This window comes from Spea bombifrons, chromosome 7, assembly GCF_027358695.1.
Source record: "Spea bombifrons isolate aSpeBom1 chromosome 7, aSpeBom1.2.pri, whole genome shotgun sequence".
Taxonomy (NCBI): Eukaryota; Metazoa; Chordata; class Amphibia; order Anura; family Pelobatidae; genus Spea; species Spea bombifrons.
This window is the reverse complement of record NC_071093.1, coordinates 26,375,639-26,447,727: the sequence shown is the minus strand read 5'-3', so window position 1 is coordinate 26,447,727 and position 72,089 is coordinate 26,375,639. Positions and strand designations below refer to the sequence as shown.

The 72,089-nt window shown below is 40.4% G+C and overlaps 3 protein-coding genes across 3 annotated transcripts in view; 2 read left to right on the top strand and 1 right to left on the bottom strand.

Moving 5' to 3' along the window:
- Positions 1-15,328, bottom strand: part of TBCCD1 (TBCC domain containing 1) — a 19,842-nt gene extending 4,514 nt beyond the window's left edge. The window contains exons 1-5 of the mRNA XM_053471540.1: positions 14,835-15,328; positions 12,337-12,492; positions 11,751-12,117; positions 11,038-11,224; positions 9,614-10,111 (exon numbers count right to left, since the gene is read on the bottom strand). Of these exons, the coding sequence (XP_053327515.1) occupies positions 9,614-10,111; positions 11,038-11,224; positions 11,751-12,117; positions 12,337-12,492; positions 14,835-15,170 (1,544 nt within the window). The 5' untranslated portion in view covers positions 15,171-15,328. The remainder of the gene's footprint in view (positions 1-9,613; positions 10,112-11,037; positions 11,225-11,750; positions 12,118-12,336; positions 12,493-14,834) is intronic.
- A 3,449-nt stretch (positions 15,329-18,777) lies between these two features.
- On the top strand, positions 18,778-27,794 carry DNAJB11 (DnaJ heat shock protein family (Hsp40) member B11). Its single transcript, XM_053472168.1, has 10 exons — positions 18,778-19,009; positions 20,395-20,551; positions 23,161-23,258; positions 23,649-23,781; positions 24,879-25,021; positions 25,948-26,030; positions 26,125-26,182; positions 26,642-26,753; positions 27,153-27,312; positions 27,707-27,794. Exons 1-10 carry the CDS (start codon positions 18,936-18,938, stop codon positions 27,769-27,771), a joined length of 1,083 nt encoding a protein of 360 aa, XP_053328143.1. The 5' UTR covers positions 18,778-18,935; the 3' UTR covers positions 27,772-27,794.
- Positions 27,795-32,415: 4,621 nt separating this feature from the next.
- PFKL (phosphofructokinase, liver type) lies at positions 32,416-69,001 on the top strand. Its single transcript, XM_053472165.1, has 22 exons — positions 32,416-32,620; positions 36,428-36,501; positions 37,459-37,536; positions 40,829-41,018; positions 43,267-43,432; positions 43,608-43,652; positions 44,552-44,660; positions 50,943-51,038; positions 51,593-51,685; positions 55,238-55,363; positions 55,861-55,925; positions 56,450-56,513; positions 56,923-57,069; positions 57,747-57,817; positions 59,159-59,246; positions 59,542-59,694; positions 60,455-60,619; positions 61,561-61,622; positions 63,324-63,435; positions 63,625-63,724; positions 67,104-67,209; positions 68,587-69,001. The coding sequence occupies exons 1-22, from the start codon at positions 32,536-32,538 to the stop codon at positions 68,732-68,734; spliced, it is 2,343 nt and encodes a 780-aa protein (XP_053328140.1). The 5' UTR covers positions 32,416-32,535; the 3' UTR covers positions 68,735-69,001.
- Positions 69,002-72,089: the final 3,088 nt, after the last annotated feature.

Sequence of the window (72,089 nt, the reverse complement as noted above, 5' to 3'; positions counted from 1 at the left end):
AACCATGCATGTGAGGCCTTGTTGGAACCGGGGGATGTTGGTGAACACAATTTGGTGTTTTTTTCTGCAGTTGCACATATTCTATACAAAATATAATATAAAATCTAAAGCAACATTGCAACATATGCAAAAAAAACATAAAAATACCTCAAAATTTGGCAGCAATTGGCGATAAAACACCTGTTTGAAAAGTGTCAAAATGACCCTAGTTGTACACCTTGACTTATCTACTTTTCATAAACATATAATTTTGGGGGGATAATCAGTATCTGTGACAACTATTGCAGTTATTAGACTACCATGCCAAATTTGAAAAAAATTACATTTCAAAAACGCGATGCATGCCTTGCAATATTTGCCCTATACTGGTCAAAATAGATGAAAATCCTGGCCATGTTGGGTGGTTTCCAAATCAGGACAACTTAATGAATATATTTGGGATAATTTTTTCCCATTGGTTCAATGTGTGTACAATTTGTATGTATACAAAACTGTAAAAAAACGCGTTTTTTTCATTTTTTCCCCACTTTTTCCAGTTTATTTCAAACAAAACAATGTACTACCCAGCTTAATATGGTTTCAAATGAAAGCCCTACTTGTCCTAAAAAAAACAATATATGATTTGTGTGGGTGCACCAATTGATTAGAGAGAAATTACTGTTGAAGAAAGACATGGCAAAAACACAAAAACGGCTCCGGTCCTTTAGCGACACGTTAGTATCAAAATCCCGGTCCTGAAGGGGTTAAGCAAGTCTACATACACCTGCATGTGATCGGACAGCATAGGAAAGGGGGGTTCAATCAGATATGCCAGCAGGATCTAAACAGACCCTGCGAGGAATTTCCTTTGCTTCAGTGACCTTCTGCTTGAGGCCAGCACCGACATCTCTCAGTAGGGAATGCAAGATCGCGCAAGCACGGTTACAAAATGATCGGCAGGCATGCAGACAGGCTTCTGCTGACATGGGGAGAGTAGGCTGTCAACAGCCTGCCACTGAGGAAAAACACAGGATGTACAAGTATTTCCTAAGGGTAATCTTGACACACTTTTTTTGAGGACTTACCTGTACGTCCATAGGGTAAGGTAGGAGTTAAATTTGCATGCAGTCCATTTTGCTAGTGCATGTATTTAGTTCAGGAACATAATTTAGATTAATTCTGAATTTACTAAAATATCTATTTCAGACAGTGGCAGATTTGAGTGCAGTGAGTTAATCTTTTAGCTTTGATATATTTTCATATTTTTTTCAGGAAAACTGAAATGCCCAGGTTCTGGTTTTGCCCCTGTACCATGCCATGTCTGGTCCTTCCCCGGGGCGCCAAGCCCGTCATACACGTAAGCCCGTTTTAAACTTCAATGGCGTCGCTGAAATGCCTCCATTACGAGGCATTCAGCGACACCGAACACTCACCCCAGGACGCGGCGTGACCGCTCCAGAGAGCGGTCACAAACGCCACTGTGAGTGATTTTGCAAGATGGCAGCGTCCTTTAAAAAAATGGAGTTGAAAAGCGTTCTCAGGAGGGTCTGGAGAGACCACTTGCAGGTTGCATACAGGTACTGCATTCAACCATGACAAGTCAATGGAGCCCAGCTTTCTTTTTTTTAGGTAAATCAATGTTTATTAAAAGTTTTTCAACGTATTTTATACAGGGGAGGAGGGAGGGGGGAGGGGTACAGAAAGAAAAAAGGGTGGAAGACGGGGAAGGGGAACAGGCAAAAATCCCGGCATGCAGCATACAGAGAACATAACAATAATACAGGGGCACGAAGCCAAATGTTTACAGTGTTCTGACACAGTACAAAAGTCAGCACGGTCGGAAAATGACGGCACACAGCAATGAGACATCTGGTTGCTCACACCCCACCCCACCCCATAGATTCAAAGCATAGTGGGGACGCAGATGTGCCCACATCTCAGGGCAGGGCACCCGTCAGGAGGATGCCAAGGTGCGGCGGCCCTGGGCCTGAGGGACCAGAAGCCCACAAGCCAATGAGCCAGAGGCTCCGAGCACTTGGGTCGGCGCCCCTGCCAAGCGCGGAGCGTGGTGTCGACGGGAGAGCTGCGCATCAGGTGAATACGGCACAGGAACAAAATAGAGGGTGCAGGAGCGAGGGAGCATAGGGCGAACCGCGCCTGCGTGACCGTAAGGAAGCCCACGACTCGGGTGCGTCGAATCCAAGCGCGGTAGCAAAGGGGGCACTGGGTGCCGGGAGCAAGCCTGAAAAGGGGGTGATAAGCGGGGTGGAGAAGGAAGGGAAAGCGCGAGAGGGGGGAAACAGAGAAGAAAGAAGGGGAAAAAAGAAAAAAAAAAAAAAAAAAAAAAAAAAAAAAAGAAGGGGGGGGGGGGGCGGGGAGATGAGCGTGACCCGACAGACCCGGCAGAGGTCGACTTACTGACTACCGCTCAAGAGGGCGTGCCGTCCAACAGCGGGCGAAAGTGAGGGCCAGCGAGGAGTTGCAACCAGTGAAACCAGATAAGGCAGTGCTTAGTAGATCTGTCCGTCGCAGAATAGACTAGTTCCTCAAGAACTCGGCACCGCTCCACCCTCAGGACCCACTCCCGAATCGAGGGGGGAGAGGGATCTCCCCAGTGCAAAGGGATAAGGGCTTTCGCCGCGGTCAGAAGATGGCGGACCACGGAGGTTTTGTACCACGAGAGCGGGAAAGGCATATGAAGGAGGAGAAGACATTCAGGCGTGAAGGGAACATCCCTGTCAGTGAGGGACCGAATATGGGAATGTATAGCGGACCAGTAGGGGACCATGCTGGGGCATGACCACCACAGGTGTAGCAGAGAACAGGGAGACTCCCCACAGCGCCAGCACTCGTCCCTCCCGTCAGGGCAATACCGAGCAGTGGTCGACGGGGGCCTGTACCACTGGGCCAGCAACTTATAAGACATCTCCTGGTCCCTACAACTCAGGGAGCAGCGATGGGTGAACAAACACACCTTCTCCCACTGTTGTTCGGAAAGGGTGATTTGCAGAGAGTCCTCCCACCTGCCCTCGTGAGGCGGGGGGGAGGGAAAGACAGCCGAGAGAAGAAGACCGTAGAGGAGCGAGATGCCGTGCGGCGGGGGCGACGCCCGGGTACACAGTGTTTCAAACGGGGTAAGGTCTCGGAGGACCTGGTGCCTACGGTGTAGCGATCGAAAGAAGTTGCCCAATTGAGCATAGCGGAAGCGTGCGAGGGCAGTGGGAGGGGAGGACCCCACCAGCGCCTCCACGGGCTGCAGGCCAGATGAGGAGAGATAAGCACGAATCCCCAGAGACCCCCTCGCAGCCACCTCAGGGAAGATGTCGCCTCCGAGACCTGGGGGGAAGTCGGGGTTGTCACGAATCGGGGTAAGAGGGGACGGGACAGAGGAAATAGTGGTGCCTCGCAGCACCGAGTGCCACACATCAAGCGTCGCTCTGAGGAAGGGGTGAGGCGCCGCCAGACGGCGGGCACTCTGTACCTCCAGCCAAGGCAGGGAACTGAGCGAGATACCCAGAAGTCCGCCCTCCACCTCCAGCCACCGCTTCTCACTGGATCCGCAAGCCCACTCCACGATCCGCAGGAGATGGCACGCCCTGTAGTAAGTTCGTGGACACGGCAAGGCCAGGCCACCCCTCCCCTTGGGCAGGACCAGGACATTGTGTCTAATGCGAGCGGAACGCTGGCCCCAAACGAAACGGAGAAAGACAGAGCGGATAGTAGCGAAGAAAGAGGGGGGAACACGGATGGGAAGAGCCTGAAAGAGGTAGAGGAGTCGGGGCATCACATTCATTTTAATAGTATTAATTCTTCCCAGCCAGGAGACAGTCAGCCGGGACCACCTCCGGAAGTCGGACTGTATAGTGGAAAGGAGGGGCAGGAAGTTATCGGCGTATAGCCGAGAATATTCCGGGGATATCCACACGCCCAGGTACTTTAGAGTAGAGTCACGCCACGTGAAGGGGAAGGCCGCGCGCAGAGAGGCACGGACAGCGCTCGGTATGTTGACGCCCAGGAGCTCGGACTTAGCCATATTGATCTTGAAGTTAGAGAGGGCACTAAAGACCGCGAGCTCCTTCAGGACCGACGGCAGGGAGACGCGGGGTTGGGTCAGCGTGAGGAGGAGATCATCCGCATACCCCAAAACCTTGTGATGGGACCGCCCCGCCTGGAGTCCCGAGATAGCTGGGTTCAGGCGGATCGCCTGCAGAAGGGGTTCCAGTGATAGAGCAAACAACATTGGGGAAAGGGGGCAGCCCTGGCGGGTCCCATTACGGATGGGGAAGGTGTCCGAGAGGAGACCATTAATGCGGATCCGCGCAGAGGGGGCAGAGTATAAAGAATGTACCCAGGTCAAAAAGCCCATCCCAAGGCCCATATGCCGAAGGGTGGCCAGCATATAGGACCAGTCCACCCTATCGAAGGCCTTTTCGGCGTCGGTGGACAGAAAGATAGACGAAGCAGAGGAAGATCGCGCGAGCTGAAGCAAATTAAGAGCGCGGATGGTCCCATCTCTAGCCTCACGACCTGGAATAAAGCCAGACTGGTCAGGGTGGACAAGGGAAGGAAGGAGGGGCTTTAGGCGGTTAGCCAAAATCTTCGCAAAGAGCTTAAGATCCGCGTTGAGAAGGGAGATAGGTCTATAGCTGCCGCAACAGGCCGGGTCCTTACCCTCCTTAGGTATAAGGGAGATGGTCGCTGCCAACGTCTGGGGGTGTATCCTCCCCCCCTTCAAAATAGAGTTAAAGGCCTCCACAAACCGGGGGCCAAGCAAGTCCCGGAAGCGCGAATAGTATCGTAAAGGGAAGCCGTCTGGGCCAGGGCATTTCCCAGACTGGGAAGATTTGAGGGCACCAGCTTTCTAATCACAATGTGATTAGTAAAATAAAATAGTAAAATGTAAAAGTAATTTTCCACTGACGTCAGGGGAACCCTGAAGTTCCAAATTAAAAAAAAAAATTAAAAAAGGCAAAAAAAAAAAAAAAAAAAATATATATATATATATATATATACACACACACACCGTATTTGCTCGATTATAAGACGACCCCTGATTATAAGACGACTCCCCAAAATCAAAATATTAATTTAGGAAAAAAAACAAAAAGCCTGAATATAAGACTACCCTATAGGAAAAAAGTTTTACTAGTAAATATTAATTCATGTAAACTAATTTTCATATTTAATAAAAGCTATGATTGAGAAAAATATATTTTTTATTTCCTTTTATTTGCCAACCTGCCCCCCCCCCCCAGTTATGCACATCTGCCCCCAGGCTTGCCACTCTGCCCCCAGAAATGCCTTATACCCCCCTATTTGCCACTCTGCCCCATGATGTGCCTTTTAACCCTCTATATGCCACTCTGCCTCCAGAAATGTCTTATACCCTCCTATATGCCACTGTGCCCCATGATATGCCTTTTAACCCCCTATATGCCCCTCTGCCCCATGATATGCCTTATACCCCTATATGTCACTCTGGCATATAGGTGGTTAAAAGGCATATCATGGGGCAGAGGGGCATATAGGGGGTTAAAATGTATATATATATATATATATATATATATATATATATATATTATATATAATATATATATACTGCTAACAGCAATCACACTCCTATCAAGCCAAGGCAGCAAGTACATGCTGGAACCTGGGGATGTTAGAAGTGTGATTACAGCCTCCCTATGCCATGCTACCACCCCCACCCCCCTTATACATCCATGCTATCACACACACACACACTCATTCACAAACATTTAAATACTCATTCATTCCATTAATCACACATACACACACACGCTCAAACCCCCCACTCCCCCACCCCCTTACCTGAACTGCAGATCTCCCACTCGCAGACTTCTGCAGGGGCCCGGCTGAACGAGCAACTTCTCTGGCCCCGCCCCCAGAGGAAGGAGGGGGGAGGTAGAGTTATGTGAGGACTGTGCTTCCTTCCTGTTCAACTGCAGCTAATAGCAGAGACGCTGCTCGCGATCAAAGCCCGGTAAGCATCACGGCCCCAGCAGAATGAGGTCTGATTAGAAGACGACCTCGATTATAAGACGAGGGGTATTTTTCAGAGCATTTGCTCTGGAAAAAATCTTGTCTTATAATCGAGCAAATACGGTATATATATATATATATATATATATATATATATATATATATATATATATATATAACCTTTGTGGGTTCAGTAAACGGGAAAGAATAAAATTACAGCTAAACACGAGCAGCACAGAAATGTTAACGAAGGGTACAAAAAATGAAATCAGCCATTGTCACAAAGGGGTTATATATAGGAGGCAGCGCTGAATGAAAGCATAGAAGGCAGCAGCAGAAAATTAGCCGGGGCTCTGAAAACTACAATAAGGTGCATTGAAAACATAACATGTTATGTTCTAAAATCAATGGTACATTTTCAGCTTGGGGTTTATCCTGGTGAAGTAATTAACACTCAATCTTCACTCACACTAAACAAAGGCTACAGACTCAATGACAGCATCAAACATTAAGACTATTATACCTTGGTAGCAACTGGGGTAAAATTTAAGTACTGCAGTAGAAGTTCAACAACATTTGAGGTGCAATGTTTTGCCCTGTCCTGCACTATGCTCCTTTTTAATTACATTTTCAAAAAAACACAAGACAGAGAAAACAGATATCTAAACCACTAACCAATCATATCTTCTCACCAACATGGCCAGGGCAATTGCCCCAGTCTGCCCTATTATAGGGCCGGCCCTGAACATGGCCCCCTTCTGCTGTAATCATGTGTTGTCCTCCCTTTGCACCTCCTCCTTACAAGTTTTTTCCTCCCTATTTTACACCACAAACTGGATGGATCTTAATTACCAAGTGGGCACATATACCAAACAGCAAGTCTCCTAGAATCCTTTTCACCTTTTTTGTATCTTGTGCGTCACCTGTTATTCTTCTAGATGGGTGCTGGTATGGAAATCTATGCCTGCTGTATTAGGTTGTCAGTATCTGACTTGACTTTCTTAACCCCTTAATGACAATTGCCGGTCCTGGCACGGCACGGAAAAGCATGTGCTTTACGACAATTGACGTGCCAGGACCGGCACGTCTTTAAACGGGTGCAGAAAGCGATCTACTATCGCTTTCTGCACCCAAAAAGCGTTGCTGAATGCCTCGACCTCGAGGCATTCAGCAACGCCGCGATCGGCACGAAGGGGCCATCTCTGGCCCCTCCACGGGGCGTCAACATCCGCCATACTTTGTATGGCGGCGGACGCCCGTTTTAAAAGCGTTTAGGAGGCGATCGACGATCGCCTCCTAAACTTAAATGGTGTCGCTGGAATGCCTCGATCAGGAGGCATCCAGCGACACCAAACACTAACCTTTTGATGGGCTGTGACCGCTCCGGAGAGCGGTCACAGCCGCAGCTACCGGCAATCTTCGCCATCAAGGAAGATGGCCGCCGTCCTGTAACAGGAACCAACAAATTTTAAAATTTAGCTAGATGGTCCAGACCATCTAGAGAACTTTGGCTCCACTTGCAGGTTGAATACAGGTACTGCATTCACCATGCAAGTCAATGGAGCCCAGCTTTCTAATCACAGTGTGATTAGTAAAAATAAATTAAAAAATAAAATAAAATTAATAATAATTAGAAAAAAATAGTAAAAAAACAGTAAAATGTAAAAATCATTTCCCACTGATGTCACTATCAGGGGAACCTCCAAGTTGAAAAAAAATGTTAAATTTTTTTTTAAAAAAAAATAAAAAAAAAAATATATATATATAAAAAATATATTTTTGTGAGCAAGTCCTAAAGTTAGCACATTAGCTTAAAACAATTCTCGCATGGAAAGAGTTAAAATACTGGCATATTAAATGCCCGTGGGGTGTCTACTTTTAAAAAATGTATGATTTGATGGGGTAAATTGAATGGGCCAGGTTCAACAACGTCCCAATTAACACGGGGGGAAGGATGGCCACACATCTAATTTCCAATTAGAAAAATGCACACGTACCAAATGTGGCCTTTTAGTTCCCCCAAAAAATGACACACCCATGCATGTGGGGTATCACTGCACTCAGGAGATGTTGCTGAACACATTATGGGGTGTCGTGTGACAGCGGCATATACCAGGAGCTGTAAATTCATACATAAAGTAGGTGTGTGGGGGAAAAATACACACACAAAAATATTACTGCAAACTTTAAAAAAATGCTGGTGGTAAAATGTGTGCATGCAAAGAGTTAAAATACCAGCATTTAAAATACCCTGTGGTGTCTAGTTTTGAAAAATATATGGTTTTGTTGGGCACACTGAAATGGCCCGGCTCAAAGATGTACCAAATAGGGCATGGGCAGTGGATCCAAATGCCAAAGTTCAACATTGAAAAAAGCGCATGCCCCAAATGTGGCCCTTTTGCCCCAAAACAGCCAGGCAAAATCATTCATGTGAGGTATCTCTGTACTCAGGAGATGTTGCTGAACACATATTGGGGTGTTTTGTGATAGTGACATATACGAGAACATTTTAATTCATACCTGAATTAAAATGTGTGTGGCAAAACAAATGCAAAAAAATGACTACCACAAAGTTTGACAAAGACTGGTGGTAGATATGGTGCATGGAAAGAGTTAAAATACTAGCATTTGAAATACCCTGGGGTGTCTAGTTTTCAAAAATATATGGGTTTATTGGGCACACTGAAATGGCCCGGCTCAAAGATGTACCAAATAGGGCATGGGCAGTGGATCCCCAAATGCCAAAGTTCAACATTGAAAAATGCGCATGCCCCAAATGTGGCCCTTTTGCCCCCAAACAGCCAGGCAAAATCATTCATGTGGGGTATCGCTGCGCTCAGGAGATGTTGCTGAACACATATTGGGGTGTTTTGTGATAGTGACATAAACGAGAACATTTTAATTCATACCTGAAGTAAAATGTGTATGACAAAACAAATGCAAAAAAATGACTACCATAAAGTTTGACAAAGACTGGTGGTAGATATGGTGCATGGAAAGAGTTAAAATACTAGCATTTGGAATACCCTGGGCTGTCTAGTTTTCAAAAATATATGACTTGATGGGGTAAATTGCATTGGCCGGGTTCAAAGATACCCGAAATGGCACAAGGGGGGAAGAATTACCAGATTTGGAAAAAATGGCTTTGAAATAGCAAAACGCTACCTGTACTTATTGCCCCATAATGGGTAGAAAAAAGCAAAAAAACATAAAAACATTGGGTATTTCTAAACTCAGGACAAATAGTAGAATCTATTTAGCAGGTTTTTTCATTACCTTTTATAGATGAGTAAAAGATTTTTCAACTAAAAGTTAGAAACAGTCATTTTTTTCTAAATTTTTCACCATATTTTATAATTTTTTTAATAGTAAATAATATGATACAATCAAAACAATGTCATCTAAAGAAAGCCCTTCTTGTCCTGAAAAAAACAATATCTAATGTGTGTGGGTTCAGTAAACGGGAAAGAAGAAAATTACAGCTAAACACAAGCAGCGCAGAAATGTTAAAAAGGCCATTGTCACGAAGGGTACAAAAAGTAAAATCAGCCTTTGTCTCGAAGGGGTTAAACATATTACACACATCTTACTTAGTTTAAAGGAACCCCTTTAAAACAAGGACTTCACTTACCTTGTTAATCCAGCTTCTTTAACAGCTTTCTGCCACATGTGCACCTTTTGTTCTCTTTGCAGAATAGATTTAAGAAAAGCTGGAGGGAGGCCTCCAGGAATTTCAGTTGTGTCACCTTCCATTTCAAAAGGTACAACAAACGTATAAAATTCTCGTGATGAAAGCAGTCTCCAGTTTTTTTGGTCACTGTTATCCGCACAAAGGCAAAGAGGCCTGTCCCAATAATTAGGCAATGTAGCTAACCCGGTCTGTCCCATATGATCTTCAAGCATTGGATAATGTGTATGATATGGAGCAAATATCACACCCTGATTGCCAGAGAAGATTAGAGGTCTAGTGGGAGTCAGTATATGAAAAGTACAATTGGTGGTGGACAAGAGAGACAGACGGTGACAAACGGCAATGACCTTCAAATTTTCACACATTTGTACATGAAGAGAGGACTGAACTGGGCCCAAGATGATCGTACTGTTATGGCATTTCTCAATTGTTACTGATCTGCGAAAATTAAAAACAAGATGCAAAATGTTAAAAACAGAGTTCTATTGAGCCTTGTTACCCAATTTCATTAGGGATTATTCAACAAACAATATGCAAAATGAAGTGTTGCACATGCCTATAGAATCTTCAAAAGTGTTGGATATTTTCAAGTGACTGTTATAAAACGAGTACAGGATTCATGGAAGACACACAGTATAAAATATTAAAGTATCACTGCTTGGTCTTAAGAATGCTGTGTTACCTAACAAACATCTCAGTAATCAAAACTGTTATATTATGCGTAATACATCTGATGGCAATTTTGAATATATTTGCAGTAAGTTATTTCAGTCTACCTGATGTGAGCCTCTGTTCACTTACTCAGATGTATCATATTCCCTCACATTCCCTGTATTCTGCAGCAGTGAAAGCATTGTTTATAAAAGGAGTTATATGAGCGGCAAACCAGGGGGTAGCTAGGACAGAGGAGACAGTATAGAGGTGTAAATCTAATAGTTGAGATCTTGGAAGCTTGTCATAGTGTGTATATGGCAAGCTTTCAAGATCTCAACTGGAAGAGATTTACACCTCTATATACTGTGTCTATCCTATGTCGTAGCTAAACCCTTCCTTTTTATGCTCAGGTACGCCCAGGCCAAAACATAGCTTGCTCATTCAAAATTTTAAAACTGGCATATTTCCATTGCCTAGAAACAATCTGCTGGATAGGCAGATGTTTGGAGCGGATAGCATTCAACTAAAGCTACACAGGGACAATATTGTTTCAGAAACAACATTCTTACTGGGTTATTTGGACATTGTCAGCATTAATAGTAAACTCTTATCTTCATAGACTACCTGCAGTGTACATTATTAGCTTTTACTAGTACATCTTTTTATGCTTGTATGCATACGACGTTTAGAAATGAAATGAACAGGCTTACCTCAGTGGAGAAAGTAGGTATATGTAGGATTCATTGCAGCGGTGAATTTTAACACGAGAATCCACTAGAGTTTCTGAACTTTTAGCCAAGGTTTGTTTATAGATTTGACTCATAATAACCATACGATAGCTATGAGGAACCTTGTATGTGTTGCAGGCGACTTTTACCCTTTTATTTGATCCTTCAACTGAAATATAATAAATATTAGCTCACTGCTGTAATGGTATAGTTTACAACATCTTATTTTACTTCCTCTACAACAAAAACGTATTCAGTTTCTTGAAAGTCTACCAGACCCCAACAGTGATGGATTCATATTTAATTTTATATTTATAGTAGAATACGCTAATAGAGATTGTATTTAATACATGTAAATACAATGTTCTAGAATCCCACCCAATCTAGAAAGAAGACAATCACCCAAGGGCTTCAGAGCTATAAAAAATATAAGTTAATCACAAACACTAATAAAAAAAATATAATATTTATTAAACCACAGAAGACAGCTTTTAAAGGTAAGAACTGTTTTAAGTGGTCTATATAATGTATGCGTGCGTGCGTACATATTTATATGTATATGCTTTTAGGCAAGGATAGCACTTTTACTTCTAGTAGAGATATTCCTGTGAGCTACCTACGATCTTAAAAATACGGCTGCCGAGTATACTCCAAACAATCTCCGTCAGCAGGGGAAATATGTTAATTGCTCTTACCTTGATATGCCCATGCCAGCTTTCTTCCAGATTTGATACATGCCGACATCCCAAATGGGTTCACTATAAGACACTCCTTTATCCATGCTTGCAGTTTTTGCAGTAAAAAGGTATTGGAGGTCCGTGAGTATCCACTTCTATGTTGCATTGGTTGCCAGATAGCCAAATCCAGAAAAGGATGGATAGTTCTGTTCTTATCCACTGTTCCCTCAATAAGGAAGCCTATGGCTCGGACAGCTTCTAGGGACACCAAGCTACAATGGCTGGACTGGGATGATTTAGTAAGTTGCTCAGGTTCCAAGAGTAACTCAAGGAGACTGGATATATGATTTTGCATGAACGTATGGTGACTATAATCATCCCAGTTCTGTTAAAAGTTAAAAAAAACAAAACAAAAAAAACTGTTAGCTCACTTTCCTACTCACACAAATGCACACCCCTCCGAAGTAGACACATTGTGAATAATGAAGAAATTTTTTTTTTTTTTCATGTTAAAACAAAAGCATATGTCCTCAAAATTCTTGAATAACCTTGTTTGGTCATTAAATGGGCCATTTCCCAATTTCACAGAAACTTAAGATAGTACCTTGTTGTGGAAACCTGACTGACCAGCAAAATCAGGAGCTGGGGATCGGGGTCTCGGGCTGGGCCATTCCTCTCCAATTAATGAAGTTCGCAAAGAGACTTTATTTATCTGCTGAATGTACAGGAAAAGCAGAAACTGCAAAGTATCAACGGAGAGCTGTTAAAAAAAAGAAAGAAAAACCAAGGGTTTTCATGAAGTAGTTTCTTACAAGAACCCAGAGCAATATTTTGTACATATTTTGTATAACTTCCTACTAGAATTCAAGGGAATATTTACAATATAGCAAAAGGGGCTTCACTTGCAGCCTACTTGCTGTTTCATGTATACATCTGCATGCACTGTACATCAGGAACACAGTGTTTACAATGATAGGTGAGGAACCCTACACTACAGCTAAGGTATTTGCATAGACACAAATGATGTATGAACATTGATGTGTAATTTTACAGAATCAGCAAGTAAGAAGCTTATTTTATAGAAGCTGTGTGGCTCTCCACTTGTATATAAAAGAGGAGGCTCAGAGTTCTTTGCCAACAGCCTACTGTCACAGTAGCTAACTGTACAGGTAGGCACTGTGATGCTCATCCATATACGGACAAAAGTATTGGGACACTTGACCATTACACTAACAGAGACTTTTATGACATCGCATAAAAACATAGACATGGGTATAAAAATATGTAGCTGCCCCCCTGCAGCTATAATAGCTTTCACACTTTTCTTCTGGGAAGACTTTCCAAAAGATTGAGGAGCGTTTCTGTGGGAATTTTTGCCCATTCATCCAGTAGAGCATTTGTGAGGTCTAACAAATTCCCATAAACACTCCAAAATGTTGTGGAAAGCCTTCCCAGAAGAGTGGGCACTGTTATAGCTGCAAAGGGGGGACCAATGACATATCAATGTCTTTGTATTTAGAATGCAATGTAAATATAAAAGAATACAAGTCCGTGTTGGTGTCCCAATATTTTTGTCCATAATGCATGTGGGAATGTCTCTGTGTGATTTTTTTGTGGTTGTGCCTCTAAACCCTTTAAGTTGTGATAGTCAGGGCATAACTTCCCATCCACGGACCGGGCCAATTTCCTGAGTTTTGCTACATTTTCATTTAGGTGAAAAACCCATACACGGTTTACACTTTAACTAAGGAGACCTATACAATGTTTAGGGTAATCCATGCACCCTATATCATGATATCATGATATAGAACTAAAAAAACAGGGGAGGGGGACAGCTTTCCCATTATCATTAAACCGTAAATTTCACTTAAACTGATTAAGAGCCACCACCCCTGTTGTAAACACATCTAGACTCCATATGCAGCCCTCAGTAGCCAATCAACAGCCTCCAATATCATAGAGAAATATATTGCAACTGTAGCATGTAGTTGCCAATCAAGCCCATTTGGAGTAACTATGTACCCCATAAGTAGCTGGCTTTATTTACGGACAGTCAGCTAGATAACTTTTATTTAGCTTTGCGGGAGCAAAAGCTTTCTTTCCATAACAGTTTCCCTAGATTTGTATATGTTCCCCTTCAATATGATGCCTTGGATTGCAACAGACTGGATTTTAAGGCTAAATTGAGGCTTGACTGTCTCTTCTGTGTTCCAGACTTTTAGAAATGAAGTCATCCCACCGAGTGGCCAAGAGCTTCCTAATGTGCTCCAGCACTAAAATTACATTAGATCTTCTTCTGTTAAGCAGGGCAATTATCATTGGGTCCAACATCCAGACACTGCAAGTACAATACTCAGATACAACCGGTCCCATCCCAATATCCTGCTATCATAATGCACTCTGCATACCTTCCATCGGCTTCTTCTTGATGCAGACATAGTGGTATCTCCGGTAGATATTCCACATCACTTGCATTCTCTACATGCCATTTCTGGCTTTTAAATTAAAGGATCACTTGGAAAGATAGAGGTTTTACTACATTATTGCTGTTCTACGTGTTCCCCAAGATTATTAATGGAATTGTTCATTTTACAAACTCACAATTAATTCCTTCCTGAAGATTTAATAATGTAAAACAACAATCAAAGTGTTTTCCATTTCTGTGGAATCATTTCCACTAGCCAGAGCTGCACCATTTGAAGCATATTGTAACTTATAGAGATCATTGGAATATAGCACACATATAATGGGTACGTGCAATAAACTTTTACAAGCCTTGTTTACACGGTTCCTTGGATCAATCCTGCTTGGTAGATTTTAAGTGTATAGAATTATAATACGTTAAAAAAATGTAGTGAAATCCAATTAGTAGTGTGCTGCTGACACTGAGTTCCCGGCCAAGTACAGGGGCTAAATACCAGTGACTACTACATGATATGACTAGCTGCTACAATTTGGTCCTTGTACTGGTCTCTATTATTAATTATTATTATTATTATTAAATTACTTTTGCCTCCTAGCCAAGTAAATGATGCTGGTCCCTAAAATGTTATTTTTGGCTCCTAAGCAGTACCCAGGTCTAGCCAGCACTGTGCATATCACCTTGCTCCTTGCTTTCTCATACTCTTCCACAGAGGTGCAGCTGGAGGCGACTTCAGCCCACTCCAGACTCTTGGGTGCACTGCGCTCCGACAAGTTATGAAACACCTCAAAGTAAAGCCAGGCCGTCTCTTCCACCAGCTGCAGTTTGCCACACGCAATATGTCGCCACATACTCCAGCAAAGCCTGGGATAGCATCCTTCTCCTGATCGGGTACGAACATAGGTAGCCATCTTCCGTAGGTAATGCATGCTAAACTTAGCAGGGGGAGGATGAGGTAATGCACCTACAAGAAACGGGTCAGTCTTCGCCCACAAGTGTACTCTATATTTCTCCATCTTCGAAACAACAAGAGTCTTCTAAAGCTTAACTCGGTATAAAACGTCTTCACTACTTCTGCGCTTGGCATTCGATACCGAGTCTCGCACTTCACTACGTCACATCTCGCGCCCCATCAATCGGAATAACCGCTAGCAGCAAAGAACAGCGGTATTAAGGAAACCCAAGCGAGTGGGCGGGCTCAGGGACTAGGACATCCTGCACTGGACAAGACGATAAGGAAATGGGAATTTTTTGAAGCAAACTGTCAGCCATCTTGCATATGGATCAATCCTGCTTGGTAGATTTTAAGTGTATAGAATTATAATACGTTAAAAAAATGTAGTGAAATCCAATTAGTAGTGTGCTGCTGACACTGAGTTCCCGGCCAAGTACAGGGGCTAAATACCAGTGACTACTACATGATATGACTAGCTGCTACAATTTGGTCCTTGTACTGGTCTCTATTATTAATTATTATTATTATTATTAAATTACTTTTGCCTCCTAGCCAAGTAAATGATGCTGGTCCCTAAAATGTTATTTTTGGCTCCTAAGCAGTACCCAGGTCTAGCCAGCACTGTGCATATCACCTTGCTCCTTGCTTTCTCATACTCTTCCACAGAGGTGCAGCTGGAGGCGACTTCAGCCCACTCCAGACTCTTGGGTGCACTGCGCTCCGACAAGTTATGAAACACCTCAAAGTAAAGCCAGGCCGTCTCTTCCACCAGCTGCAGTTTGCCACACGCAATATGTCGCCACATACTCCAGCAAAGCCTGGGATAGCATCCTTCTCCTGATCGGGTACGAACATAGGTAGCCATCTTCCGTAGGTAATGCATGCTAAACTTAGCAGGGGGAGGATGAGGTAATGCACCTACAAGAAACGGGTCAGTCTTCGCCCACAAGTGTACTCTATATTTCTCCATCTTCGAAACAACAAGAGTCTTCTAAAGCTTAACTCGGTATAAAACGTCTTCACTACTTCTGCGCTTGGCATTCGATACCGAGTCTCGCACTTCACTACGTCACATCTCGCGCCCCATCAATCGGAATAACCGCTAGCAGCAAAGAACAGCGGTACTAAGGAAACCCAAGCGAGTGGGCGGGCTCAGGGACTAGGACATCCTGCACTGGACAAGACGATAAGGAAATGGGAATTTTTTGAAGCAAACTGTCAGCCATCTTGCATATGGAATAAGTGGGGCGGGAAGATCATACGGTAGCAACCAGTAACCTATACGCTTCAAGTGAGACGTTGATTTCAGAGGCTATCGTGAATCCAGGATTTTTTTTTAATAACTTTATTTCTACTCCGCTTTGACAGAATTAGCAACCTGTGGGTTAACTAGAATCTGGGGGTTGTAGTCTTGCACTTATTGTAATATTTGCCAACAAGGGGGTAACAAATCTGTCAGCTTCTTCTACAGTAGATTTTATTCTTACATCCTAGTTCGCTGAGAGTATTGTTACCTAAGGCCCACTTACTTTCTGTTCAATTTGTTAAAATGTATTTGCTTCTGTCTGTATTGCCATAATATACTTATTATTTGTCCCAATTAATAGAACATGGCTACAGCTAGAGATGATCACTGTAATAATAAAAACAATGCAACGTCTCTACTACTAAGGTCATCTTGTGATACACACGGGTAGCACACGTGTGTGTGGTATTTCTCCAGGTAAATTAGAAGATGTTGGTTAAAGCCTTGTTTATATAACAAAAATAACTATATTCAAAAATGTACTTGCATGTGTTTGATTGACAGGTAAAACAGGGGACATTATATTCTCATATAACACTCATCGGAGGGACAGTCTCTCTTTAGGATACATACTCTTTTGTTCCTTTTTCCTCCCCGGGTGTCCCTCAGAATGTTAGCTGGGTATGAGTGTATTACAATAATACCTGAAACAGCCGCGAGCTCCACTGTATGAGCTCCACAGTGGTAAGCTGCAGGCCAGCACTAGGTGGACCTTTTTTCCATATCATATATCTACTATTCCCTGGTTACTGGAGCGGTTTCCAATGTCAAAGGCCACCCTACTGTATCACCCACCATTAAAATCCTTAAAAGACTCTTTTCTAAACAATTGCATGCAACCTCTCTCTGCCCTTTATTTCCACTTTCACATAACCCAGAATTTCCCAGGGTGGAGAGGAGTTGCATCAAGATATTTATTCCCAAACATCACCATAGTTTGAGTACTTATCAGGTCCTTCAGGGATCTGCTGTAAAGCCGCTTTTAGAACTAGTGTAAGAACCACACACACACGCCCATGCTCAATTTTTCTACTCTCAGCTTGAACACTGTGTCATTGCTGGTTGGAGATCCACAGGTAACGAGACCTACCACTCCCTTGGAATCCTTATGCGTTCGGGGTGCTGATGCCACTCATCTTTTGTCCAGGCTATATGCCATACTGCTAGATGCAGAATCTGTCACCAAGCCCTTCTAAGTGGGGCTATAGGAGAGAGATCTGGGAAGGAATTTCAATGCAGAGGAATAGGACTCATAAGGGCTAACTCATAAGGGCTCCGTATCAAGTAATATACAAGAATCTACATACAAATTCTTAAGCCATTGGTATTAGGTTCCAATTGATTTTTACTGCTTTGTGCCTCAGGTTCCTCTGAATTATTGGAGATGTAGTGAAGAGGAGGGCTCATATATTCACATATGGTGGAGGTGTCCACTTATCCACCCTTTCTTGGATGCAATTGTGGCCATTATACATGAGGTAGATGATCCAAGTTTCCAGGGCTCCCCTGAATCTATTTTATTGCTCTTTGGCAAATATAAACATTCCCTAACATCCATCTAATCAATGCAGCCAAATCAACAATGCACAATTATTTTGTACTCTCTGTTATTTTGATGATAATTTAAAAGATGCTCCAGCGATATGCTCCTCTGTAGACAAATGTACTATATATGCGTTTAATATGTCAGATCGGCAAATTTTGAACGTCTTTCATCATATATTATATCACCTTTCCCAACTGCGTTTATGCTATATATTTATAAATTATTATTATTATTTAATGTTTTATATAGCGCCATCAGATTCTGTAGCACTGTACAACGGGTAGACAGGACATAACAAGTAGTATGTAATGTAACATACCAATTTGACTTACAGAAACAAGAGGTGAAGAGTGCCCTATATATATAATCATGATATTGAACATGCAAAATAAAAAAAAGAGCTTGCAATTAAATTTGACCTTATTTAAAATTCTTTTTTTCTTTTCACTACATACAGCGCTCTTTTCTCTAGAATTTGTTGGAATTGTATAAATGAGAAAAACATGTCCGAATTTTATTTTTAAACTCTGATAATGTTATATCTATAAATATATCTATTATATAGCTAGCTGTTCTAACCAAAAAGGTGGATGCATACATTCTTTTCGGCGACACACTTAGAAGACAGCAAAGAGCGGTGGCAAACGCCTTCATAGAGTGCCCTGATTGGCTGTGTATGTAGAAACCTTAGTTTGCCATGTCTTTGTTTTTGATTGGATAAGCACACCCGGAAATGCACAGTAACAAAGTGAGGAAAGGCGAATTGCTGCCTGGCTGAATGTTGACGTTTTAACTTTTCATTGGCTGCCTCGGTTCCAATGCAGACCATCCAAGTGTAATTGCAAATTCTGTCATTGGTGAAGTGAATAGGAAACGCGGTTGCTGAGGGCTGGAAACCGGTTTCATGCGGTGAAGGATCTACATTCAAACGGATCAGCGGCATTAGGTTTCCGAACACCGGGCAGCTTTGAGCCATGAGGTTCAACTATGTATCAGTGAGCAGCTTGTGCCTCCTTGTCGTGTATCTGGCCGACATTGCTATTGCTGGGTAAGGATGTGAGGAATGATCTGATCAGTTTCTGCTGTGGCAGGTTATTGATAATCAGGGTCATCTCTCTTATTGTATTAAATACAATTCAAAAATTAATAATCAGGCATAACCTCATATAAACCTTATATCCAAACCGAAATATAAAAGATTGCAACCTGTCAGCTATTACTTTCAAATCTACCATCCCATTGTCTGCTCTTAATGAATCAATGTAGCTGTAAGTGATTATTTTGAATTCTGAAAATGTTTCTTTTGGTGTAAAACATTTGAGGATTGGTATGTGAAGATGTTTATTCAATCTATGATATGAAGCAGTGGATGTAGATGGATTCCCAGTTCTCCTGGTGGGGTTACATTCAAAGATTAGTTCTGGTGTATAGTATTCAGCCGCAACATTGTGTTGTTGATGTGGAAACTGCGGGTTTTCTACATTTTCGAACAAGAGTAGTCCTCCTTTATGTAACACCATTAAATGTACCCGGTAGAAAAAATAGATGTGCTTCATCGTTACCCATAACAAGTCAAAGTCACTCAGGAGGGACTACTTTACTGTATTTGGATGATTGAAATTGCTGGTGGGATAAGAGATGGAGCCCAAGAACACTAAAGTCTCTTAATCAGCAAATTGATCTGTCCAAATAAATTATACACAGTGTAACCCTAAAAAATGCACATTTGTATGATCAATAAGGACTGGCTGTTGTGTTGCTGGTTGTGTCTCCATTTGGGATTGTTTTGTCCTGAAGGTGGTCATTTCAGGGAAGCATTGGTTGTTGCTAATGCCATATATGACCTCTATTCTTGTGTCAACAGCAACAAGAAATGTGGGTTCCGCAGAGGTAGATCTTTTGGGCTGGGTCAGGCCTAGATCAGGGCCCCACCAAATCACCTCCCAGCCGGTACATTTATATAAAGCTTCCTTTAAGTTTGAGCCCTTCCTTCCCATCAAGGAAATGACGGGAAACGTCAAACGGTAGTCACAGGTGTAAAAGCGTAACATCAACAATTTGTAGGAGTTTGACGAGTCACGTCACAAAGTAGATCTGTGAATGTGAAGGAGCCGTAATCATACCATGGTCATACCGTAATCACATTTGGGAACTCCATTTATACATATCCTTATTTCACAAACTCGGTCTCTGGTATTATGCCTGCTGTATATTTACACATAACCGCTATAGAATCTGTTAGTGGGATCTCTGATAATTGGCAGGATCTTCAAGGATGTTTCAATTCAATGTTTTGACGCTTCATCATTATAAACCCTTTTTATCCAGTTACACTTGGTAAAAACAAGCAACCTTAAATAATCTTAAATATTCCTTGGCTATTTGATCAATACGAGATTGTTCTGTTATGCATCTATCTTTTCTTCATTCTAGCCGTGACTTTTATAAGATCCTGGGGGTGTCTCGAGGAGCTACTGTAAAAGAAATAAAAAAGGCATATCGTAAGTTGGCATTGCAGCTACATCCTGATCGAAATCCAGACGATCCTCAAGCGCAAGAAAAATTCCAGGATCTGGGTGCTGCCTATGAGGTATTAAAATATATATGGCGTCCAAAACGGCTAAAAGAGAAGTGAAACTTGGCGCTGATATTTTTAAATGTTGCTGCGGTTTTTGGTGTGACAAGGCAAGGAATCTTTTTTAAACATCGCTTTATTGGCATGCAGGAAATATAGTGACATAAAAAGATGTCTTATTGACCAAGATGCTGGTCAAAAACCTTTTTGAAAATATCATAACCATTTATTGTTCTGTTCCATTTACACTTTAGCATATTTTTTATTGATTTTATCCCCCCTATTCACTATGGATCTTTGTCAGTTGACTGCATTGTAGAATAACTGAGTCCCTGAGAAAATGTTAAAGGGATGTGATGTAAATTGTTGAAAGAACTATATCTTGGAAGGGATTAGGTATTAGTACATTAGAGAAATCATGGTTATTTTGCAAAATTGGTAGAGAAGCTGCCTTTACATTTTAAAATCTCTCTCTGCAAAATTGCTCCGATAAGCTGCAAACATATTACGTACCGTATTCAGTGACTTTTTTTTTTTACGTTTGCCCTCTGATTTAGTGCTTTGCAGAAGAACTGCTAATAAGAGGACAATGTACCTGATGCTGATTTTCAATCTGAATTATTAAAGGAATAATCAAATACCGTATTTGCTTGATTATAAGACGAGGTTTTTTTCAGAGCAAATGCTCTGAAAAATACCCCTCGTCTTCTAATCGGGGTCGTCTTCTAATCAGACCTCAAATAGAGGTCTGATTAGGAGACTAAGATCCAGATCCCCCGCACCGCTGCAGGGGACCTGGATCCTCCTGTCTCACCCCCCCCATCCATCATACACACACTTACCGGTGCTTCCTGCTGTGTTGCCGGGGCAGCGGGTTGACGTCTACGCGATCCGCGTAGACAATGTCCGCTGCAGCCGGAAGGAGGTGTGGCTAGCAGCGGGGGTTGTCTGCGTCCGTCACGTAGACCTTCCCCGACTGTCAGAGATCAGAGCTCCCCGCACCGGTGCGGGGAACTCTGATCTCTGACCGCCGGGGAAAGTATACGCGACGGACGCAGACAAACCCCCGCTGCTAGCCACACCTCCTTCCGGCTGCAGCGGAAGGCGACGTCAACCCGCTGCCCCGGCTGGAAGCACCGGTGAGAGAGGAGAGAGAGAGAGAGAGAGTGTGTGTGTGTGTGTGTGTGTGTGTGTGTTAGTTAAATGGGGTATAGGGTGTGTGTGTGTGTGTTAAATGGGGGCATTTCTGGAGTGGCGTTAAGGGGGCATTTAATAGAGCACTCTGCCTCCTGAAATGCCTTATACCTCCCTATATGGCACTCTGCCCCATAATATGCCTTTTAACCCCCTAAATGCCAGAGTGGGATATAGGGGTATAAGGCATTTCTGGAGGCAGAGTGGCACATAGGGGGTCAAAAGGCATACCATGGGGCACAGTGGCATATAGAGGGTTAAAAGGCATATCATGGGCCACAGTGCCATATTGGAGTGGCAAGCCTGGGGGCAGATGTGCGTAACTGGGGGACAGGTTGGAAAATACAAGAAATAAAAACAAAAAAAATATTTTTCTCAATCATAGCTTTTATTAAAAAAAAAATAGTTTACATGAATTAACATTTACTGGTAAAACTTTTTTCCTTTGGGGTCGTCTTATATGCAGGCTTTTTCTTTTTTAATATTTAATATTCAGATTTTGGGGGGTCGTCTTATAATCAGGGTCGTCTTATAATCGAGCAAATACGGTATTTTAATCTTGGTATTTCAAAATAATTAGAATAATTAGTAAATAAATAGTAAGTAATTTCTTTTTTAAGGATCGACTGCAGTTTAGGTATGAAACTGGGGCCTTGTATATTGGATGGCTTTGAAGACCATAACATTTAACGGTCAGCATTTCTTACAGTTCCTGCTCCTCTGAAATCAAAATACTGCTTGGCACTAGGATTCAGTTATAAACAGACCTGTTTCTCTGGTTTTCACAGTTTATCAGCAGCCATCTTCACGATGGTTCCAGCATATGTCACATTCCCACCCCAGGCTCTTGAGAAAACAAAACTTAGCATTTCAAAAGACACAGAGGATTTCATGGCCATGATCCGAGCCAGCAATGTTTTTCTGGTTCAATGATCTGTTTTTATGGCCACTTACTGTCACAGTTATGAGACACTTTGAGACATTTTCACTGTTCACTCATCTGAAACTACAAAGTAAATAATTACTAAAATTCATGTAATTTGCTCTTTTTTATCCTATTTAATCTTTCTCCAATATTTGCTAGCAAATAATAAGTGTTAGTTTCTGGGTTTGTTTTCTTTTTTTCTTGACTTTATATTTTCCTGGACATTTGTCATCAGCAGAGTTGGTCAAGTATTTATTTATTTTGGCATCTTGTATTTAAAAATGAAATCACTGCGGTTTTTTTAATTTAATAGTTTTCTTTCCTTTTTTAACTTTGTATTTATTTTCATGCTCTGAATTGGTAAGGTTTTTTCCTGAGTGCACATGACAGCTAATAAGTTCGTTAGTGATTAAACATCCTTGTGTTTTGACGTATTACAGAATATTGTACTCTTATATTTGAGCAAGCAAGGATGTTTACTGGATGTTATTTTCCTTTTTTTCAGGTGCTTTCTGATGAAGAAAAAAGGAAACAGTATGATGCGTATGGAGAAGAAGGTCTTAAAGATGGCCACCAAAGCTCCCATGGGGATATTTTCTCCCAGTGAGTCGACTGATCAGTACTAGGCTAACATTTTAATACAGTAATCCCATTTATGTAACTGCGGAGATTAGTTGGGACAGTCCTGATTTTCTTTATGTGAGTGATATAAATCGAGAAAAGGAGATTCTTGTTTAAGGGTTTGAAAAAGAATTCTATTGAAAGCTTGTAGTTTTTATTGGATGACATTAATATTTTTATACAGATAAATTTTCTACTTTATCAGGGACTACAAGATATTGCTATAGATTATACAAAGACGTTGTGTCTCTCACTGGATCTTGTACAATATGTATATCGTTAGTTGAGTTTATTAGTGTATTGCAGCTATGGCTACATTTCGCAGTTGGAAATTAAGATTTGTAACTATCTGTATTTTCTTGCTTTGCTTAGCTTCTTTGGAGACTTTGGTTTCATGTTTGGAGGTAATCCACGACAGCAGGACAGGAATATTCCACGAGGCAGTGACATCATCATTGATTTAGAAGTTACATTAGAAGAAGTGTATTCGGGGAACTTTGTAGAAGTAAGTAAATGTTGTGGCTACATCTTATTCTATATGCAGTTGTGTTTTTTATTTCATGTTACATGTGTTTGTTATGTAAGGCTAGGTTTATCTTCCTTGCACGCCGCTTGTCTTCTGCTTCCCTACTCTATGTAATCCTAGCATATAAGGCCCTCCATAACACTGCTCCTTCATACGCTTATTTCATAAGCAAATACTCCCCTACTCGAGCTTTGCATTCTTACCATGGGCTAAGGCTCTCCTCCTCACTTATCACCTCTTCCTTTTCCCATGTATAAGACTTCACTCGTGCTGCCCCATATTACTGGAACCTACTTCCACCGAACCTTCAGCTTTCACCCTCCCTCCCAACATTCAAGAAACATCTCGAAAGCCACTTCTTCCTAGAAGCATACTATCTTAGCTGCTAGAACTTCCTTGTTACAACCAGCACACTACCTGTCCCCCTTTCTCTGTGCCTTATGTTTGTCACCCCATTCCCTCAAGATTGTAAGCTTGCGAGCAGGGCTCTCACCACCTAATGTATCGGTTTGTCTTAGTCTGTCAATTCTCGCCTTGTCATACCCCTTGAATATATGTATTGTATGAAGGGCTGCGTAAATTGTTGGCACTTTATAAATAAAAGGTAATATAATAGGGTATGCTTAAATATGAACCTATTCTTTTATCCTTCACACTCTCGCTAAGGAAGAATGCATATTAAAGTACTCTGTAGGAAACCTAAAAATAAAGAATCCACTTGATGTGGAAACTGCAGCCCTGCGGTAGCCCTCCTCTTCTCTGGCCTGATTAATATATCTCCTGTGTGGAACAAAGGCTAGAATATTTGCAAAAGGGACCACACTGTTGTCATATGCATTGAAGCAAAGGCTGTGTGGAACAAAGGATAGAATATTTGCAAAAGGGACCACACTGTTGTCATATGCATTGAAGCTTAACGGGCAGTGTCATAATGCCCATTTGACGAAGAGAGAAGGTTTTCCCTCCGTCCCACAAAGAGCATATGTAAATGGCAAAATGTAGCACGTGTATAATCAATTAATCTGTTTAAATATCGTAGTCAAAATTAATCTTTATATGTTTTCTCTCCTACATAGGTAGTAAGAAATAAGCCTGTAGCTCGTCAGGCACCAGGCAAGCGTAAATGTAACTGTCGTCAAGAGATGAGAACAACACAACTTGGTCCAGGACGCTTTCAGATGACACAGGAGGTTGTCTGTGACGAGTGTCCCAACGTCAAGTAAGTCGTTTGCATTCAAAGTAGTTGGCCTATGTCTCCTTGTTAAACCATTACCGCCATAAACAACCTATTGGATTCCTGTCATTATTTTATTAATTCTGCAGGTAGCACAGTCTAGATCTGAACAAGATATTTCTACAATGTCCAGATGAATGTTTAACTGAAACCAGTTTGCATTAAATATCTCTATGATGGGAAAAAAGGGCAATTGTGAAAATTGTATGCAAGCTTATAAAATTGTCTAACAGTCCAAATACAAAAATGCAGGTGTTTAAAACACAATAGGAGCAGCTCCATTGTTACCCCATGTTGTGGGGATATATTTATTTTCCAATTACTTCTAGGGCTTAGCAGTAAGAAACTGTAACACAAATAATTTGGGGCTTTTCTACAGAAACTAGGACTGTTTTCTTTGTAACATGTTGGAATGGTAGCTTAGTGTCCCCTGTAAGTTATCCTGTTACAAATGCATGGAGGGATTCACTCCCCAGGTTGCGTGTGTGTTATCCTCACTGCCAGCCAGCTTTTGCTCATCACATGGAGGTGCTGTAACAGAGTCCTTTTGCATGCATGTACAGAAAGCCCCCCCCCAAAAAAAAAAACTTTTTCACAGTTCAATCTGTAAAAAATTTACTTAGCTTGTGCTAATGTCAAAATAAATAAAGAAATATATATATATATATATTTATTTATTTGTACTGATTTTGAAAATGCCTTCTATCTGGGCCATACTAGTGATCACGCTAAAAGTAGTAATGAGAGTTGGCTATTAGCAACAGAACCTAAGCCTGTCCACTGCATACACGCACCGCTTGGCAATAAGTACCACTAATTAAAATGTGTTACACTCCAACATATTATCTTTCCTGTTTCTTATCTTACAACATACCCCAATTTTTATTAATTGCTTATTTTTCTCCCACCAGACTTGTAAATGAAGAGCGGACTCTAGAAGTAGAAATTGAACCAGGAGTGCGAGATGGCATGGAGTATCCCTTCATCGGAGAAGGTAAGTACAGAGTATAATTTCCCTTGTACCTGTAGAACATTACCATATTGTTATTTATCTTTCCTAGTTTACTTATGAATGTATTATTCATTAGGTGAACCACATATTGACGGAGAACCTGGAGACTTGCGTTTTAAAATCAAAGTTCTTAAGTAAGTAAATGCAGTTGTAGATTTTTAGATTTTTCTTTCTATGGAGACATTAATATCTCTTCTTTGTCCCTTACATCTGACCTGATAGTTTGTTGATCACAGGTTAATGAAGTAACAGGAAAGGTTTGGGGAGCTGCAATGATTTCTTAAAGTAGAAAATCCACTGGTTTTATGTAAAACGCTGATGGCTCAAATTCTACTTTCAATAGCAATGGGGGTTTTCACACCTACCATTGTCAGTCTGCTCTAAGCCCTGCTGCGTTGAAGGTGGCAGCTTTCTGGGTTGAAGTAAAATTTTAAATATTGCTAAACAACTATTTTTGCAGGCAGCTCATTTAGATTTTCCCTATGTTATCTCATCACATTATCAACATTCAAAACTATGATCTAGAGCTAAGGAAACTGGGCTTCTTTTTTCAAGGCAAAATGAAAAATATATATATTTTATGTTCCTAACAGACACCCAATATTTGAAAGAAGAGGAGATGATCTGTATACAAATGTAACTATATCTTTAGTTGAAGCACTTACTGGATTTGAAATGGATATTTCCCATTTGGATGGCCACAAGGTAAAAAAAAATCTGTAAATTAGAAATATTGAGTGTTTTTCGTACAATTTTATTCCTTTTCATCATCAGAGCTTGGGCAGCCTTAGAAACCAAAAAGGGTTTTTTTGTTTGTTTTAATCTGATTAATTCGTCAATTTATGACAAACTCTGCAAAGCCTTAAAGCTTCCATAGAGGAAAGAGCAGCATAATAAAATATCAAAGGATTTCTTCCTAATATAAATAGCATAATCTGCCAGACACTAATGTTTGTTAGTTTGATTTTGCATACATGAAAAAATGTTGATGGTTGTGTTTACAGGCTGATGTTATATCACTAAACTCCATGCTTGTTTTATTGTATAATAGTGCTGTATGTCACATATGTGTCACACATATCCCAATTTTAATTCTACTTACAGGTTCACGTAGTGCGTGACAAGATAACCAGACCTGGAGCAAAACTTTGGAAAAAGGGAGAAGGTCTGCCAAATTTTGACAATAACAATATCAAGGGTTCTCTGATTATCACTTTTGATGTTGAATTCCCCAAAGAACAGTTAACAGATGAACAGCGGAATGGTATGCTATACCTCCTTCTCCCTGTCTGCAAAAATCTATAGTGACTCCTATATAGTAAATTATCAAAAAATCTCTCTCTTTTTCTCTCTGTTTCATGTATCCTCTAGATTGTAAGCATGAGAGTAGGACCTCCTTTACTTAAAATATTGGTTTGTCTTAGTCTATCAGTTCTAGTTTTGTCATACCCTTTCAATGACGGGACATTTGTGTGTGTGTGTGTGTGTGTGTGTGTGTGTATATATATATATATATATATATATATATATATATATATATATATTTATACACACATGAATATGTGACTATATGCCACCATTTTTCAGTGAACACTAATGATCTCTATAGACATGCCCTCTTTGAAGCATTACTTAACCTTCAACCTTCTGTATTTTAGGTGTGAAACAGCTGCTGAAGCAAGGATCAGTACAGAAGATTTATAATGGGCTTCAAGGATATTAAAAGGCGTTTACAAAAAAAAAAAATAGCTGGACTTTTTTTGTTGTTCAATTATTATATTATTAAATAACTTGTTACGGTTCTTTAGTCAAAATCATTTTTGTACCTTTACTGCCCCTGGTAAATCCTGAGTCTGATTTCCATCAAAGATTCCTGTTGTAAACTAGATAAGATATTTCAGAAATGTACCCAGTATCTTAGATAGACAAGGCATAAAAACTATTGGACATAACATTTAATGTTTTCTTAAAATTTTAACGAATGGTATTTAATCAAAAATTAGAAATGACTCTGAAGTCCCTTCCCGGTACATAATGTTTATACAAAGAAACGTTTACAATGTGTTCTTTAGGCCTTTGCCTCGAAGTGCACTGGCGCCGTGGTCTGTTTTTATAGGCTTCTATGGTATTTGAGGCTCACCAAGTTCATTGTTGAACCCAGACTTAATAAATGTGTTCGCAGATGGCCGCTTGTGTGACAGACAAGCGTTCAGGGATCATTTCCGTGTTAGGAATTCCTAACCGCTCAGAATATAGCAGTAAGGTAAGGTGTTACACTAATGCCTGAAAATAGCAATAGGCATGATTTAAGAGACACACCATCATGTGTGCTATCTCTTTTAATTAGAACAGGATATTGAGTTCCAAAACATTGAGGCTCCCATTAACCACTTTCCATAGATCACAAAAAGTGCATGCTCGTGCCACCATGCCTATATATAAAGGGAAGCAGGTGAGTATTAGTGACATTATAGGAACAAAATGGCATAAGATGGGTGACATGTTAAAACATTGTATACAGAGACAAAAAAAGCCACCTAACATTTTACAAGTTGCTTAATCGTAGGAGGATGCTAGAGCCTTGCTTTAGTCGGATGCCGCTTTATTCCACAATTTATTGTGGAATTGGTGCAGACACCTGCATTGAGGTGCAAGTCGTCTTTTGGACTTCTTGCTTGCATGTGTTTACATTCATGGACAGTCTGGTTTCCACTAGTGTAATGTGTTTTTTTTTTTTTGTTTTTTAGTATTACATTTTCCCAAATTATTTTTACTTGCTTCCAGTAACAAGGAGTATTCTTATTTTAAGGTACCCTTCTGTGCTTTGCTAAGGATGATTTTGTCTGTTTACTAAACTTTTGAACAATATTAATACTTTGTTTTGGGAGTGAGTATCATCAAACTAACAGAAGCTTTGGGGGTCAGCACTATTGCTTCTGTTGCCCTTTCTGCGGTAATCCACTCATTCATTTTCTTAGAATACGTTCAGAAAGGCAAAACAAAGGTGCTGAAACCTTGCCTACCTGGTCTGTTTGCCTCTGATTATATGCATGGTGGTAGACTTTTTTCTGATTTACATAAATACAGACACATGTATTTCATTTAATTTTGGGTTGCCTTTAATATGATTTGCAAGTCAATCCCCGTCTGTGTGTGCATTTTTATATACTTGTGTTAAGGGATATGCTTTAGTTGCCTTGCACCTATTATAATTTGGCTACATGTATGCTTTTCTTTAAATCATCCAAAATGACAACTCCCAAGTCTTTCTCCTGATGTAATTGTAAACAATCAGTTCACCAAATTGATGGAACAAAAATTAAATGTGGTTTATCACCACAAACCTTAATACAGATTTTTGTGATCAGAAGTCAATAAAATCTAATTTCAGGCAGGACATTTTCTAAGACAACTGGCAAAGTAGCCATACGGTAGACTTTATGGTGACAAGAAATATACACATATGTTTCTATTGTATCTCGTCTAGGTATTACTAAGTATTCTTAGATTGTTATGGTAAGTTTACACATAAACCTCCATTTAATATATAAATATAACATATATAACTCCACACTGAAGTAGATAGCATACCAATTATAACAGAACAAAATTATTGGCTTTATTAAAAAAAACATATCTCAATTTCCACTATGGAAACAATTTTTGTTAAAATATATAATGAAAATGTTACATTTCATCATCATGTTCAGCTACAACTAGCTATATATTCATATTTAACATCGTACTGCTTCAAGCAAAGGTATAGCCTGCCGCTCCATCAAACTCCACTGACCACAAGTCAAGCACAATATATTCTCACTGGCCACTTTATTATGTGTACCTGTTCTATTGCTTGTTAACACAAATAGCTAATCGGCCAATCACATGGCAGCAACTCAATGCATTTAGGCACATAAACGTAGTCAAGACAACTTGCTGAAGTTCGAACCGAGCATCAGAATGGAGAAGAAAGGGGATTTGAGTGACTGAATGTGGCATGGTTGTTGGTGCTGATCTACTGGGATTTTCACACACAGTAATCTCTAGGCTTTACAGAGAGTAGTGCAAAAAAGAGAAAATATGCAGTGAGCGGCAGTTGTGTGGATGAAAATGCCTTGTTAATGTCAGAGGAGAATGGGCAGACTCGTTTGAGATGGCAACAGTAACTCAAATACCTACTCATTACAACCAATGTATGCAGAATACCATCTCTGAATGCATAGCCCATCGAGCCTTGAAGCAGATGGGCTACAGCAGCACTCCTGTTAGCTAAGAACAGGAAACTGAGGCTACAATTTGCACAGGCTCACCAAAATTAAACAATGGAAGACTGGAAGAACATTGCCTTTGACGCAGACAACATGAAAGCATGGATCCTGCCTTGTATCAACGGTTCAGGCTGTTGGTGGTGGTGTAATGGTGTGGAGGAAATTTTCTTGGCGATGCCTCAGCATCTTACTGCAGCTCCCACGTGATTATGCTGTGTGACCCCCTAGGCCCCGCCTCCTCCAGAAAATTGAAGAGGTGAGTCTACCGGATCTGCTTCAGGACGGCACAGTGCCGCCGGAGTCCCGGTCTTGCTTCTGGAGCAATCTCCCCAACCGGCTCTGCTTCCCCACTGTGGCCGGGCTATCCCAGCAGTCGGAACGTGCGCGCGTATGCAACCTCGGCTGCTGCCGGCACTTAGTGTAAGTGCCGGCAGCTGAGGTTACCAGACCGGATGATCCAGGTCCCCTGCAGCACTGCGGGGGATTTGGATCTTAGTCTAATAGTCAGACCTCATTTGAGGTCTTATTAGAAGATGACCTCGATTACAAGAGCATTTGCTCTGGAAAAAACCTTGTCTTATAATCGAGCAAATACGGTATTCCACGAAGAATGAAGGCAGTTCTGAAGGCAAAATGGGGTCCAACCCAGTACTAGCAAGGTGTACCTAATAAAGTGGCCAATGAGTGTATTTTACATAAGGTGAAAACAACCTACCCGCAAAAAAAAAAAGACTGCACTGAGCCATATTGTACTCGCTACTACATGCAGACGTGGTGCAGTTATATTCCCGTGCATGCATGAGCTGCCAGAGACACAACTATTTTAGTGCCAGACAGGGACAGTGCTGAGGGGTTATGAACCCTCTGCTTTCTCCTCCTTCTTCTGCAAGGATGGGCTCTAATGAACTGAGCAGCAAGTCCAATTTATGGGCAGTTTTTGCTCCTGTGGCAGGAGGTGGGATTTATGGACATGTTAAAAAGTCTGACTGCAATCCTTAGTCTGCAGTCTTTGAGCCTTTTTTTTGGGGGGGGGGGGGTAATTGTGCCTCATGTGGTTGACGGATATACCCGTACCTACTTTAATACAATTGCAAACCTGGGTATCAATATAACACATGTGGTGCCATTGAGGTGCATGATATATACTTAACAGCTATTATTTTCATAGCATTTTGTTCGAAGCTGGTTTTGAACACCATTGTATTTTTCCCTTTCGACTAGCCATTGCCATTCTTGGTGAAGAGCTGATTCCCAGGGTCTCTGGGTCACTCTCTCTCTGCCTCTTGGTTAAGTGAATGGTTACTCTCACACACCTGCTCGGCTAGTCCGGCCACCTCATTAAGCCAAAAGAATCCATTCTGTCATTGGAGGTGAAGTTTTTCTTTATATTAGTTTTGTAAACATGTGTTATGTGTATATTCACCCATTGTATGGACTGAAGAAACTCTGGGATAGTCCTTCCATCTGGTGATAGATATTAATGATAATATTCTCTGTTATCTTCAGGCTATGTCACACTTTTCTATCTATAATAATATCTAATATGTTCATACCTGGGACTGTATGTAAGCATGTGTGTTACCATTATTTGTTACTGTGTGTAAATATGTGTGCCAGTGTGCATGTTAGTTACTGTGAGGGGGCAGGGGGTCAATGAGGCCACTTGGCTTTGCTTGCTTCCAGAAAGTGCCAGACCTCCCATGATTTTGACATCAGATAAGAACCATTCAGCCCTTCTAACGTTTGGAATGTGCTGTTGAAGGGTTAATGCCGACATTACGTAATTAACATTTTCTCTTTGCCCCAACCCCCAAATGTCAGGGTGAATGATCTACCTGGACTCCTCAAGTAAGGTGACTGAGATTGAGTATATATAGTCATTATACATATATACTCCATCATTCCTTATATACGGTATATTGTGTTTAATGCCCCACTGTGATTTTGTGTGCTCAATTGTTTTCACAAATGATAACACACACTGCACAATAAAGAATCATTGTCACGGAGAGCCCTCAGCTAGAGACAGCGTGGGGTGCGGAAGCCGAGTGGCGCTTGTGCCCTCCCCCCAGGCCAGTCTTTGAGGAGGTACAGAAGGACGCAGGAAGTAGCACGTTTAACACGGATTCTACTTAACACATTGACAGGCGGTGAGCGCTTCAATACAGCCGGGGCTCCATTCACATTCCTGGGTCCGAGAGTTCGGAAAATCCGCCAAAATGTCAGCTGTCGATCTGGAGAAGCTGCGGATGGCAGGAGCCGGGAAAGCAATCGCTGTGCTGACCAGCGGCGGGGATGCACAAGGTGAATCTCTCATTATCCTCTTAGGCAGAGTCTGGAAGCGTGTAATCGGCGGCAGATACTGCCCGCTTCCTGGGCATCCGGAGGGGCACGATCCCTGACACAGGCCCTGTCACGGCTCGGGGCATACACTTAGCCATGGTTAAGTCTTACAGGTGCTGTTACTGTTTTTAAACAATATACTTCTGTACTGGGTTCTGTAATGTACTTTGGAGCTGTGTTGGTCGGTGTAAAGTCCGTCTTTAAACAATTAGCTGCTTTTCTTTATGGTTTCAGACACAACAGTGTGAAGTTTGTTATGAACGTGTATACATGAAGTGTATGTGTAACAAGTACTCTATTACCTGAAGACATTTCGAGGTCATGCAGGTCATGACATTCTTCATATACATTACTGAGGGCAGCATGTGCTGTTTAGGCTGCCCAATGTATTGAAAGCACATTTATTTAATGGCTGTCAGATATGTTTTGATCCCCAACATTTCAGGGGTTAATTGGATAAAGAAGGAATCTTTTGATTTATATATATAACTCTGGAGTGATTTTATTGAAGGTTGGCTTTGTCACCCCCTACCCTCGACTATTATTATTGTTTTTAAATAGCACCATCATATTCCGTAGCGCTGTACAGTGGGTAGACAGGACATAACTAGTATATAATAATTACAGAACAGATGAGAAGAGCCCTCCACAAACGAGTTTACAATCTAAAGGGAGTCGGGGGGATTACACCAATTTGGTAAAAGTGCCTTTGTTACAGAATGGAACAGGCACACTAGTTTAAGTATTGCAGGAGAGCGACTAGGAAAGGTGAGTTAAAGGAATGGGAAGGCGTTAATGTGTAATGTCCATATGGCTATATTAAATGGGTATTGTCACTGTTCATCTTCATTCTTTTAATTAATATGCGTTAATCTATACCTGATATATCTGCATGAATGAGAGTTACGAAATGCAACTGTGCATGCAATATGTTATAAATATTATGACACAATACATCTTCAGGTGATGTCACACTGGCAAAAAAATCTGACACCTCTATTGATGCAAATCAAAGCATAGTTGTGATTCTCATACTTAAAATATGTGCTAGTTAAAAAGCCTAAGCCTAACCACAAAGAAAGTGGCAATAATAGAGGTCACTCAGCAATTGTACCTGAAAGCCGCTTCTTGTTAATGCAGCTTTAGAGAAGCATCTCAAGTATGCCTTGTATTTGTTTACCAATAATGCGATTATACAATATAAATTTTTAGTAGCCAATTGCAATTCTGTTTTTTTTTTTTTGGTTTTACAGATTTACTGTTTTATCTGTATTGTTTCCCCAGAAATTTGTGTTAAAAATGTAAGATTTAAAACGCTGTTCATAGGACAGCTGTCATCAGATTTGTAAACGTAGGTCAACACTACCTTATTTATATTACATGGCCCTGTTGTGAGTATATAGAACATGCAAGGCCAACGGGGATGTCTGTTAACATAATTTATACAGATTTTGCAATTTTTCATCTTAAAATAAATAAAAGGTATTATAAATAGTCAGGTTTCGCGATACAAAAAGTGTTTTATTGTGCAATAAAGTGAAAGTATACATGCATATAGGTGGGAGTGGATAGCACAAACCTTAACGTTTTCATTCCTTAGACACACCTCACGCAAAAACTCTTCCTTCAGCAGAATCTCACTTGGGGTGACCCTTCAAATGTATAGTGGAATCTCAAACACAACTTTCCTGTAAGCTCTTGCGGCAACTCTTCAGTTCTGTTCTAGGTTTTTGGATGGTCCATTGTCCATTAAGGCTCTGCTGCACTTCAAACTGCTGCAGACCCAATCAGGAACAGGCTGCTCATTATGACAGCTTCTTGATGACCTCTCACCAGTGACAGCTGTCATTAAAAAGAGAGAGAAATGTCATCCAAGGTAACTCCCCCACACATTTTATCAATAGAAAATAGTTTTTTTTTATTTTTCTTAATTCATAATTCATTATTACAACCCTATAACTTATCAGAATGGGGTATTGCTGTACTCAGAGTGGGCTGTTGATTACAACCCTGGGAAAGAAATCTAGTGAAATACTGAGTTTGTATATAATGTGATAAACATCTGACCTTTACACCAACAGGGACCTAAATACAGAGACATTAATATGTAGCCCCCCCCCCTTTGCATAACAGCTTCCAATCTTCTGGCTTTCCACAAGATTGTGGAGCGTTTCTGTGGGATTTCTTGCCCGTTCATACAGTAGAGCATTTGTGAGGTAAGGCTGATGTTGGGCAAGAAGGTCTGGCATGCAATCTCCGTTATTCCAAAGGTGTTTGATGGGTTTAAGGTCAGGCCGGTCAAGTTCTTCTACACCAAACTCATCCAACCATGTCTTTATGGACCTTGCTTTATGCGCTTGGACACAGTCATGCTAATTGAAACCATAGCATTGTCTTGATATGCTGAAGCTTTAAGATTTCCACTGGAAGTAAGGGACCTAACCCCTGAAGAATAACCCATACCCATATCTGGGAACTGCTGGGCTCCGGCTACGCGGAGCCTTCCCTTGCAGGACACGGCCAGGACTGCACACCGACGTTAATAGGAGTTCCCGCTGACGGAAAAATGGGCGGGGAGCAGGGTGTGTCACGACCCTGCTCCCGTGACCCAGAGGATTCAGGTCTTGACCTGGAGAACCAGAGGAGCATCGCTCACCCGGCAATCTCCGGGTGAAACCCCGAGAGTTCCCAGGTATGCCCATACCGCTCTGTGACTTTATGAGGTCTTCCGCTTCATGTCTGAGTTTCTGCTGTACCTAAACTTCCACTTTACAATAATACCACAGTTGACCGGGATGAATTTTCACAAATTGACTTGCAGAAGTGGCATCCTATCACAATACCATGCTTGAATTCACCAAGCTCTTCAGAAACACCATTTTTTCACAAATGTTTGTAAATGCAGACTGCATGTCTAAGTTGCTGTGGCAGTGGGTCTGATTGATTGATTGTCCTTCTAGTATGTGTGTATATATACATGTATATGTGTGTGTGTGTATATATAATATATAATCAAGAAAATTGTTCTGGTTGTTTTTGGAAACCACTATGAAGTAACTCTAAGGGATCAATCCCATAAAAAACCTTTGACAAAACCTTGCCAGTTTTCATAGCAACAGCTTATAGCAGGGGTGTCCAAACTGCGGCCCTCCAGCTGCTGCAGGACTACATCTCCCATAATGCTCTTTCAGCTAAGGGTCTGGCTGAGGAGTATGAGAGATGTAGTCCTGCAGCAGCTGGAGGGCCGCAGTTTGGACACCCCTGGCTGATAGGGTCTGCATGTCTTAACCTGGCTCTGCCGTGTTTCGTTATTGCTGCATGCCAGGTAAATCCACACAAGGGCAAAAGTATTTCAACCGATGTCCGGTCCTGCGCATTTTCCCAGTGCCCAAGACAGCCATAGTTACACTTTACCGTTACTCAAAGGTGCGCTGCGATTGCCGCCCTTCTTGATAACAGTAGAGAGAGGCTAAAACTTTGCCTACGCATCTGCCAGCAACCTTTTCTCTATTACAGTCTCAATGTAATCTCGATGTACCGTAATACTACCTTTTTGTGCATTAATTAAAAAAGTAATACTACCGGTACTTGAAAAATGTAATCTTGGAGAGCAGAAATAATTATTATTCTTTTTATAAATGTACTGTTCCACCGGTTTTGTGACGTGCAATGAACAGATTGCTCAGTGCGTGTAATAAATGGTATTCACGTGGCCTCTTAATACATTTTTTTTCCCTTAATACATTTTTTTTCCCTTTGAATCTATAGGAATGAATGCTGCAGTTCGTGCTGTGACACGCATGGGTATTTATGTTGGAGCAAAAGTTTTTCTCATATACGAGGTAGGTTTATTAACTCAGTTGCAAAACAAATTAAAACCGAAAATAGCTATACAACTAAAGGAGAAATACTGCCATTTTAAAAACATATTTTTTTTCAGTTATTAGCAATGGTGATTTTAGCAAAAAGTGCAGTTATTAGTCACCAGAAGCCATCATTATGATCATACATGATCAGCAGGCCTTGTGAAATGGGCCCTCTTCTTGTGCGTGGGCTGCATAGTTTTCTGCGCAAACAGAAATGTCACCAGTCCTTGCAAAGCTTAGTCCAAGCATTCTGTGACATTAGTTCTGGTGCATAAAGCCTCAAAGGGACACTCCGGCTATCATATACATCTTAATATATGTATGATAGCTAAGAGGTCCTTTTTAAATTAACACTTCAATTGTCCATTCTGCAAAACCCCATGCTAAAAACATTGCTGGTGGGGGTCTGTTCACAAATGTTATTTCAATTGGAACATTTTCCTGCAACTGATTGGCTGCTTGAAGGAGCCAATCAGTGGCAAGAAATGTGTGACCATGGAGGGCAGGTCACCTGCACAGCAGCAGCCTCTACCTCCAGGGTAAGTATTTACACAGAGCGTCTGTATTTGTTTTTTTTTTATTATTTTGAAATGGAGAGTAAATGCTCCTGAAAAAATGCTTGCACGTTTCCTTGACCAATGTAGTTAGTGATTTAGTTTCTTGGCTGTATAAACTGTATATTTAAACAGTTAACCCCCCCCCCCCGAGAACAATGTGTTAAATGAGCTTTTCTTTAATAATGTATAGGTTTTGGCTTGACAAGCATCTACAAAGCCATTATATGTTTGTAGAAATTATAGTATGTAGCTCTCCAGTTGACACTATAATAGTTACCAGAAAACCTGAATATTACAGAATATTGTTTTATGACAGATATCAGAATATTGTGTTTTTCTTATGTTTGCTTCATCTTGAGTATATATTTTATTACAGGGTTATGAAGGACTAGTTGAAGGCGGAGAGTGTATTAAACAAGCCAATTGGCTTAGCGTGTCAAATATAATTCAGATGGTAAGTTTAACAACTGCAAGTGACACACATTTTATGTTATTTCATAGTATGAACTGCTCTATTGGGGTGATGTTGCAGCTAATCGTGTTGACTTTGTAACTTACTACAAAATGTGCCTATTGAGTAAAAATAATTTTTGAGCTCCCGAAAAGACTTTGTAATGCACACTTGTGTGCTCATTGCTATTTACCCACCTGCATCCTTTTTTATGATAACAAAAAATGAATCCTTTCATTTTTGATTGTTAGATTTCCATGCCGGAGGAAAATATTGGAGAAAAAAATCAACAACTAGTTTTAATTAGAGATTATTTATGTGCAAGTGCAAACTAGTACAATAAAATGTAACTAGAAACAGTGGTAATGATAATGTACCTTAAATAAATTACAATACAATACATTACATTACAATATAGAAAAGAAAACAGCTAACAGTACAATCTTTGTAACCAAAACATCTTTCCTTTAAATATTGCAGATTAGGGGAAGACTGTCAGTCAGTGCATTCTTCCCTCCTTCTGACCCTTCCGTGACTTTGAAAGGTCCTCTCCCCGTAATCATCCCCAGAGTCCCTTTGTCCCCTTATTCACTAAGCCACACCTCTTTTCCTTCCTCCCTGTAGTTCAGGTATAGATCAAATAAACAACACATGTAAACCACACATGCGTGTATAGCATTGCAGGTACAGTCCAACAGAATAACACAACATAAGATCCAACACTGACCTGCTCCTTGCATCTTCACTTATCACCTCCTCGCATCTTCACTTATCACCTCCTCCCACGCCCGTCTACAGGACTTCTCTCGCGCAGCACCAACCCTCTGGAACTCTCTTCCCCGTGCTGTCCGTCTCTCACCAACTCTACCCTCCTTCAAACGCTCGCTAAAAAATTTTCTCTTCAGAGAAGCCTACCACTGACATAAACCTCAAACTTCACTCACACCCACCTACAACCCTTATCTTGCCCTACATTAACATCATTCACTGCCACGCAGTCCTCGCCTCCTTTTTTTCTCACCCCCTTATCCACCTAGATTGTAAGTTCCTGCGAGAACAGGGCCCTTCATTCCTCTTCTATCTCTTTGTTAATTGCTGTATTGTACTTGTCGTTCTCTGTAACATTTCATCTTTGTACAGAGCTGCAGAATCCGTAGGCGCTTTATAAATAAAGTATAATAATAGATCAGATAAACACAAGGAAACAGCACTACAAGTGTAGATCAACTAAATAAGATATACAAATCCTGTATTTGCAGGTTTACATAACTAATGTATGGAAACATTTCATAGCAGATCTAGATCAACAGAAAAACACACAAATCCATTCACGCATTTCATCCACACATGAATTCATTAATTCTCTCACCCATTCACACAATTCATCCACACATTACTTAATTCATTATCTTACTCATTCTCACTCTTTATTTACTGTATTTGCTCGATTATAAGATGAGGTTTTTTTCAAATGCTCTGAAAAATACCCCTCGTTTTATAATCCGGGTCGTTTTTATAATCAGACCTCGTAGTCAAGGTTTGACTATGAGACTAAGATTCAGATCACTCGCAGCGCTACAGAGGACCTGGATTCTCCTGTCTGGTAACCTCCGGTGCTTCTGACTCCCTGGTGTGTAGTCGGGGCAGCGGGTAGACGTCTACGCGATTTGCGTAGGCAACTTCCGCTGCAGCCGGAAGTTGCGGGGAACTCTCTCTGACAGCCGGAGGGTGTATGCACGATGGACGCAGACAACCCCCTCTGCTAACGGCACCTCCTTCCGGCTGCAGCGGAAGTTGCCTACGCAGATCGCGTAGACGTCTACCTGCTACCCCGACTACACACCAGGGAGTCGGAAGCACTGGTAAGTTTGGGGGAGGGGAGTGTTTAATGGGGGGCATAAGGCCTTTCTGTAGGCAGAGTGCTCTGTGAAATGCCTTTTAACCCCTTTTATGCCACTCTGCCTCCAGATATGCGTTTTAACCCCTTTTATGCCACTCTGCCTCCAGAAATGCCTTTTAACCATCTATAGGCCACTCTGCCTCCTGAAATGCCTTATACCTCCCTATATGCCACTCTGCCCCATAATATGCCTTTTAACTCCCTAAATGCCAGAGTGGCATATAGAGGTATAAGGCATTTCTGGAGGCAGAGTGGCATATAGGAGGTCAAAAGGCATATTATGGGGCACAGTGGCATATAGAGGGTTAAAAGGCATATCATGGGGGATAGTGCCATATAGGGGTATAAGGCATTCAGAGTGGCAAGCCTGGGGGCAGATGTACATAAATGGGGGGCAGGTTGGAAAATAAAAGGAAATAAAAATAAAAAATATTTTCCTCCATCATAGCTTTTATTAAAAAAACTCAAAAACCAACTAGTAAATTAACATTTACTAGTGAAACTTTTTCCTATAGGGTCATCTTATATTCAAGCTTTTTATTAATATTCATATTTTGGGGAGTTGTCTTTTATAATCGAGCAAATACTGTATTTCATGATCTCTTCCCTATTCTCATCTCTATCTACTCCCCTCACTGTCTACCCCCTCTCCTCCCCCTACTCGCTATTTAACCCCCCCTTTCCAGTTCACTTACCCTGGTACAATGAATGGCTACATTCAGTATTATTAGACACTGTTTGAGGGGTATACAGGAGAAGTTGGAGGATGTGGAATAGGCTTTACTCGCTAAACTGTTGATTGTCTGCTTGCCCCTTTTTAATTTTTTTTATTTTATTTTTTAGCACGTTCAGAATAAGAACACCCGAAGCATACTTTTATTTGCTATTTGTGAAGGGTGTTTGTGGCACCATAGTTTCTCTTCTCAGTCCTCATTTAATTATTTTATAAGTGATCTTTATTTTTATGGTGCTACACAAAAATATCCCCAGGGCTAACTTAAATACTCCCTTGAATAGTATTGATCATTTTTTTGTTTTCTTTAAATCACCAGTAAGTGGGTTGCTTATTTGATTACAGTTGTTCTTTTGCACATGCAGATTTATCTTTTAATTTAATATCAACAAACCCTGCACTCCTGCCTGATCTCTACAAACCACATTTCCATTTTCTTTAATCTCGCATATAGGCAATAGTTTGTACAGCTAGATTAATAACCGATCAGTGATATAGATTTTTACCATCAATTCACCAAGAAATATTCAAAGTAGGTCGGAAAGTAGTGTGAGACTGCCTTTGTTGCTGCTTAAACAATTATTCATTTAATAAGCCACATTTAGCACCCGTTTCAATTGATAAATGAGAGAAACTAGGAGATATTTTTTTTTTCACTGCAGGGAGGAACAATTATTGGAAGCGCCAGGTGCAAGGCATTCACTACTAGAGAAGGACGATTATCTGCGGCTTATAATCTTGTCCAACATGGGATAACCAACCTTTGTGTCATTGGTGGTGATGGCAGCTTAACTGGAGCAAACATCTTCCGTAAAGAGTGGGGTGGCCTGCTGGAAGACTTGGTAAAGGATGGTAAGATTTATTATTATTCAAGACACAGATGGTGTTGGTCTTGGAAACTTGTTAAGTGTTTAAATACCATTGTTTAATCTCATCATTATAATTTTCAGTTTTTGTTCTGAAATGCTTGGAAAGCCTTTAGAGTTACAGTTGTGCTACCATTGATCTTAAGTATGACTGATCATGCAAAAAAAATCCAGGCTATTATTTATGGCTGCTGATCATATGAAGTCACTTATTTTCTCATAGTTGTTTGGCTCCTTTTTAAATCCTAATGTTAACAGATATCACCTGGCCCTGATCTAAAGTTTACATACTCTTGAATGTTTGGCCTTGTTACAGACACATAAGGTGACACACACAGGTTAAAATGACAAAGGTTAATATTGCAACCTTTGGTTTTTAAATTGCAATTAGTGTCTGTTTATAATTAGTCAATGAGTTAACCTCATATGGGTGCACTGAGCATTCTAGATACTGAGCCATGGGGAGCAGAAAGGGACTGTTGAAAGACCTGTGTAACAAGGTAATGGGACTTTTATAAAGATTGAAAAAGGATACAAAAAGATATACAAAACCATAAAACTGCCAGTCAGTACTGTTCAATCCCTTATTAAGAAGTGGGAAATTTGAGGATCTCTTGATACAAAGCCAAGGTCAGGTTGACTAAGAGAGATTTCAGCCACAACTGCCAGAAGGATTGTGTGGGACAAGAAATACCCACAGGTAACCTCAGGAGAAATACAATCTGCTCTGGAAAAAGATGGTGTGGTTGTTTCAAGTAGCGCAGTACGATGATACTTGAACAAATATGAGCTGCATGGTCGAGTTGTCCGAAAGAAGCCTTTACTGCGCCAACGCCACAAAAAGGCCTGGTTACAATATGCCCCGAAAACACCTTGACACGCCTCACAGCTTCTGGCGCACTGTGTTTTGGAGTGACAAGACCAAAATAGAGCATTATGGTCACAACCATAAGTGCTATGTTTGGAGAGGGGTCAACAAGGCGTATAGCGAAAAGAATACAATCCCCGCTGTAAAGCATGGCGGTGGCTCACTGATGTTTTGGAGGTGTGTGTGAGCTCTAAAGGCACAGAGAATCTTGTCAAAATTGATGGCAAGTTGAATGCAGCATGTTATCGGAAAATACCGGCAGACAATTTGCATTCTTCTGCACAAAAGCTGCGCATGGGATGCTCTTGGACTTTCCAACATGACAATGGTCCTAAGCACAAGGCCAAGTTGACCCTCCGGTGTTTGCATCAGAAAAACATGAAGGTTCTGGAGTGACCTGACCTTAATATCATCGAGCCACTCTGGGGAGATCTCAAACGTGCGGTTCATGCAAGACAACCAAAGACTTTGCATGACCTGAAGGCAGCTATACCACCTGCAAGAATTTGGGGCCTCATAGACAACTATTAAAAAATACTGTGCGCTGTCATTGATGCTAAAGGGGGCAATACACAGTATTAAGAACTAAGGGTATACAGACTTTTGAACAGGGGTCATTTATTTATTTTTTTAGATTGTGCCATTCTCTTACAACCTGTAGTTGAATGTTAACCCCATGAGAAATAAAGGAAATGTTTTTTTTTCTTTACTAAAAATATACAAATCCACTAGCGTTTTTGGGATGTTGGTTACTTGTTAGCTTCTCCTGTGGTTCTGATTGGCTAGATATGATGGCCACCTAGTACTGCTTTAAAAAAACAAAATACCCTATTGATAACCCTACATGGTGACTAAACCAGCAATGTAAAAAAAATATTATTCAGGTTATGACCTAAACCATATTTTTTTTTTTTTAAAAGGGTTGTACATTTTGCTTCAGCGACTATCTATAATAAAGTGTCAGGAAGGAAGAGTTGTCCCAGTGTAATGCATAGTTCAAGTAGGATGATTTCTTGGGCATTACCAATTCTGCAGTAGTATGGGGCTTGCAGACGATTATCACAAGGGTTGGCTCTCAATAATTCAGAATTAAGTCGGATAATCAAAGTTAAACCCTCCTAATATTTACATGACAGTTTGTGACCCTAAGAGATGCTTTGATGAATACAACATTAAGAAGTTACTCCAATAAGCGTCTCTTGCAAGAAGACATGAGTCACCTTATCAATTGAAGTAAGCCTGTCAGGCTAGCACTTCATAATGGTCATTGAAATGGTGACTCATCTGCAACTCCTGTTTTGGTGACCAGCTAGATGGTGACATTTGTTTTACATGTTAAAAAAAATTACATCTATCTTTACAACAGAGAAAATTACTGAAGAGGTTGCTCAGAAGTATTCTCACTTAAACATCGTGGGGCTGGTGGGGTCTATTGACAATGACTTCTGCGGCACTGATATGACAATTGGAACGGATTCTGCGCTACATCGAATCATGGAAGTTATTGATGCAATTACTACGACTGCCCAGAGGTAAGGAACAAAGCATTTCTTTTGATTAGCTTGTTGTAATTGAATGGTGAAATCAGTAAGGAAAGTGTCATCACATTCTTTGTAACTGTATTGTTTTTTTCCCTTTTTAACATGAAAAAAACATTTTATGTTGTATATTCCTGACATTGTGTCGTTTTGTTTTGTTTTGTTCTAGCCATCAACGAACATTTGTGCTTGAGGTTATGGGAAGGCATTGTGGGTAAGAATTAATATAAAAATGTATTTTACCAATATCAAAACTTTTATTAAGCATAAAGCCATACCTATTAATAATAAAAAAAAAAAACTGTTCAGTCAAAAAAGTTTAAGCAGTCCAGCATTTTATATTTTTAGTAATGTATACAGCCTAGCAGCCGCTGAGTCGAAATTATCAAATAAGACTCCCAAGTAAGATGTAGGAATCTGTGCAGCGGAGACCCCTGTCAAAAGTGGTACATGATGAATCGCTGTGGCTTCAAATTTTGAAGACCAAGGGTGTCAGAACCTGTTATTCAAAATTTACAGTCTGATGATTTGAACAAGAACAGTGTTTGGTGATGCCAGGAAAGGATTTGTTCATTATTGTGAAGCAAAATCCCACAGTACTGTGCCATTTTGGATTACATGCATAGCTTAATTCATAGTGGAGTGACAGGATATGAATATATTATAAACTTCAAGGATCTGCTGTGTAGCCAAAAGCATTGATTTTATCTGAACAATCACAGCTCTTTCAGATTTAAGTATAAAGTATGTGGAGTGCAGTGTATTCATATGGAAATGTATTTCGTGTATTTTTACAAAATAATCGGTAACACTGGTTAAGAAAAACCCAGTGAGTTAGAGAATAGTTGATTGGATTGTGGAGTGGGTAGAATAGTGGGTTCCCATAATGCTGTGATATGACTCTTTATCATACTGCCTATGGTAACCAATAGAGTGGGTCAGTGTTTAATCACTCCATTGCCATAAAGAATCGGTAAAATAAAACAAAACCCCAATAACTAAAGAATGCATGATTTACATACATTAAAATCCGTTTGAGTACAAGTGAGTTTCACCTGAAAATGAGGCTGAAGTGTACTTTTTACCCATATAGTCTAATTATTTTTACTGCAGGTATTTAGCGTTGGTGTCTGCCTTGGCATCTGGTGCCGATTGGCTCTTTATTCCAGAGTGTCCTCCTGAAGAAGGCTGGGAAGACTTTATGTGTGCACGACTTGGAGAGGTATTTACAGAATTTTATCCCCTCTTTTCAAAAGGTTTGTTTCTAAAGTAGTAATGTAATTTGATCAGTGTGTCATATATTATTGCACTTTTAAATTGGTATTTCAAAATGACGGTGCTGTTTCGTATACTGTTTTATATAGTAAATGCTGCATGTTGTTCCAAAGAAGAGCTGATTTCAATAATCAGAGTAGCTCAGTCTTAAAGGGGAATTCCAACTTTTTATTATTAGTTTGAAAAGTGTTTGTGTGTTGTGCTGTTTGGGTGTCCTGTCCGTGGATTTTGTAGGTTTTTGAGTTCTGCAAGCTGTGTTCTTGCGTGAGTGCCTGTTAAGTGTATGTCTGAATGCTGTGAGTGTCTGGGGACATGTGAAATATGTCTTATTGTATTGTACATGTCTGTTACTTTCAATCTCTGTTGTATTGTGTGGGTGTGTATGTCTGTGAAAGCTGTGAGTTGTTTTGGTGTGTCTCAGATTTGTGAGTGCCATCATATTTAAGACTGCCTCTAGGACTGAAAATTTATTTTTATTCATTTATGCCTCATAAGTAAACGTAACTGTGAATTACGTTTTCTTATGCACTTGCATTTACATATGTGCAGCCTAAACCACGCCCTTCTATCTCACTCTGGGATTGTGTCACATAGTTCTAGTCTGTCCATTTTTCCTGATGCAAAGACTCTGACCTTAATCAGCACTTGGCCTTGTCTTAGGGTAAGCATACCTTAATGCCTATCACATGCATGTTTAAATTCCCTCACTGTATTAGCCTACATTACTTCTGATGGTAGGATCCATCCCCTTGGTTTTTGATTGTGAACTATTGTTCTAGCATTTTTCCTTCTTTTGCAAAACATTTTCCTTCTGTATATACTTTAACCAATTTAGGTATTTAACTGTTTATACCCCCAACCTTTTTCCGCTTTCCTCCAGGCAGTACATATTAAGATCACCTAGTCTTTCCTGGCCATTTGTATCTTGCAAACTATTTATTATTTTAGTAGCCCACCTCTGAACTCTGTCCTGTATGTCAACATCCTTCTGGAGAGGGGGTCTCCAGAATTGTACACGATAGGTGAGGCCTGACCAGAGATCACTTCCCGCTACTAATGCCTCTAGCTATATAACCCAGCACCCTGCTTGCTCTTCCTGCATTGCCTTATTTTTAAGTTCTCAGAAATAATTACTCACAGGTCCCTCTCTTCTCTTATCACAGACAGAACATTGTCCCAATGCTTTATTCTGCCTTGGGAATTTTACATCACAAGTGCATTGTTTTACATTTATCAACATTAAACGGTAGCTGCCACAAACTCGTATATTCTCCTTATTTATTTAAATCACTTGCCATTTGCCTTGTTCAGGGCCGGACTGGCCCACCGGGATACCGGGAAATTTCCCGGTGGGCCGGAAGGTCCGTGGGCTGGGCGGCCATGAAGACAGCCGCTGAGCTGCCCCCCAGGCTGCCCGAAAACTAATCAAAGCAGCCGCTGGGTGCTAATGCGGCCGGCCGGCATCAGCACCCAGCAGCCGTGTGCGATGGCCGTCTAGTGATGGGAGCAGTGTGAGGGGTGAAAGCTCCGCCCCCTCGCACTGACCTTTCACCCCTCACGCTGCTTCCATCACTATGCGGCCATCAGATTGCTGGGAATGTAATCTAAACGGCCGATGCGTGCTGATGCCGCCGGCCGGCTCTGCTTTAATACTTTTTTTTTTTTACTTTATATGGCGAGCCGATCCAGCTCACCATATAACTAAAAAAAAAAGTGTTAAAGTAGCTCCGGCTGGCGGCATCAGCACGCATCGGCCGTTCAGATTACATTCCCAGCAGTCTGATGGCTGCATAGTGATGGGAGCCGCGTGAGGTGGAAGCTCCGCCCCCTCGCACTGCTGCAGCACCGGATGTCAGGTCAGTGGCATCCTGTCAGCATAGAGGAGAACAGTGTGCAGCTACCAGGAAGTCAAGAGAAGTAGAAGGTGAGTAAAATGTATTTTTTGTACTGTATAATGTTTTTTGTATTTGTTAAAAACAAAAGAAATCGGCATGTGTGTGTATGTAAGTGTGCCCCCCTATATGCCACTCTGCCTCCAGAAATGCCTTATATCCCCCTATATGCAGAGCCGGCCTTAGGTGTTCTGGCGCCCTGTGCGGACTACTCGTCTGGCGCCCCCCCCATCCCAAAAAAAGAAAGGAATCAAAACTTGTAACAAAACCCCAATCACTATATACTACGCCAAACATTGATGTGGTGTAGGCCTACCACTTCATTGTCAGGCTTAGTAGTAGGGATGCACCGAAACGAATTCTGGACTGAAACCAAAAGTGCAGCATTTACCTGGCCGAAACCGAATATGACCCCCCCCACACCATAACACATAACAAAACAATTAAATAACAATATTTTTATATATATATATATATATATATATATATATATATATATATATATATATATATGATTAACAGCAATCACATTCTTATCATGCCCGCAGATTCCAGGATGTACTCGTAGACTACTTGGCATGATAGGAGTATGATTGCCCTATGTACCCCGTCTCACTCCATTCTCCCTATCTACCCCCTCCTAACTATCTACCCTCTCCCTCTTTGAAGTTCACTTACCTTTCAGAAGTCCTGCGGTGAGGGTGCAAGGCCTCTGCCTCCCAGCTCTGCCACTGTATGGAACAGTATAGAGTGATGGGAGTTATGATGTACTTTAGAGCATAATTATATAATGAAAAATACATTGGAAATGGTACAGCATAACACCCATCACTCTCACACACTTACCAATCCACACACACTTACCAATCCACACATATACACCAATCCACTCCACACATATACACCAATCCACACACATACACCAATCCACACATATACACCAATCCACTCCACACATATACACCAATCCACACACATACACCAATCCACACATATACACCAATCCACCCCACACATATACACCAATCCACACACATATACACCAATCCACACATATACACCAATCCACATATATACACCAATCCACTCCACACATATACACCAATCCACACATATACACCAATCCACACATATACACCAATCCACACATATACCAATCCACACATATACACCAATCCACACATATACACCAATCCACACGCATACCAATCCACACGCATACCAATCCACACACGTATACACCAATCCACACATATACACCAATCCACACATATATACCAATCCACACGCATACCAATCCACACATATACACCAATCCACACATATATACCAATCCACACATATACACCAATCCACACATATATACCAATCCACACATATACACCAAACCACACATATACACCAATCCACACATACACCAATCCACACATACACCAATCCACACATACACCAATCCACACATATACACCAAACCACACATATATACTAATCCACACATATACCAAACCACACATATATACCAAACCACACATATATACCAAACCACACATATACACCAATCCACTCTCACTGTCACTCTATGCTTTCCTACCTTTCCTCTTTCAGTTTCTTTGCCTCCTCTTCGCTCTTCTTCTTAGTTCTTCTGTCTTCTCTTCTTCCGGGTCAGAGGGCACGGAGACCAGTGGGCGCGGCTTCAGTGCTGTGCGCCGGGATCTGACAGCAAACCCCGGCGCACAGCAGCTGTTGCCGCGGGGATCACAAGGGAGCGGTATCGGAGGTCTGTTAAAGACCTCCGATACTGCTCCCTTGCGAGCCTGCTCCTCCAGCGGCGGACATTACTGTCCGTCTCTGGAGGGACGCCACTGCCGCCGCGGGGTCCGCCGCAGCGCGGTCCGACGCCCCTGCCGCCGCGGGGTACGGGTGCCCCCATACTGGCGGCAGCGGACCCCGCGGCGGCAGGGGCGTCGGACCGCGCTGCGGCGGACCCCGCGGCGGCAGTGGCGTCGGACCGCGCTGCGGCGGCGGCGGACCCCGCGGCGGCGCCCCCTGGAGTGTGGCGCCCTGTGCGGTCGCACAGGTCGCACACCCCAAAGGCCGGCCCTGCCTATATGCCACTCTGTCCCATGATATGCCTTTTAACCCCCTATATGCCAGAGTTGCATATAGGGGTATAAGGCATTTCTGGATGCAGAGTGACATATAGGGGGTCAAAAGGCATATCTAGAGGCAGAGTGGCATAAAGGGGGTTAAAAGGTATATCATGGGGCAGAGGAGCATATAGGAGGGTATAAAGCATATCGGGAGGCAGAGTGGCATATAGGGGGCATAAGGCTTTTCTGGAGGCAGAGTGCCCCATGACATGCCTTTTAACCCCCTTCATGCCACTCTGCCTCCAGAAATGCCTTTTACCCCCTATATGCCACTCTGTCCCATGATATGCCTTTTAACCCCTATATGCCAGAGTGGCATATAGGGGTATAAGGCATTTCTGGATGCAGAGTGACATATAGGGGGTCAACAGCATATCTGGAGGCAGAGTGGCATAACGGGAGTTAAAAGGGATGTCATGGGGCAGAGGGACATATAGGAGGGTATAAAGCATATTGGGGAGGCAGAGTGGCATATAGGGGGCATAAGGCTTTTCTGTAGGCAGAGTGCCCCATGATATGCCTTTTAACCCCCTTTATGCCACTCTGCCTCCAGAAATGCCTTATACCCCCCTATATGCCACTCTGTCCCATGATATGCCTTTTAACCCCCTATATGGCAGAGTGGCATATAGGGGGTTAGAAGGCATATCATGGGACAGAGTGGCATATAGGGGTATAAGGCATTTCTGGATGCAGAGTGACATATAGGGGGTCAAAAGGCATATCTGGAGGTGGAGTGGCAAAAAGGGGGTTAAAAGGCATATCACGGGGCAGAGGGGCATATAGTAGGGTTGGGGCATGTCAGGGAGGCAGAGTGGCATATGGGGGGTATAAGGCATTTCTGGAGGCAGAGTGACATAAGGAGTAAAAGGCATTTCTGGAGGCAGAGTGGCATATAGGGGATTAAAAGGCATATTATGGGGCAGAGTGGCATATAGGAGGGTATAAAGCATATCAGGGAGGCAGAGTGGCATATAGGGGGGCATAAGGCTTTTCTGGAGGCAGAGTGCCCCATGATATGCCTTTTAACCCCCTTCATGCCACTCTGCCTCCAGGAATGCCTTATACCCACTATATGCCACTCTGTCCCATGATATGCCTTTTAATCCCCTATATGGCAGAGTGGCATATAGGGGGTTAGAAGGCATATCATGGGACAGAGTGGCATATAGGGGGTATAAGGCATTTCTGGAGGCAGAGTGGCATATAGGGGGTTAGAAGGCATATCAGGGGGCAGAGTGGCAAGCCTGGGGGCAGAGGTGCATAACTCGGGGGTAGGTTGTCAAATGAAAGGAAATAAAAACCAAACATGTCTCAATCATAGCTTTTATTAAATATGGAAAAAAATTGTCTACATGAATTAATAAAGAAATAAAAGTTTCTTACCAGAATATCGTGAAGAATAATGTGATCAGTGTTTTGTTCCACTGAATAAAATGGAACTCTTTCATCTAAAAATGTTCGCAGTAGTAAATGTTTTGATCCCATTATGTGTAATGTATTTCATTTATTAGGGCCTTTTAACACTTTTGCTTTCTGGCATTTTAATACAAATAATGAGATAAAAAGAATGGCACATAGTGTGACTCGGGTGTGTATAAGGGGTGCGTGTGGGTATAAGAGCTTCACCGTGAGATAAACTATATGGGGCTGGTCTCCAAATTTTTCCAGGGCTGCTTTTCAGTCCCAGTCCGGCCCTGGCCTTGTTCCATTGAAATGTCTACCCTGGAAAAATCAAGGAAGACCATTTATAATATAGCTAACAAAGATATTAAAAACTATGGGTCCCAATGCTGATCCTCAAGTTACCCATCCAGTAAGAACACCTGAATCTATACTATTAACCTTCTGTCACTCAACCGTTGCCTTATCCATCAAACTATTTTAACATCTAAACAGTATAACTTTTATATATCAGTCATCTATGAGGGACAGTGGCAAATGCCTTTCTGAAGTCTAGATAGGCTATATATACTACTCGTTTTTGGTCTATTATTTTAGTTACCCAGTCAAACGAATAAATTAAGTTAATTTGACAAAATCTCCTTGCAGTAAACTCATTCTGTTTCTGATTATGCAAACTATTTACATGCCAATATGTATAGCATGGTTTCCATTAATTTCCTAACTACTGACATAAGACTTACTGGTCTTTCTTTCTAACCTTACTGAGGCTTTTTTCCCCAGACCCGAAGCAGGGGTTCCCGACTGAATATAATTATCATTGCTGAAGGTGCAATTGACCGAAACGGACAGTTGATCTCATCTAACTACGTAAAAGATGTATGTAAATATTTACACATTGCACTGTTTTTGTTGGGGCTCTTTTTCTAAACTTAATTAAGAAGAGGCTTATGTATATTTTCATCTTTTTCTGGTGGAAACCCCTTACCGAAATATCCTTTGGAAGTAATTACATAGTAGTTAAAAGGGAAAAATATATATTTGCACTGCACAACAAGAAACGTTTTGTGAGTACTCTATGGCAGTAGACGCATTATTCTGTATACTGGACAATACTGTTCTCTATATTTCTTGAATAGTAAAACATATATTCTTTTCATGCATATCTGGCCTAAAACTTCAAATGTGAATAAGATGAGTCTACAGCAATACAACATAGTTGATGGAACTGATTTAATATAAGTTATAAATGTTACTCTGGGCCTCTACTATTAAACATAAAATGTATTATGATTCTTTTTTATTTAAAGCTTCAAAAAGATCAAATTACTTAAGCATGTCTCATGTAGTCTTTATTTCATGTTATTTGTATGAGGAATTTCTCTTTTTAAATGTTAACAATTTGGTAACTTTGAATTTTTCCTTTTAAACAGCTAGTGGTCCAGCGTTTGGGCTTTGATACACGTGTAACTGTTCTTGGTCATGTACAGCGAGGAGGAACACCATCAGCATTTGACCGTGTGTTGGTAAGTTCTGTTTCTATTTTTTTTTTTTTTTCCCCCTCCGGGACCTCAGTATAACAAAAACAAAAATTCTGTTGTAACTCATCATATGGGGTTTCTTTCTTTGTATTTTTTTGTCGTTAATAAATGTTTTCAAATTGGCTTTTTGTTGGGATATGCTATGCTTAGTCATAATTGTAATTCCATAAATAAATACATGCTACTTATTGCAGGAATCCAAAAGTAGAATTAGATTCCTAAATAAATTATCACTGAAACCAAAGATCAAAAGTTACCTCTGAAAATATTAATCACTATGAATATAGACAGGGATGCTTTAGGGTAATGATGGTAAAGACTCTGGGGAGCCCCCGTTTCACTGTCCAATCAGGTACGCTGATGGAGTATTTCATTTTGGCACCTGATTCCATCGGTCTCTACACCCCCGATGAAGCTGAGATTTCTCAACGTCTTTTTTTTATTATTATTATTAATATTTTTCCATTTTATTATTTGCTTTTCTCCAATTCTTTAGAGCTGCAAATAAGCATTGCATGGTTCCATAGACAATCAGAAGAGCAAGTCTCTGTAGCATTAGTTCCAGGGAAAGTTGATTTATGTTCAGGTTAGATGGGCTGGGAATTCGAGCAATAATGTTATAGTTATACATTATAGTCCAGGGCTTGGACTACAAATTTGTTTTGAATCTAGGAGCCAGCTAAAAAGGTTAGGAGCCAGGATTTTTTTTTAAACTAACAAAGTTTTATTTTCAACAACAAAAATAACAGATCTTAAATTTACATGTAAAATTTACACGTAACCCTCTATATGCCAATCTGCCTCCAGAAATGCCTTATACCCTTATACCTTATGCCCTTATACCCCCCTATATGCCACTCTGCTCCATGATATGCCTTTTAATCCCCTTAATGCACACCCCAAAGCCAGCCCTGGCATCCACACTGCCCACATAGAACCTGACCAGCACCCTGGTCCCCAAATAACCCAGCACATGTCAACCTTGTCCCCAAACAGTCTGGCATGTGCCATTTTGTCCCATATACACTCTGCCTGTGCCATCTTGGTTCCCAAGGCTCAAACATCCTACTAGTGCCATCTTTGCCCTTCCACAATTATACATCTATAATGCACACAAACATTTTTACAGTCAGTGTGTTTTACCTTTTGTACCATTGGGACCGAGGCGGTTTTAACACTTTTGTGGCGCTCGTGTTTAGATGTAATTTTCTCGTCGCTCATTTAGTGAACCCACAAAAATTATATATTCTTTTTTTCAGGACAAGAAGGGCTTTCTTCAGATACCATAGTTTTGATCATATTATCTAATTTCCCATAAGAAAATAATAAAATATGATGAAAAATGTAAAAAAAAAACCAGACTTTTACCAAAAACTTTTTACTCACCCAAAAAAGCTAATGAAAAAAACTACTAAATACATTCTACTATTTGTCCTTAGTTTAGAAATACCCACTGTTTTTATGTTTTTTTTGTTTTTTTCTGCACGTTATGGAGCAATAATTACAAGTAGTGTTTTGCTATTTCGAAACCATTTTTTCCAAATTTGGTAATTCTTCCCCCCATGTGCCATTTTGGGTATCTTTTGAAGCCGGCCAACGCAATTTAACCCATCAAATCATATATTTTTGAAAACTAGACACCCCAGGGTATTTCAAGTGCTAGAATTTTAACTCTTTCCATGCACTAATTCTACAACCAGTCTTTGTCAAACTTTGTGGTAGTAATTTATTTTGTGTTTTTTATCACTAAAATTGAGCTTCCGGTATGGATTTGCAGCTCCAGGTATACGTCACTATCAAACAACACGCCAATATGTGTTCAACAACATCTCTTGAGTACAGTGATACCCCATATGCATGGGTTTGTCTGGTGTTTGGGGTTAAAATGCCACATTTTGGACGTGCGCTTTTTTTTCCCCATTTTGGTCAGTCTGTGCCCATGCCCAATCTTTGAGCCCGGCCACTCCAATTTACCCCATAAAACCATTCATTTTTTTAAATTAGACACCCCTTGGGTATTTGAAATGCTTTTATTTAATTTTTTCCATAACAGGATTTTTGGGAAGATACGTTCCTAGATCGTTGATCGCCTCCTAAACTTTTAAAACGGGCGTCCTGCCATACAGTGTTTGGCGGATGTTGACGCCCACAGGGAGGGGCCAAACATGGTCCATGAAGCCGATCTCGGTGTTGCTGAATGCCTCGACATTGAGGCATTACAGCAACACCGTTTAAGCGAAGACTCTTTAAGCTTGTTTAAGACTCATGACGTGTCAGGCACGTCATAGGTCGTTAAGTGACCGTTTTGCATGACGTGCCTGACCCGGCAATGGACGTTAAGGGGTTAACTCATGCTCTCCCTCATTCAGACAATTCATCCACACATTAACTCATGCTCTCCCCCATTCAGACAATTCATCCACATATTAACTCATGCTGTCCCTCATTCAGACAACTCATCCACATATTAACTCATGCTCTCCCTCATTCACTCAATGCATCCACATGTTAATTCACACTCTTTACTTATTTCAATATTCTTACTACCCTCTCCCCTTTCTCACTATCTACCCCCTCTCCCTCCTTTATCACTTTCTACCCTCTCTCCCCCTTTCTCACTGTCTACCCTCTCTCTCTTTGTAGTTCTCTCACCTTTAGGTCCAGCGATGGGAGCACGAGGCTTCTGTCCTGCTCTGCTGCGGTGCCTGCTGCTTCACTGCTGACGTTATATTCCGGCACTCAGCATGAAATGATGGAGGTAGAGGCCTCGTGGAGGAGAATGAGGGGCGCCGAGCGGTTGCTAGGTGCCCCTCTCTCTCCTCCGCATCCAAAAAAAAAAAGCGTTTTAAAAGCCATATCTTAGATACGCCTCTGTCCTAGGTGCCAGCACAAAAATCTCAGTCGCCATGGCGACCTGGCGCCTGGGATTTGTTGAGCCCTGATATAGTCCGTATAGACCCCTATAGTGGGTGAGTGAGCATCTTAGACTCAGCAAAAGACGTAGTTTTTAGGAACTGGTGCTGAGCAAACGTGAGTGCAAAATGCGTTAATCTTTTATACGGTCGGGGTCTTTCCTCGTTACTGTTATGTGGAATTTCATGACATTAAATAATTGAAGCCAAGAGAGTGGAGAGTTTTTCTCATTTATTACCAGGATTAGTCTAAGATACAGTGGATACATTTTACACATACTTCTCTTTTTGAGATACAATTGTGGCAGCCCTTTGCCATACTGTATTTTAGGACTTCCTCGCTATAGTTTTTAGGTTATCTTTAGTAAAACTAATATTTTAAACTTATTGAGATTTTAGTTTCAGTAATCATTCCATAAAGAAACTTGCCTTGTGATTTGTATATTTTGTTCTCCAGTCACACTTAAGCCTGTCTTTGTTTTGCAAGACCTAAATATCTATCTATTCGGTTCTTCTGTGCATTTTTTGTTTGTTTTTAGCAATGTATATTTAAGAACTATGTAAAATAAAACTAAAGTTGGAACATTTAAAAATATTATTGCAATGTGCCTTGGAATTCTAACAGAGTAGTAAAATGGGAATGGAGGCTGTTATAGCATTGCTGGAGGCCACTCCCGACACACCAGCTTGTGTAGTGAGCCTGTCTGGAAACCAGTCTGTACGCCTGCCTTTGATGGAATGTGTTCAAGTGGTAAGCATCTTTCATTGACCCTTGTGCATACACACGTATAATAAAAGTATTATTTTTGAGATGTAAAACAGAAAATTTTATTTTCATGTGCTTTTGCAAACATATTCATTTTAGTCATATAAAAAAAATATAAAGCCAGCTATTGCTATAGATTTTTAGTGAGCGTCAGAAAGGCCTGTAACTGAACATTGGCATATTACAGACAAGCTAACAGATTAAAAGGTCTTGCGGAGAATATATGATTGGGAACAAATTCCTTTTTTAGTACTCCTAGTCTACCTTAAAGATCTTTGCAACCACTTTGGGCAGATCAAGATTCATTTTAAATGCACCTTCAGTAGTTAATTATTGGATGTTAGGTCCAACTTATTGATGAGTTTCTTACAGTAAAGGTACTGTAATTAACTACCGTTCGCTTAGTTGGGCTCCTAAAGTATTCTTTTATAGGGCCCCTAAAACCCTAGAGTGGCCCTAAGTGTGAAAATGTTTCTCCTTAGACAAAAGATGTGCAAAAAGCTATGGATGAAAAGCGATTTGAAGAAGCAATTCAGCTTAGAGGAAGGTAAGCGCTTATAAAAGAACCTCGGAATCCAATTTAAAGGATTATGGCTATACATGTAATAAAAAATAGATATATAAGAGAGTGACCACTACAATTACTACTCAAATATTAAATAATTGTGCTAGCTAATCATATTAAAGTGCCAGATACAAATGTGTTAATTGTATTCTCTACTGATTCTTCTGTAAATACAGGACAGTAAGGAGAATAGATTTGCACTTACATTTTCTATCGCTTCTTCTGCTAAGAGTTGCATATATTAACATTGGCTACTCGTTTTCAATCTTTTTAGCCCTTTCTGATTTGTATTACATGGTTCACAACTGCTATCAGAAGCCAGGGCTATGAAACTGCAGGGCATTGTGTTAAAATATGTTATTAACTTAAGTTATTTTTGCTGTTCCCATGTACAACCTAGACACAGACTTCTCTTTCTATTTTTCATTTACGTGATAATTACCAAATAGCACCTGAATCAGTTCACATCAGGTATAAATCTGTTTTATATATTTTTTTTTTTAAAGGAGTTTTGAAAATAATTTGAATATATACAAACTTCTTGCACATCAGAAGCCCTCAGAAGTAAAGGTATGTACATGCATTGTTTTTTTTGTTTAGCGACAATATTCTATGACACATTTATATGTTCTAAAAGTATGTATAGCGCATGAAATGGTTTGCTATACATGCAGCAGAGCTAGGGAACTTTCCTATGGAACCCGCAAGTCTTTTGTACAAGGCTTTGGTTGCTATCATGTAAGGTAGTATCTCCAAGTGTGCAATGTTCATAACGGAGTGGATGTAAGTCAATTTTGGACTTAACATTTTTCTTAGATATGGAGATAGTGTTTCATAGGAAAAGCAATAGTATTCTCCTTTTATAAACATATGTTTATGTCTGACAATTAATGAATGAAGCAATAGGGCTTTTGGTGTTGATTTTTATTCCATAAAAATGTAACCCTTTTTTTTTTATTATTATTTTTATAAACAATAGAGTAACTTTAGCTTGGCGATTTTAAATGTTGGTGCACCAGCTGCTGGAATGAATGCCGCTGTTCGATCTGCTGTGCGAATTGGAATTTCTCAGGGACACACTGTGTACATAGTGAATGATGGCTTTGAAGGCTTGTCGAAAGGACAGGTAACATATCAGTTTCCTATCCTTGCAATCTTACCATCTATTGAATTGTAATCTGCGATGATAGAGCCCTTTTAATGTCTATTACTAATGGCGACAGAACATTCCAACATGTCGGTTACCTTCATGAACACCGGTAATGCTTATGCAGGCCTAGTATAAAATAGAACAAAATCTAATATAAAAATATTTCTGGGTGTGGATTAGATGAGGATTGTGTTCCTTGTGGTATATTTAATTATCTGTCAGTTGAACAATGCTGCTGCAATGCAGTCTGTGTTTTAATGTAAATATAAGTATTTGTAAACTTAAAGATTGCAGCAAAATTTTTACAAGAAACTGTAAAATATATGCACATGGAGGTAAAGTAGCCATTGGTCCCCTCATTTAAAACATGTTTTACTTCAGTGAAAGGGTGGCAGATAAGTGAAACAGCCTTCCAGGGGAATTAAATGGGTTCGTACCTGCAGTCCGTCTCTGTTTCTATGTAGGTTTAGACGTTTTCTCCACTGTCTATAACCTTCATTGGTCAGACCATCCTTTTGATCTTTTCTTAGGTTGTAAGCTCAATAAGTCAGAAAATTCCTATGCTAATGTATACGGATTCACCATTTTTCATAAAGTGTGCACAATTATTGCATGTATTGTACCCTCAATTGTAACACTTGTTTGTTTGACAGATTAAAGAAGTAGGGTGGCATGATGTTGCTGGTTGGCTTGGACGTGGTGGTTCAATGTTAGGGACAAAGCGGTATGTACCATTCTCATTAGTTAATTAGTATGTATTACTATTAAACAAGCTCAACCCATTGTAAGAACCATAAAGCATGAAGTGGTTTTGCAACAAAACCCTAGATAATAATAAACAGAACATTAAAAGAAGTGTGTATGTGTGTGCTAACATTGTAGACATACAGTCCTGCAGTTTTTAATATGCTCCCCATATTCAAGAGATATTATTTTAAATAGTACTTATTGGTTAGCACTAGGTGGCATCCATGACCCGTTTATAATTTTCCCAACATTCTCAGTCGAAGTTGTACTTGAAGCAAGTACAGTTTCCTGCAGTAGGCACAATGCTATAATGTTTTCAGGCAGCTCCATATGAGCCATTTGTATGTGTTCTGCCTGACTACTTATCATACTGCCAGTGGATAAGCAATAGAATGGCTCAGTCTTAATCACCTAGCAGGATTAATGAGAGTATTTCATTTGGATAAAAAGAACTCCATTATCGTTCTAAAGAATCAACTTTTTTGACTTGGTCAATGCTATCTTATATTACTATATACAGCCGTGTGTGTCATAACTTAGACTTCTTAATTATTGAATTCAAGCGTTTCACTCAGACCCATTGCCACATGTATAAAATCAAACACCTAGCAATGCGGTCTGCAATTACAAACATTTGTGGAAAAAAATGGGTGACAGAGCGGGGTCACAGAGCAATGAGGCTCGTGGTGCATAAAAGTCGCTAATGCCATAGCTGAAGAGTTTCAAACTTCCATCGGCATTATTAGCAGCCCAAAAACTGTGCGGTGGGAGCTTCATGAAATGGGTTTGCATTGCCAAGCAGCTCAGCCCCATCGAACACCTTTGGATTGGACTGGAATGGAGATTGTGAGCCAGGCCTTCTCATCCAACATCCCTGCCTGACCTCACAAATGCTCTACGAGATGAATGGCATACATTTTCCACAAAAACACTCCAAAATACTGTGAAAAGTCTTCACAGAAGTGTGGAAGCTGTTATAGCTACAAGGAGGGGGAACTACATATCAATGTCTATGTAATTAAAATGCAATGTGATAAAAGCCCTGTTGGTGTAATGGTCAGGTGTCCCAATACTTTTGTCCATATAGCGTAGCTCACATCCAATATGCAATTTATCAAAGCGCAATCGAAACAATTGTGGGCAAATAAATCAAGTAATCAGTTGAAGCATTGGTTGCTTTGATTATACCAATTGCTTCTGTTGCATTTTTTTTCTTTATAAATATTATACCCTCTGTTGGAAGTAGAATGCATATTACATTTTGTTTTATGTAGAATAGATAGTGTAATTTAATGAGTCTTTCTATGTTATTGTTTAGTACACTTCCCAAGACATGCATGTTGAAGATTGTGGAAAACATAAGAAAATTTAACATTCATTCCCTTCTTGTTGTTGGTGGATTTGAGGTGAGTTTTTAAAAAATTAAACATTTTTTGTGAAAACCTTTTATGGCAAAATGGGTATATAATTGTATTTCTTGTAAAACGTGCAGTAGAGCAAGAAAGGTGTCTGAACGAGATGTTTTGTGCTTAAAGTCCCACCAGTCATCTAGTTTTTACTCTAGTTTTATCTCTGTCCACAATTAAACTGCTATGAAAGGGAAGAATAAAGCCAAAAGGTACATAGTGTTTTGTTAATTGTGTAGCGAATGTGATTTTTGTCTCTTGAGTAACTTGTAGCCGCATATCTGTAATTTTACAGGCTTATGAAGGCGTTTTGCAGCTTGTTGAGGCCAGGGGACAATACGAGGAGCTCTGCATTGTAATGTGTGTTATTCCAGCAACAATCAGTAACAACGTGCCTGGGACTGATTTCAGCATTGGTTCAGATACTGCTGTCAATGCAGCAATGGAGGTATGCTGGGAAATATAGTACAAACGTATTTAAATAATATACTAAAACACTCATTTTGCTATGCTGCTTTTTGTCATTTCTGTTTGTTTCTAGAAAACCCATGGTGTAATATCAGAGATTTATCATATCTTTAGTGCTGTACAAGACCTCCAGTGTTATCTCGAGTTACTTTGCCAACCCATCTTATTAAAGTTATAAGATGTAGACTAGGTGAGCATGATATATACTGATGCAGCCCTGCAATAGTGGCACTCAGTGCTGCCGTGCAGATCAGGCTGCCTACTGGCCGTAGAGCCTATTTAACAGGGATATCAGTGGTACGCTCCGGTTAAAGAGAGATCTCTGGGGTAAATAAAGACAGCACTTTCAGTACAAATAAAGTACATTTAATGCAATAGAAACTTAAAAATGGGCAGGGCATTACTGCATGAGAGTTAGTAAGATGAGTTGTTTCAACTCGGCTTACCTGCATCTGAGTTTAGAGCATTAACCCATATATCATCAGGGGCTGCAAACGAAAGCTTTAGCCTACTACACGTGAAAAAGTGACCAAATGCTCCGCAAACCTGCAGTGTGTGAATTAAAATAAACAGACCAAACATGGTAGAAAATCGTAATTAACCCCTTAATGACAGCCCGTACATGTACGGGCTCAAAATGCATTGTTTTCAATGGGTTTAGGGACCGCCCATTGTCCTTAAGGGGTTAATATTGATATGTTTTATACTTTTCTAAATCACCCTATACTTTTTATTAACAGAGCTGTGACCGCATTAAGCAGTCTGCATCAGGGACAAAGCGGCGTGTGTTCATAGTGGAAACTATGGGTGGTTACTGTGGCTACCTTGCCACTGTGACCGCAATTGCAGTGGGTGCAGATGCTGCATACATCTTTGAGGATCCATTTAGCATTCATGATCTGAAGGTATGTGAGTGCCACAAAACTGGGTGGTATTAAAGCAATTGACCTGAAGTACTTTTATGGGGGCGGTTTTATCCCCACTGTAGCGGATTTACAGAGTGATTTGAAGCAGGCACCTATAACCTCCTGCATTACTAATCTGAGTACCTGTGATAGATCTTCTGGGTACTTTTATGTTTGACAGTGGTTCCCTGCTGGTGACAGGCTTCATGCTGTACTGAAGTTTCTGTGTTGTTACACTTAGAACCTGGCTCCTACTTGCTGGGGAGGCTGTAGGATGTCATAAATCTACTATTTCATCCCAATGGTTGTTCAGAATGTTTTCCTTAGGACATAATAGTACTTTCAAAGATCATCATTTGCTTTATTTCTAGAGGTTTTTCCACTTGCCCAAAACATGAGTTAAATCTGAAGAGTTAATCACATAAAAGTAGGTTTTCTGTTTCTATGGTAACAACCTATCACACCTTGCTTTTGTGTCACATGACAAGTATTCCCTGAAAACCTACGAAGTCTGTGTTTTGTACTTGTGTCTGTACACTGGCACATTCCTATATGGTGTACAGTATTCTAAAGTATTAGTCTGTTTTGGCAATATTTACACTTACACCTGTAGCTCTGACTACATGCGGTTATGCATATATAATAATAATCACAAAACCCAGGACCCAGGCACTTCAGTAACCTGAAATTGAGAATACAATGTAATCATGGTTTGTTTTCTTAGTTTTTATTGTGCTTACATTGCATAGTTACCAAAATCGTTAAGTAACTATAAAATATTATCTCTAACACAACAAAATCAAGTATAGTTCAAGTGTAATCAGTCACATTCTCAGAAGTATTGTTCTCTTTAATGTTTTAAAGAAAACTTACTACAAATGTGTGTGTGATTTCTTTTTTTGTCCTGGATATTTAATAGGAATTACCTCTCTTACTTTCAGTCAAATGTGGAGCACTTGCGAGACAAGATGAAGACTGATATTCAAAGAGGTCTTGTGCTAAGGTAATGACTTTACCGGTTACAATACCACCGAGGTGATTTTGGTGAAAAATATTTATTTCCAAAGCAAAGATCCAGCTTGGGAGCGATCATTAGCCACCTCAGATTATCTGTATCTCTCCCTTGATGAGTTTGAAAAGGCAAGCAGTGCTGTGAAGTTTATAAAGGTCCTTTGCCTGTAGCATTTTCAGACCATAGTCAACTTTGGATAGTTAGATGTCCTGACACACCATTGTATTCTGTTAATAGTTATTTAAATAAAGTCAAAATGATATTGAATAAATTGTAAATTTACCTTATATTTAATGCTGTGTAGGAATCATAGGTTTTACAGCATTTTAAAGATAATAATTTTCTGGGGTGTCCCCAGCTCCTTCAATAGTGCTCACTCACAAATACAGAAAGTTTCTGTAAACTGAGGTCACGATTGCCTACCAGTTTTGTATGTTTTAAACAAAGCAAACCTTTCTGTCTAAAGAAAATAGGAAATGATTTGTAAACTACAGGAACCAATGGTTTGGGAAATGGCACCCATTTACATTGTTGAGCAAAGTTGCCTTTGCTGTATGGTGGTAGGTAAGTGGAACAGCCTTGTAGCAGAAGTTGTACAGGCTAATACAGTGAGGGGATTTTAACATACATGGGATAGGAATATGGCTTTCCTGAATCTGAGATGAGACTAAGGACTGATCAGATTAGGTGGGTCGAATGATTCTTATTTGCTGTCAGCTACTATGTTTCTATGTATGTGTAGGCCAAGAATATTTAATTAACTCATGTAAGACTTCTTGGAGACCTTTTTATAACATTAACACACACACTCACATAGTTTGGTACTTAAAGGTATATGCCAGCCCTTATGGCTCTCTCCACCTAATGTATCAGTTTGTCTTAGTCTGTCAATTCTCGTCTTGTCATACCCTTTAAATAAGTATTGTATTAAACGCTGCATAAATTGTTGGCTCTATATATAAATAAAAGATAAAAATAACACTCAGTTGCCATATACATTATTATCTGCCAATTGCCTTTTTGTATGCAAATGCATAGAGGAATCCCTTTTGTAGCCATTAAGCATATTTTCCCATTTCTAGCTCGAGTCCTTTACAGGGGATGCATTTGGCTGAGTCCATCTTCTACTCAGGTCTTTGCAAGTGTGTACAGCACTAAAGATCTTCAACCAGGATCAGCCTGCACTTGCACAAGATTTTTAGGATGTTTACTGAGACCCCTTGTGCATATGCATTTGGTGCTCCCATTGATTTTTATAGGAGTGATTTCATGCACAATGAGGGGTCTTTCTAATGCAGCTCTGCCGTTTGAACTATTTCAACAAAGTAAATGCTAGTTTTCTTTTATGTTTTTGCACAATGTTAAAAATGTATATTAATGTTAACTTAAACATTTGATGAAATATAAGAGGTTAAATTTTTTCTTTTTTTAATATTGATTTATTGTGCTAAATGACAATATTCACTAAGTTTCTCCAGACTAATCTAAACTTATTAGTTACCTCAGTGTCTAGCCTTTATTATAGTTCTGTAATACTTTACTGCACAATTATAGGATATTGCAAAAGTAGTCTACTAATCGGGAAATCAGTCCAGTAACTGGTGTTTGACATTTACAGAAATGGTGGATTTTTTACTTTGTTGTATTTATTATTATTATTATTATTATTATTATCGCTGTCATCCTTTTCAGGAATGAAAAATGTAATGAAAACTATACCACAGAGTTTCTACATAACCTCTACTCTGCAGAAGGCAAGGGGATTTTTGACTGTCGGACTAATGTTCTTGGTCACTTACAGCAGGTACATTAAATTACTTCTCACTGCTAAGAAACCCTTGCTTGTACATTTTCTCTGTTTTTATATAGCAGCATTAAAGGACCTAACACCAATGTCCACCCAATGCCGTGTACTTCCCTTATTGTGTCACAACTGCCATCAGTGTTTAAATGAAACCCCTTGATCATGATTGTTTTTATCTGTTTTAATAAGGGTGGGGCACCTACTCCTTTTGATCGAAATTATGGAACAAAGCTTGGTGTAAAGGCAGTTCAGTGGATCACTGAAAAACTGCAAGAGTCGTACCGCAGGGGTAAGTGAAGATTGAAATCTCTTTTGCTCTTTCTTGTCCTCTCCCACATAGTTGATATATGAAGTCTGGAGCTGGCAGTCCTTAACTCTAACTCTGTCACTTTCCAGTTATGATTGCAGTGGCGTCTCCAGCTTTCATATTTAGGGGGGGCACATGGGGGGCCAGGGACCAAAGTAGGGGGGCCAATTATAAAACGGTACATATACACTATATATATATATATATATATATATATATATATATATATATATATATATATATATATATATACACACACACACGTTAGACGTGCATTTTTAACTACATAATATGTACTTATCTCTTTGAAGTAAAGACCGTGATTGAAATATGATTTCAAAATAACTGCTAAACTGGCAGTTATTTTTCATTCTTTAATATTAGCCCCTGCTGACAATATATATAAATATAAGACCCTGCTGCCGATATATAGAAATATTACACCCTGCTTCCGATATATATTGATATTTGAGCCTGCTGCCAATATATCTATGAATATTAGCCCCTACTGCCAATATATATTATTAGTCCCTGCAGCCAATATATATAACTAGCCTCTGCAGCCAATATATATTAATATTAGCCCCTACTGCCGATGTGTATATATATATATATATATATAAATACTAGACCCTGCTGCCGATATATATTAATATTAGCCCCTGCTGCCGATATATATATATATATATATATATATATATATATATATATATATATATATATATATATAAATATTTGCCCCTGCAGCCAATATATATAAATATTAGACCCTGCTGCCAATATATTTTATAGTGAAAAAATTGAACCCTACCCAAGCATTTCCTTGGGCCCCGCTCAACGCTCCCTTGCATGCAATCACTCCCTCCGCTACCACACCAAATAAAAGAAATATTTGCCACACTGACTGCAGATCAGGGGAAGACCATGAGAGTCAGTCCTGCACCGTGACATTGAGACGTCCTCTCCGCTCTCCGCTGTAATCCCCTCATTCACTAAACCATACCACTTTTACTTACACCCTGTAGTTCAAGTATAGATCAAATAAACAACACATGGAAACAGCACATGCAACTGAATGAGATAAAAAACTTGTATTTGCAGGTATACATAAATAATGTATGGAAACATAGCATTGCAGGTATAAACCAACAGAACACACAAACCCAGCATTGCAGGTATATATCGACTGTAAATCACATGTAAACTCAGCACTGAAGGTATAGATCAAATAAACAATATATGGAAACAGCACTCCAGGTATAGATCAACTGAATAAGACATACAAATCCTATATTTGCAGGTAAACATAAATAAGGTATGGAAATATAGCCAATACAGACGAACAGAATGACCCAAAACCCAGCTTTGCAGGTATACATCAACTGGAAATTACATATAAACTCTGCATTAAAGGTATAGATAAAACCCCCTAAATTACAGGCATAGATCACATGCCAAAGCCAGCCCTGGTGTCCACACTGCCCACATAGAACCTGACCAACACCCAAATTACACATTGTGTCAACTTTGTCCCCAAACAGCTGAACGTACGCCATGTTTGTCATATAAACACACTATCTGTGCCATCTTTGTCCCCATTGCCTAAACACCCTGCTTATACCATCTGCTTTTTTGACAAACCAATAATACACCTATGATTCAAACACTTTTACAGTCACTCACTAATTCACACAATCATTTATTCTTTCACACAAATTATTTACACATATTCGTTAATGCATCCACACATTAATCCATTTATTCTCTCTCTCATTCTGACTCTTTATTTCAATATTCATCCTACCCTTCTTTCTCCCTATCTAACACCTCGCCCTCCCTCCCTACCACCTCGCCCTCCCTCCCTACCACCTCGCCCTCCTTATCTACCCTATCAACCCCCTCTCCCTCCCAATCTATCCCATCTACCCCCTCTCCCTCCCAATCAATAGTATCTACCCCCTCTCCCTCCCAATCTATCCTATCTACCCCCCTCTCCCTCACAATCAATCCTATCAATCATATCTATCCCATCTACCCCCTCTCCCTCCCAATCAATAGTATCTACCCCCTCTCCCTCCCAATCTATCCTATCTACCCCCTCTCCCTCCCAATCAATCCTATCTACTCCCTCCCAATCTATCCTATCTACCCCCTCTCCCTCCCAATCAATCCTATCTACCCCTCCCAATCAATCCTATCTACCCCCTCTCCCTCCCAATCAATCCTATCTACCCCCCCTCTCCCTCCCAATCAATCCTATCTACCCCCCTCTCCCTCCCAATCAATCCTATCTACCCCCCCTCTCCCTCCCAATCAATCCTATCTACCCCCTCTCCCTCCCGATCAATCCTATCTACCCCCTTCTCCCTCCCAATCTATCCCATCTACCCCCCTCCCTCCCAATCAATAGTATCTACCCCCTCTCCCTCCCAATCAATCCTATCTACCCCCTCCCCCTCCCAATCAATCCTATCTACCCCCTCCCAATCTATCCCATCTACCCCCTCTCCCTCCCAATCTATCCCATCTACCCCCCTCTCCCTCCCAATCAATAGTATCTACCCCCCTCTCCCTCCCAATCAATCCTATCTACCCTCTCTCCCTCCCAATCAATCCTATCTATCCCCCTCTCCCTCCCAATCAATCCTATCTACCCCCCCTCTCCCTCCCAATCTATCCTATCTATCCCATCTATCCCCTCTCCCTCCTATCTACCTCTTCTCACCCCCCCTTTGAAGTTCACTTACCTTGGGCTTGTAGAAGTCCAGCGGTGGGTGGTCTCTGTCTCCCTGGTTCTGCTGCAGTGTGCGCGGCTTCACTGCCGAGCGCCGTATATGACATCATATACCGGCGCTTGGCTTGAAATGCCGGCACTGCGACAAGGCAGAGGCCTCGCGGAGAAGACTGAGAGGCGCCGAACGGTTGCTGAGAACTTATTCCTCAGCGACCGCTCGCCGCCTCTCTCTCTACTCCGGGTCTATTAAAAAAAAAAAGAAAAAAAAAAAAAAAAAAAAAAAAGACGGCGTTTCAATTGGGGGGGCACACGAGGGGGCACAGCATGATGTAGGGGGGGCCATGGCCCCCTCTGCCCCCCCCCTGCTGACGCCACTGTATGGTTGTCAGATAATTATCTCTGCACTAAAAGGGTCACTGGTCATAAAAACTTGAGTTGCTCTAAATCTTACTCTGCGAACAGCAGTCCACTAAAAGAAATCTCAAGTTTCCTTGGATGACCCTCAGTGGTGGCTACAAAAGAGCAAGCACCACCTCTCCATCCAACTCTTCCATCAAAGAACCTTTATGTGTAATGACCACAAACGTCTTCTTTTTGGTAATGTTTGCGTGATTTTACTGTTTTAAGGTCGCGTATTTGCTAATTCTGAAGATACTGCCAGTGTCATAGGACTGAAGAAGAAAGTTGTGGCTTTTACATCTGTGAGTGAATTAAGAAAAGTGACTGATTTTGAGTAAGTAAATATATTTTTTTAAGGAACCATGTACCTGGTGCTGCTTTTCTTAGATGTGCAGTAATATTTCCATTGTTCTTGAAATGACAATTGTAGATTAGCTGTATATAAATGTCAAACACGTGCCCCACAACTGACTTATTGTGGTTTGTAACAGTAAGTCGAGGTGCAATTAAACATTTCCCCAACTCAATATATTATGAAAGGGCAATCCTAGGAGCTTCCGCTGTGGAAAAGTGAAAGTTGGGCGTGCACCCTGCATAGGTAAATCAGAAAAGTGACGTAAAAAAAAAATATTGGTAATTCAGCCATTAATTTGTACAGGGCCCTCGACTTCCAAAAGAAGCTGGTGTTGGGCTCTCTATCTTCCTGTGAAGCTCTTCAACATTTGGCTTGTCATTATGACATGATTGAAAGCCCCAAAATCTATATTTATGGTAAAAATTATGGAATACAATGGCGCTATACAAAATAATTACATAAACCGCCACCAAAAGCAGGCAGATGCACAGTGTAGAGCCCTGCGCGGGACGGCTTTTTTAATCCCGCTCCCGCTGATTTTTTTTTTTGCCCGCTCCCGCAATGTGGGTGTTCCGCTCCCGCCACATTTGTGGCCAATCATGCCCGCCTCCTTACCTGAACTGCAGAGTTCCCGCGCAGTCCCGCAAGGCTGCCTTCTCGCTGCTCCCTCACAGTGTCTCTTCTCTTGCTCCACCCAGGAACAAGGCGGAGTCACGGGAAGTGACGTCACATCACGTGACTCCGTTTTGTTCCTGGGCCGAGCAAGAGAGGAGACACTGTAAGGGAGCAGCAAGAAGGCAGCCTTGTGGGACTGCGCGTGATTACCGGAACGCGCAGGTACAGTGCCTGACCGCCCGCTCGCTCCTGCCCGCAGCACCAGCAAGACCGCCCGTGCCTGTGGGACCCGCCTCCCAATGCAGTCCTCTAGCACAGTGTATTAGAAGGCTTTTATGTAGGGAAAAAAAAAAAACCTCTTTGAAGCAAGAAACTAGTGTGTGCATTTCCTATTGCTGTGTGAAGGGCTCAACAAAAATCTGTATATTTACATATCTAAATTTTCTAAAATAAGACCCTTTATAGGGGGGGGGGCACTTGTCTGGGGCATTGTCACTAGAGTGACTCCTACAAAATGAATGTACTTTCTAGCATTCCCGCTTAATAAACTTTATAAGCAGAATTAACTTGTTCAGCTGCAGTATGGAATTCATGTAGGGATCTTCCAAGTATTTGTCTAAGAGAAAGACACTAATGTATATGTTAAAATAATATATATCCACTTGTATCCTGTAAGCACAGTTTTGCACATGAGTCTCTATACAATAATAAATGCATGTTTTACATTTTCTTCATCCTTAGACACAGAATGCCCAAAGAGCAGTGGTGGTTTAACTTGCGCCTGATGCTGAAGATGTTGGCCAACTATCAAATTAGCATGACCGAATACGTTTCAGGAAAGATTGAACATGTTACACGCCGGACACTAAGCATAGAAAAGGGGTTTTAGTTTGGAACGTAACCAACAGTCCATACATCTCAATGTGTAAAGGCTATGAAAAATATCTAACATTGCTCAGTATGCCTGACATATAACCTGAAATAACTTAATAGCCAACAACATATACATTCTGTGCCAGAAAATGGCAAACCATTTCACATCATCATGTTACAAGTGAAGTTACCTGTAAATTGTGTTTGTGATCTCATTTGTAATTTGGGTGCAAAGATGTGTAATTTTGATTAAATATTTATAATAGATTCCAATCAAAACAAACACATTTTTTGTGTTACAAGAAATAACAGGATATACGTGCCAGATCATTTACAATATATCTAGGTGCATAAGAATGATCTTGGCTTATTTTATAGAGCAGAGTGGACCTTTTATTGATTCAGTTTCAGATGATAAAATTAGACTGGATAGAAAAGAATATCTTAGAATGTATTGTCAATTTGGATTCCTTAACTGTATTGCGGTTTTTAATGTGTCAATTTGTAAGGAGAAAACATTTCCAATTTTGCGTAATGTATCGCAAGGCAGAAAACAGGAGGAATTCCTTATGATGGTATATACTATACAAAACGCTTCATGTTTAAACACATTCTTGATAATTTTGTGATTTAAAAAATAAGAATCGCTTGCACTTTGCACGACACCACATATTTGGGATTTACATAATGTGTACCATTAAACTATGGCTTGCAAATATATACATTCCCTTCCAATACAGGATTTGTACCTGCCCCTTTCTTTGTAATTAATAGTGATAGGGGGGTACCTATCCCAGCTAACTAGTACCTTTTCAGTGTTTAGTTTAATAGATTCCTCTAACAAGGGATCATATCATATAAATTAATTCTGAAATGTTAGATTTCATTAAAGCACAGTTAACTCAGTTAAGCACAAGTTCCAGGAGTGTATTTTGTAAAGCGTAGATGCTACATTTTAGCTGTTATTGCTCTGGTAAATCAGACATTGTGTTGAAATATTGATTACAGAAGAAAACCATTTCAAAATGTGTGTCAATGTTGCAAATAGTTTTTCAATAATAAAGTGCCCCTGAAAACTTTTTTTTTTTTAACTTTGTTCTCATGACAGTTTTGAAAACACACAAACCTCTAGTGACACCCTATTATACAGTGTATAGTTAATTACAGTAGTAACTAATGGCTGTCTTAACATACTATAACCACATTTCAAAGGCATTATCTACAGATAACAGAACTTAATACTATCATTTACAGTATTGCACATTTGCTAACCTTGTCATTTATGAATTTCTTTACTTTCCCTAAAAAAAAAAAGTGTACACTGTTTTTTCTTTTTATTAATGCCTTAAATGCTAAAGGATACTGTTTTGTAAATACTGTCTAGTATACAGAAGTGTATGTGGCTACGAGGTTGTACCCTGCAAAACATTAATTTTCACATACATTGGGTAAGTTTGTAGAACTCTTTTTGAACATGTTCATGTCCTAATCTAAATCAGAAAAACAGGGTCCAAACATTTAGATTAACAAGTTTTATTTTGGAATACACATGAAAGCAAATAAAACTGGTGCACAGCAATTTTGGATGCATGAGGAAAAGAAAAAAATTCTGGTATTGTACCAGGTACACATTTTCCTCGGGTTATAATTACATGTATATATGTGCATTATGTCGCAAACATTTCCTTAATGAACTGTATTACAATCATGCAGATGTTTGAACTGTATCACTAACTAAAACAGAAAAAAAAATTACGTTATATTCAAGGGACTACTCACCCCTCAAATACATTATACATCATTTTGCAGTAAATCTAGAGGCACACAAGTGTTGCTATGTACAAGACATTTGAAATGGTATATTAAAAAAAACTGTGCTTTCATGTTAGCCAGTCTGAAATGTGATTAGGGACCACCCCCTCCCAAAGAAAGCCAAACAAATTGAGTACGGCATATTACCAAGAACTCGCAAAAGGCAACAACTACCTTTAGGCCACTGCAATCCATAAAGGCAGGCTCCATTAGGTTTATACCTCCCGTTTACCTGAAAGCCCAGGAGATGGTTAGGCTCTAAGCGTGGTCTGCCATCCACAGATGCGACATTACCCAGTAGAGCCTTGTTAAATTCAGATTATGGTTAGCAACGTGAAATGTCTGCTTCTAATCACTGAAAACAGGTTGTTATTCACATGAACCCTTAACTTCAGTTTTAGAAAATATGGCACCTTGCCAGACAGTCTCCAAGCAGAATTTAATTAAAAACAATAGTTCTTAATGTTTTCTAAACACTACCGTATGAAAAATAGAGTAATCCATGCATTGAGAAAAAGTATGAAGTGTAAGTTTTAATAAATTGGTTTGGCAAAATGATCAAACAAGGGGAGAGATGGTTGGCTAAAGCCAGTGGTCATATATATATGTAACATATATACATATATGTATATACACATGCACAAACAAATACAGCGCATTAACCACTTCATCCCTCCTTTTTTTCCACCATACGTTTGCTGGCCCTACCATGTGTGAATTTATATGTATAGAAATGAGCAGGTAGTTCTCCAGATCTTAAAAAAAAAAAAAAAAAAAAAAAAGCCCTCTTAGCAAGCTTGTGGTGATGTAGGTGAAAAACATATCCTAAACACACACCTGTAAAGTCTCCGAGCATGGTTTCAATAACAGATTAGATTTAAAGGCTGTATAAATGTCCAATTTGTTTCTTTCAAACGCTAATAATGGCTCCAGTGTAATGTAAGCTTGCCAATAAAGCTGTCCAAAATGCTTTAAAATAACAATTTAAGAGATTCAACCGTTGCCATTTGTAGAAAAAAAAGCAAAGCAGAACCTAAAATCGCCAAGGTTTTAATGTACTTGTCATTAAAGCTCACTAAACCATTTTGTACAGTTATTCATGTCTTAATGCCATTCTTTGAAGTATTGTGCAAAACATGTCCATGCAGTTTGATGGTAATCATACATGTAAAAATAAATTGAATATGCAGAGATAACGTGGAAACAATGTTCAGGAGCCTGGATGGTCGTAAATCATTTTATCAATATCTCAATTTCAGGCATAAAAAAAAAAGTGCAGAAAGGAGTAGGTCTTGTCCTGAACACAAAATGGTCAACTGTATGAAAACCTGATTTCATTTGAGCAAAATTTGGCTAACTCCTAATTTAATGTAAGTCATTAACCATTCTTGGCATTAAGGTATTGTAATAAACCTTTCAATCTGAACATACAAAATTTTTTTCATCCTTAATAGAATGCCCTTTATTTTGTTTAGGAGATATTTCATATTCTATTGTGTTATATACAGCAGATATTCCAAAAGAGTATTAAATTGTACTACAAAACCTATTTTATTTAC

Bases quoted from the DNA above. Each gene is read 5' to 3' on its own strand.
- PFKL (XM_053472165.1), top strand. From the start codon at position 32,536: ATGTCAGCTGTCGATCTGGAGAAGCTGCGGATGGCAGGAGCCGGGAAA. The intron at 32,621-36,427 runs GTGAATCTCTCA...TTGAATCTATAG, and splicing joins CAGCGGCGGGGATGCACAAG to GAATGAATGCTGCAGTTCGT. The intron at 63,725-67,103 runs GTAAGTGAAGAT...TACTGTTTTAAG, and splicing joins GCAAGAGTCGTACCGCAGGG to GTCGCGTATTTGCTAATTCT.
- DNAJB11 (XM_053472168.1), top strand. From the start codon at position 18,936: ATGAGGTTCAACTATGTATCAGTGAGCAGCTTGTGCCTCCTTGTCGTG. The intron at 20,552-23,160 runs GTATTAAAATAT...CCTTTTTTTCAG, and splicing joins ATCTGGGTGCTGCCTATGAG to GTGCTTTCTGATGAAGAAAA. The intron at 25,022-25,947 runs GTAAGTCGTTTG...TTCTCCCACCAG, and splicing joins GACGAGTGTCCCAACGTCAA to ACTTGTAAATGAAGAGCGGA.